This window comes from Lethenteron reissneri, chromosome 46, assembly GCF_015708825.2.
Source record: "Lethenteron reissneri isolate LAM-NWPU_2019-01 chromosome 46, ASM1570882v1, whole genome shotgun sequence".
NCBI lineage: Eukaryota > Metazoa > Chordata > Hyperoartia > Petromyzontiformes > Petromyzontidae > Lethenteron > Lethenteron reissneri.
This window is the reverse complement of record NC_083824.1, coordinates 6,787,275-6,859,363: the sequence shown is the minus strand read 5'-3', so window position 1 is coordinate 6,859,363 and position 72,089 is coordinate 6,787,275. Positions and strand designations below refer to the sequence as shown.

Genomic DNA, 72,089 nt, shown 5'->3' with positions numbered 1-72,089 from the left:
ATGATTGCTGCATTGTACTACGCGTGAGTGGAAGTTGAGTGAGATGAAAAGAGAGAGAGAGAGAGGTGAGCACGGGAGGGAGGTCTATGGATGATGTTGAAGATGGCGAGGGATATCTCTGGGTTGATTGGGATATGGGGAAGCTGTCTGGCAAGGAGAGAGTTTCAGTAGTGGGGCCAATGTGTGTGGAAAGCATTGTGTAAGGATCTGCGCAGCAGTTGGGCCAAGGAAGTCAGAAATGTGAGAGACGTTATGTTGATGGAGGTGTGAGGTCCGACAGAGTTGAGTTGTTGAGAGAGAACGAGAGCTCAGAATCGATGACAACTGGAAGGTTTCGCAAACTTTCTGAGTCAGTATGTTGAAAATTATTTCGCACTGTACGAAGCCATCCTTGCTAATCAGAGGTGTAGCGAACGGACGAAAAACTAAACGCAAGAAGAAGAAGTTGTAAAGAAATTAGTTTTCAACATAGATTAAAAATTGCATAACTCCAGTGGCTTCCTAATATGGTGAAGAAGAGCATTCCAGACGGCCACAAAAGCACCGCTGTGCAGTGACCGTCTTTGTTTGATGGCTCGCCAACGTGTGGTGGAGGCACCGACTGAAAAAGTGTGCTTATTATAAAAAAAAGAATTGCTGAAGCAGAGAAGGCCTTCAGATTTTTTTTTTATCCTTTATATTAAGTTCACTTGCTTGCTTGCTTGCGCGCTTACGACCGTGCAAATCTTTCGGTCGTTTTTTAACCCACTTCCCGTGATCCAATCGAGCTGACATTTTGCACACAGACTCGTTGTGCGTGACAATTTATTTTCGTGAAATTTTTTTTCCAAAATTTTACACTGTTTAGGGAAAACAAATTAAATATTTAATTACCAATTGCTTAATGGTGGCAGGCAATCATCTGACCCATAGGTGGCAGCCATCTCAAGCCAGAGGACGAGAGGACTCTAGCCGCCACGCATATAAAGGATTTATAGTGAAAAACTTTGTTTTTACGGGTTCATTTTTTTGAGTTCGAACCGATCCGAGGTGAGAGCACGTCAAGGCAGCATGTGGGAGTGGACACGGTGACGGTTGGCTTCACGGAGTCAATGGCAATTAAGAACGTTGTGTCATCAGCATAAAAGTGATGTCAACATTAAAGCAGGAGATTTTTTTTTTACCATTGAGAAGAGCAGGGGAGAGGAATGGCTTTTAAGACACCAGAGCACGCGGGTGTCCGATAGGAAGACAGTTCTTGTATTTATTTTATAATATACTCATCCAACAATGGCCCCTTGGCTTATTTGCTGGCAGCATTTCAGGTATTCAGAGCATTACTCTCCCCCCTCTCGTAGCCCGCAACTGGCTCACCAACCTCCACATCAACAGGGGACGTCGCTAATGTCGCTGCCAAATGAAATAGAAGAAGTCCTCGTATGGAAACATAGCAACGAGCAGTTTGGTAGAGGTAAGAGGGACATCTGGAGATAAGTGTGCCGGGCATTTGTTTACCTGGTTATATGCAGACTCTCAGAGAGGATTGAGTGGTCTGTGATGTTTAATTCAGTGGACAGGTCATGGAGAATGTTTGAGTAAGAGGGATGAATGGTCTGAAGAGAAGGTAATTTTACAACACTCAAAGGAATTGGCAAAAGGGCTCTACATTACTACAATTATAATAACGGTTCATACGAATTATCCTGTGAATCTTCTATCAGGTTGATTTTCCATTAAAGGCCCCGTGCAGAAGCAGCGTCGGTCTACGTACCGTGCGGCAGCTGATGTCGCAAAGATTTTTTTTTCTCTCTCTCTCTCCTCGGCGCACGGTTGCAGAGGCTCAGCCAGGAACAATGGAAATAATGCCACTCGCTGGTGAAAACACAAACTGACATTACCTAACCATGTGCATATACGGGGGGAGGTAGCTTTGCAGGCGATGCACCTCATTGCCATGTCTGCCCCTCCACATAAAACACATGTTATATTGTTATATATTAATACAATAATATTTCAATATACGTGTGAATAATAAAACGTATATATTCATGTATGTTTACGCATATATATTTGGGTTGTGCATAATTCCAACAGCAATTAAGCACATGCAATAAGGGAAAACTCTAGGCCGGTTTTTGGACGTGCAGTGGTAGTGGTCTCATCAGCAGAGAGGCTTTCTTGAACAAATGCCGGTGAACTGCCACATGTGTGTAGGCAAGCACCCTGTTACATGTGGGTCGTGGTTAGATGAAAAAATATGACACAGTACGTAACACTAAATAATAATTGTATGTATGTTGAACGTATTTTGCACCGTGCGTAGGCAACCATAGCTTGGTTGTCGAGAATGTAAGCGACAATACATACGCAAACAATAAGACTCCTTCATACATCTGACACTATGCACTCCCAGGAGGCCATGTGTAAAAAAAAAATACCCGTGCTTTGATTTTTCGATTTTAAGCTTTTGTGACTGCAGGGATTCATCTTCTTGTTCTTGGTTCTTTCGGTAAAGTCACGTAGAAGAGAAATAATAAAATAATATAAATAAAACATAATCAAATACAATTCTCACGACGTTTCGGCCACAACGCACGACTGCTTGCGTTGTGGCCTAAACGTCGTGAGAATTTTATTTTATTATGTTTTATTTTTATTATTTTATTATTTCCTTTCTCCGTGACTTTTCCGTAAGAACCAAATTAAACGTAATAAAATACAATTCTCACGACGTTTCGGCCACAACGCACGGCTGCTTGCGTTGTGGCCGAAACGTCGTGAGAATTTTATTTTATTATGTTTTATTTTTATTATTTTATAATTTCCTTTCTACGTGTCTTTTCCGAAAGAACCAAGAAGACGTGCTTGTATTCTGTACGTGGAAGAGACGGCATGTGTGGGAACGAGGCTTGGTGTATTCCACCGCCTGCTATGGCGTTGAGCTGCCAAGAGGTGGCAGAGGGACGATGTGGAAGTTGTGACCGATGCGTCCGTTCATCGGTGTTATTATTGGAGCAGGCAATTTGATTTTTTCGTGGCTTTTTGACCGTAATGAGTCTTTTTTTTTTCGCACGCTCACGATCCATGGCATCGTCCAAGTGTTGAATATTCAGAATCAGAATATATATTTTTTTAATTTTACACTGGAGAAATACAGGCCGTCCATAAATGACGTCACGCGATTTTGTACGATTTTTTTACCCCCCCCCCCCCTCGTCACACGGCGTCACAAAAAGTCAGACCCCCCCCTCAAATATGACGTCACAAAGCTCTGCCCCCCCCCCCTAAAACCATATTTAAATTTTAAAAATAAAACATGCTTCAAATCGCTTTAAACTATTGTCATTGTAGTGCGTATTTAATGTGGCGCTGCACTCTGATGTTGTAGGAGAAAACATGTATTAAAAAGTCAATTTAATTAAGTAGAACGTGTTGTCTATATTTATTTAAAGTTGCGCATTTTGATGTGACGTCACATTTCTCAACCCCCCCCCCTCTCGTCACAAATGTCTGACCCCCCCCCAGGTGCGTGACGTCATTTATGGACGGCCCCATACAAAGTTCAAAGTTCATTTATTAGGTATAGCCCTGTGAGCCATTCAGCTCTTGAATCGGGTGCAACCGCAACAAACAAAATAACAAAAACATGAACAAAAAACATCTTAAAGTGACTATGTGCAAACAGAAAATCCAAGAAAAGACAGCAAAATATTGCAGAAAAAATCACCGTACACCAACCCTGTGCAAATATCCCAGTGGGATGCAAGTTAAACAACAACAACAACCACAAGACAACTTAGATTTAGGCCATCAGTCTAATACGACGTGCAATCACGCTCATTTTCGTTCGTGTTAGTGCACACTTAAGACGAGCGGGACAAACCAAGAGGGACTGAACATACTGAACAAATAATGCCAACGAGAAATGACAACGTGGGATAATGAAAAGGTGAGAGGGCATCGCACTCTGCCGACAGAACAAACGAGACGGTGCAAACGAGGCAGCGCAACGGAAACACAGAGCCGTGATGACCGGGATAAAAATCACGATCCCGATCCGTGACAATTCATCGAATCGGAAATCCTGCTTGGAGATCTCCACAACCCCCCCCCCCCCCAATCACCAATCTTTCTGGGGGGGGGTCAATAAAATCGTCACCACTTTGTTCTGAGGTCAACAACGGTGGTTGATGAACAATAGTTGTTCGATAACCACGACGATGCTGATGACCATCATCAATTTCAACATCGAAGGCGCTGCATAATGTTTGCTCTTCACTCCCGCAGAGACAGAGGACGACTCGGAGGCGCTGGGAGGAAACACGGACGAGTTGAAAGGCAAGCGGGGACGCGGTGTCAAAACGATCACAATTGATGACGATGAAGACGACGATGTTAACAATTATTGAGCAGAATTACTTTGAACAATCCAACAATTTTGTGTTGGAGCAGTGGTGCAGCGGTTGGCGCACTGTGTGCATGTACGTTGAACTTTCTTTCGCACCGCGCGTAGCCAACCGTGCGAATCGGATGTGCGGGACTGTGACACGGAACTGAGATATTATCACAGTGATCATGATGCTGTCATCGAATTTGTAGCCACGGCCAACATCGTTGGCGAGTGATACCTGAACGGATCTTGGCAGCAAACACCCCCTTAAGCATTCTGCACCGACCACAGTGGTGAAGTATGGTCAAAAACTCCCATAATCGTCGTGTCGTTGGGAGGCCGTCATCCAGCAGTGGATTGCCCAAATGGCTGAATATCAACTGATTTTGATGAAATAACGAATCGTATAGAATTGCACACAGAACATGTATATGCAGTACATCGCGCCGTGCACATGTATGTAATGTAAGCACACGTGGTGCGTATGCGTTTTACAGCCTTTAAATTGAATCTATGCACTTTGCAGTTCATCACTCATCACTAAAGTTCTGGGCTCTGGCCGCCAGGGGAGAAACCAACAAAAGAATGACTTTGTATGCGATGTGAGTTTATTTTGGCTGCAGAAACGCACGTGCATTCTGTCTACGTCCACGTGAATTTTTTCCCCTACGTCTAGACACACACACACTCGGCACAAAAAAATCGGCAGGAAAGTTGCAGACGTCTAAAAGTAACTCGCATTTAATCCATTGGTCATTAATCAGTGGATGTTTGAATGAACACATTCCCAGACCAAGTAACCGCCATTCATTACATTCTTTCAAGCCAATATTGTCTTAAGTGGTTACTGTTAGCCAGAGGTCCACTCCTACTATGAAAATGTGGAAGTGACATCACTGGCCCGGACTCTTTCCGATGTAGATTCGTCGCAGCCTATGAGATCGCAAATGCTGCCGTGGGTCTCGTGGTGAGCACCCTGCAATTAATCGAGAAGTCACCAGGTAAATCCTTCCCCCCCACACCTCGTAGCTGTTGAAACATTTGTGCAAGTTTCTCACATGCCCCCTCTGTCTGCCCACCCAAGCGGCGTAATAATTTATTACCTCCCCCCCCCCACAGCTGATCAGCAGGTCACGTGTGGTTGCGGGTAAAGGCTGGGTACTTATCTGAACAAAATGATACACTATCACTTGAGCTGTATAATTAATTTTCAGAAGCGACCTGGCCCACAAATGATAGCTCAACGAAGTGGCTTTTTCACGTGGAAATGCTGAGCAGCCAATTATTCTGAAACCAGGAGGTGGGTGACCAAAATGAGAAGAGCAGCCCATTTTGTCGAATTCGGTCAAAAGAAAAAAGAAACCTCAATATTTCAAGGGCCGCAATGAATGCGAATACTAGATCATTTATTAAAAACGACACGAAGCGGTCCTTAAAAAGCTGCATGCAATTCCGGAGCCGCAGGTTGCACACCCCTGCTCTTAACGCGTGGTGTGGGATTATAAATGTGGAGGGGAAAAACACCGAAAGAACCTGGATAAAACAAATTCACCCGACCACAGGGAGAGAGTGAGACACCGCAAACTCCAAATATACAGCAGGCATCGAACCCACGACCCCCTGTACACCAGGTGAAGTAGTTAACATCTCATAGCCAGCGTGATGATGATGATGATGATGAGAAACGCAAACTCCAAATATAAAGGCGTCAGGATCGGGATCAAACCCACGACCTCCTGTATACCAGGCGAGGAAGTTTACATCTCATAGCCGCCGTGGCGCCCTTATATACAGAGAATAAAGAGCGGTACATATGACAGTCCCTCCAGAAAAACGCGGAGTTTTTTGGTGATTGTTGCGGGCAAAAATCGTTGATTATGCGGCACGTTTTCTTAAAAAATGCGATGGAATATGCGGGATATTTATGCAATTTTATGCGATTAAATTGCGGAAACTTGCAAAAATTGCGGGAACTTGCAAAAACTGCGGTTTGATGAAAAAGAGAAAAAAAAGTGATTCCCCCAACACCCTATTCACTAGGCTACTACTTTAATGTAAAGAGTCATTTCTTATTACTTGCTATGATAAGCAAGCATACTACATCACAGAAAGTGCTGGGAATATTTAAGTTCTCATCTTGTTTTATTTCAGACCTTAACAAACAGATGGCTCAAACTTACAAAACATTGAGTCGAACAAGTTCTGTAGCTTTACAAAATGAATATGCTACAACTTCTGTAAAAATGAATAAATTAAATATAAAAAAATAAAATGTGTGCTTCCTGTTTTACAGAGGTAGCTATACAAAACGGACATCTTCTGTTAAAATAAGTGTTTTCAGTGCACAGTAACGTAAGCAATACAGTAACAGTACAGTCTTAGAATAATGTAAATTTACATACTACTAACAAAAAAGTGCAATCTTACAACTGTAAAGTTGCATAAACTCCTGAATAAAACTAACTACGTAGCCTCTAACACTTCATAACGTTCCCATGGCAACAGGGGAAATGGCTGCGCTTGTGTGAAGTAAACGCAACATTTTTCAACTTTCCGCTAAGATATATGTGACTTTTTGCAACGAAAATGCGGGGATTATGAAATCATGCAAGCCCGCATATTTTGCGCGCGGAAATCTGCAATTTATGCGGCGAAAGTGCGGCGTATTTGAAAAAACGCGCCCCCCGCATAAATATGCGGACTTTGGCTGATTTTGCGTGGAATCTTGCGATCGCATAATCGCGTTTTTCTGGAGGGACTGATATGAATGTAAAGGTGGAGATGATGTGACTAAAAAGAGATGGCGGGAAGTAATGTGCGACTCTGTGCTGCGTGAATTAGGCAAGAGCATAATGGATGACGGCAAATTATGATAAATCGATTGGATAGATGGGGAATGAGTGGTCGCCATGGAGAGACATCATGAAGAGGGAGCAAGAACGGTGGTAGTGGTTATAAGGGGGAGATTTCAGAAGTCGTGGGGTGAGCTAGGGAAAGAAAGTGAGTTTTAAGGGAGGAACGGAAACTAGTGAGAGAAGATGGCTTCCACCTCTTCAGAGTCGTCTGGCCAGCGTGGAAGAGTAGGCCAAAACAGATATCCTCTATCTTCTTGGTTCTTTCGGTAAAGTCACGTAGAAGGGAAGTAATAAAATAATAAAAATTAAACATAATAAAATAATTCTCACGACGTTTCGGCCACAACGCAAGCAGCCGTCCTCAGGTGAAAACCAGGTCTGTCGAGGCGACAGCGTCTGAGAAGATGAATCCCTGCAGTCACGAAAGCTTGGAATCGAAAGATATCCTCTAGATGGGGCGTATGAGAGCTCCCTCTAGCGGTAGCCCTTCTGCCAGCAGGTGGCATGAGCGAGTAATTTGCAGGGCTGCGCCTTGACCTTTCTATGACTACATATCTCGAACTCTTATAAAAGCACAGGCTAGCATATGTGGCCGGCTGGATTCACATTGGAGCACGCAGAATAGGCGCTCCAGCACGTGAATCACGGACGTTCGGTCCACAATAAACACTTAAACACTTGTTTAAAAAAATGCAACTTATGTCTGGTACATCACGGTGGGTTTTAAATTTTCTTGGGGCGGGGATATCTTATGAGCCAAGAGGTTCTGCCGACCGGTGGAACTTGTAAAGATGCAACTGTTGCTGCCATTGGGAAACCATTTGGGAACCACATGTTTACTGGAAGGGACTGATTGTTTTTTTTTTCTCATTGCTAGACAAGCCTTGGAACTAGTGGCGCGCGCATTTTTTTTCATTTGGGATCTCCGTTTCCAGTGTAAGCTTTAGACCCGTGTGCGGTGACCCGGCGCATGTGCTGTCCAGCTGCGAAAGGGGACGTGATTGCCTCAAAATGCTTACGTGCTGAAATGCACGTATTCCAACCAATGAAACGGCCACAGTAAATGGTTACTCGATTCGCACGCTGTTGCCACTGCTGCGTGAGGGTTAGCCTCGCCGAGCTCGCAATCTGGAGGTCGTCGGTTCGATTCCACCTCCCGGGGCTGCGGTTGAAGCGATGGTGAAAATGCATTGATCTGGGCTCGACTCTGTCTTTCTCTGTCCATCCATCGGTATTAATGGGTACAACCACAGGTAAGTTGATCAGCAGTCACATGAGATGGGGTACCGTGTGGGTTACTCTGGCGTCATCTGGTCCAACACCAATGGAGACTAGGCTCTAAGAAAAGCTGTCTCGGGTGTGGACCAATCAACTTCAAGGACAGTGCATAGCATTATCATGATCAGAGTTGTTTCTTTTTGTTTGCATTTTGACTGCTTGTGTTGTGGTTATTGCAAACATGATCCCTTGTATAAAGGTGTCAGTTTTTGTACCAGTTGAAAGGGTAAAAACCTATTACTATACTCCGGATCTCTTGCAAGACATCTGGTCAGCATGTGAGAGTAGACCAAATTACCCTCTAGATCTCACCATAGTGGAGGCCCTTATGACAGCAATGGCATTAGCAAGCGATTTTAGGGCTGCACTTTTACACGAAAGTTCTAACAGGTTACGGAACGAATATCCTTTAGAGTACAGTGTCAGTTTTTGTTGGCTCCAATTGTGAGTCAAAACTGCTCCCCATTTTTTCACAATTTCAAGAAGAGCCATTATATAATGCATGCCTTATTGTACTTTGTTCAGCCGTAATGAAAACAAATACATATTATTGTTGTGAATGATGATGTTGCAAAAATGTATTTAGCCTCACCACAAGGTTTCCAACTTAGTCGCTGAAATTTTTTAATCATGTTTATTTTATTTTTTTCAGAAATCTGGAAAATTACAAGTTAGGTTATTAAATTGGCACTTAATTGCCCTCTGTTGTAATATTTCGGAATATTTGTAGAAGCACACACACGAAAACCAGTGCCACATTAAGACAGCAACGAACCAATGAAACGTAATATTGTTTCACTCGGGTCAACTCGGGATTATCCAGGGTAGTGGGCAGGATGTGTGACTGCATTAAAAAACAAAAATATGGGGAAAATCTGAACACATGTAAATGAGGTTATGCAAGCCAATTTTACTGTTTACTTGCACAGAATATGGGGTGAAGACATAGTGCATCATCTGTTCATTCCTTATTAAAGTAATCCGTTTATTTGCTGCAATGTTTGCGGTCACATGGGCGCTGAGTCGCTTACCATCGACGAGTGAGGAGCAGGCGCTATTTAAACCATTGTTGTACAAATGTGAAAACGCGTGTGGTGTTGATCTGCAACCTGGATAACTTAACTTAATCTGCAACTTATACTGGTACGAACCTCCTGGTTACACCAGCCCACAGGGGATTATCGTGCCCGTCCGTTCCTCGTGCAGGGAGGGGCTGGGTGGGGAGGGGAGGGTGGGGAGGGGCTGGGTGGGGAGGGGAGGGTGGGGAGGGGCTGGGTGGGGTGGGGAGGGGCTGGGTGGGGAGGGTGGGGCTGGGTGGGGAGGGGCTGGGTGGGGAGGGTGGGGAGGGGCTGGGTGGGGAGGGTGGGGAGGGGCTGGGTGGGGAGGGTGGGGCTGGGTGGGGGGTGGGAGGGGTGGGGCTGGTCACCCCGTGGTGTCCTTCTAAGACTCAACGTTTAACCTACTCACGCCGGCTTGTGCCCGCCCTCACAGTCGGGCATATTTGCGGAATACACCACGCCGCCGTTGACCCTGGCCATTGACCGAGCAACCCAGCGTTCCTACCAGCTCCATCCGCAGGAATGTGTTGTAACCTGGATAACTTAACTTAATTTGAAAACTGGATGACCAGCCGACGGGAAAACCGAGGGTTAACTTTAGTTAATGTGCACATTTACCTTGCAGCGTAATATAAACGTATACATTTAACGATTATTACGGTGACAATAAATAAGCAGACAATGCACCGTTTGCACATATTTACATAAACCAATTAAAGTTAATATTTTACACATGCCATAAGGCACACGGCCTTGTGGGAGTGCATGATTTCAGCAGCACTGGATGAACACAAGACAAACTGGACCGCTTTCAACATTCAATGTCTCATCAGCAGTCAGGCTTGCTTAAAGCAATGCTGGTGAACTGCCAAATGTGGAAAAGCAAGGACCCCCTCTGTTGGAAAACTGTACCTGGAGGTGGTAAAAAAAAAACGTTATTTTCTGCTTCATAGCCTCAGAGTAAACACAGACACAGATTATTATTTTTATATATAAAACGCATTTAAATCTATCGGCATTATTGAACGTCTATGTTTAGACTCGTTGGTTCATTAAACCCAGGTGTTCCCGTTATTTGACCATGCAATAACATGGCTTTCAAGAGCCCCGGTGCACTGGCCAGTGGACAAGAGAATTCCGCATAAAACAGCGGGTTGTGCATAATATCATATAACTGCAAGGCAGTTTACAATAAATGTCAACTGTGAAGCAACATATGTTTTGGTGTCGGATACTGCAGAGAAGGCAGACATAGAAACTATACCTGCGGCATAACATATGTTTGAGGCGCTGTGGCCCACTGTGCACTTTGCCATGCAGAGGTATAACCCGGTCACCGACATTCTAATTCTGGCCAACAGCCAACATCAGCGGTGGTGAAAGGGGGCGGTGGGGGAGTGACTCGTCTGGACCGTGTCTGTGCACCCCACATCGCCACACCGCGCTGACCAGCGCGATGAAGTATGATCAAACAATTCCATGGCGTGGGAAGAGTCGATTGAAAAAGAGGCTCTAAAAGGATTAATCGATATCAGGATCTCTGAGTCTGGACATTTTTTAATCGCACCTTAAAATCTATACACTTGCACTTATTACATGTTTTGTTAATGTAGTAAATACATTTACATTTTAAACAAATTTATTTATAATAGTATGTTTTTGCCGAGTGTACTTTACAGCAAGATGCTTAATGAACGGCACTATATTAATGTATCTTAATTTTGGAGCTTTCGTGACTGCAGGAATTATTCTTTGGTTTTTTCGGTAAAGTCACGTATAAAAATAAAATAATATAATTAAATAATTATATTATTTTATTTTTATACGTAATTAAATAATTATATTATTTTATTTTTATACGTGACTTTACCGAAAAAACCAAAGAATATATTAATGTAATTATTATGTTTTATCAGGCATGCCGCAAAGCCTCGTTTTTCAAATTACATCTCTGCACTTGCATTTTCTTCCCAATGCACAGTTTGCCTTGTTTTGCGATCATAACAGCCAGAGGCGGTGCCAAATGCCTCCGTGAGAATAATTGCCTCCCTCTCTCTCCCTCTCTCTTTCTCTCTCATCCTGGAGGTCACTGTGAATATTGGGGGATCATGACCACAGGTTCAGGAGCACCAAACGGAGAGAAGCATTGCTCGGATGCAGGTGGAAGACATATTACCTGCGTGCATGATTTGGCTATGTGTGAATCGTGTTACATTTCGATGTGACCAGTTCACGTGACCCCTACACCCATTAGAGATTCCACAATTGTAGAAAAAAAGATAAATATCTTGAATCAGAATATTTATTTATCCTGGAGGAATCTGATGAGCTATGAAGCTATTTTTCCCAGATGTCCAGAAGTTTCACAGATGTCCTGTAGCATCAGGTTGTGACTGAAGCACGATAATTATTTAAATCTCTCGATGAATAGCGGGTGGGGTGAATTATTTCATGGCTTAGATTTATTTTTGACATTTTATTTACAGGATAAACATGCAATTGTGATTAAAGGAGTGGAAATTCCATATTTCCTTGGTGGGAGCCAGTTTGCTGTGGCCACAGGATGACTAAGGTTGACTTCGCACAAAGTAGTCGTCAATGTATTGACCACAGAGAGATGAAGGGCTGAGTCGTTCCCCTGACCAGGATTTGAACTCGCAATCTGTATGTGGACCATATGCTTTAATAACTGCACCGCCTGGTCAGATTACCAACAAAGCAACAAGATTGTATGTATTGTTTTTTTATTAATGTATATATATATGATTGATTATCCAACGTTTCATTCATTGAATATTAATTGCCTTTCAGCCTGTTGAAGGAATTATGTTAATGGTGACAATGCTCTCCATTTATCCAGAAAAGTGTGCTCGAGGCTTAGGACTCTTTTTATTCGGGTACTGCTTTGGGATATTTTGGCCAATTGTGAGTGTGCTTGTGAAGATATAACACAACGTTTCGCTGATTAAATACCTAAAACTAAAGGTTTTATGTTTTACCAGAGAAGGCCCACTGAGCTATATAGCTCTTTCAGAAGTGACCTGACCAGAAATGATAGCTCAACGAAGTGGCTTATCATGTGGCAATGTTGTTGATTGATGGTCACGATGTCAGTCCAACACGGGAGGTCACAAACCTCCGTGTTCAGTTTTACGGGTCATTATACTTCGAGGCACAAACATCTCTGGCGGTTCAAATGTCCTTATTCCACCTAATAAATATTGCCAGAATGTATCGCTTCCTGTCACCTGCTGACTTGGAGAGACTGGTCCATGCTTTTGTGTTATCCCAAGTCATACTACTGCAACGCCCTACTGCTTGGAGTACTAAATACTTGGCAAACTCCAGCTTGTTCAGAATGCAGCTGCTCGACTGCTCACACCACGTACACCATTACGTGACATTCCACCAGTTCTCTAATCTCTTCATTGGCTACCGGTCAAATTCCGAGTGGATTTTAAGATACTGCTATTATAACCTTATGAGGCTTTAAAAGCGCTCATCCCACATTACTTGCAGGAAGAAATACATTTCTATTTTCCATCAAGGTCCTTAAGATCTTCTCATCTCCAACTGCTCAGCACTCCCAGGTCTCGGTTGCACTCTTTTGGTGATCGGGATTTTGTTAGCGTGGGTCCCAGGCTATGGAACGCCTTGCCACTTGAAATCAGGGAAATCAGAGTCGGTAGATATATTTAAGTCTGTTTTGAACACTCATCTCTTTAAAGGTGGCCTTCCATCTTTACTTTGGCCGGTTGCTTCTGGTTCTGTTATAGTTTCCTGCTTTTCATGCATTGTGCATTGGGATCCTAGTATAGAACGCGCATTATAAATTAGAATTATTACTAATATATCAGCAAAATACTCTAAATGCATATTGAAAAACCAGAAGACCCGAACATTTTTTTACACGACCATAAGGAGAGAAACATGCAAACTCCAAATATACAGGTGTCCAGGTTGAGATCGAACCCACGACCTCATGTAAACCAGGCGAGGTAGTTAACATCTCACCACCACTCAGTTGCTCGACAAGGGGGCATATTTCATGGGACCTCCTTTGCCAGTACCAAAATATGAGAATAGGTTTTCCCCTTTTTTCTGGCAACAAAACAGGTGTGTTACGATATTAAAACACTAAACTGAAACCTTTTACAAGGAATCATGTCTGCATTAACCACAATACTTGTGGTCAAAATGCAAACAAAAAACGTACTCTGATAATGTATGCATTGTCTTTGAAACTGATTGGTCCACACCAGAGACAGCTTTCTTTTGAGCCTAGTCTCAAGTATTGTGGTTAATGCAGACATGATTCCTTGTAAAAGGTTTCAGTTTGGTGTTTTAACTTCTTAACACATGTTTTGTTGCCAGAAAAAGGGGGAAAACCTATTCTCACAAGTGAGCATATTTATTGTATAACGTAAACAGCACATGAAAACATGACTTTCTCCATGAACGGTATCATGATTGGTATAGCTTATGCTTTCATATATATGTATAATGTCTAAATAAAACACATTAATCATGTACAGTCGCAAAAACAGACACCATTCATTGAGCCCGTATAGGCTGTTGTGGCAAGGGCTGTTAGCGAGCACCTATGAGGGTTGGAATGGCACACGAGGGGTGGTGTGCCATTCCGATGATGTTCACCAAAGCACCAGATATTCATTTCGGGCTGAGTTGACCTAGAAAAGGCCCAGGACCAATTTAGATATTCGTTTTGGCCGGGAGTCGAACTAAAGTTGCCACGTTCATAGTGCAGTATGCATACCACAAGACGTTGCACACTTAACAAAGACAAAGGTCACCCGTACAACATTAACAGACTGTTGGGGCAAGTGCTGTTAGCGAGCACCTATGAAGGCCGGCACAGCGCACGAGGGGTGGGTGGCCAGCACCACGCTCGGCCGCCTTTGTCTCCCTAGTGACGATAATTACCGCACCAGGCACTCATTTGAGGCTGAGTCGACCTATTCATATACACACTCACACACACGCACTCTAAACCTGGCCCCAGGCTAAATTCCATTCTCTTGTGGACTCATCATTTTCCGAATACAGAGGAGACAAAGGATGTATTTTAATAATTTCCAGCACTTGTGCAAACAAAAAAAAACGAGCACATTCCCCGTAAAATAGCCATTCATAGGTCACGTTCATTCTTTCATTCATTTGAACCTTCATTCAAGTTCCAATGTGCCACTTTCGTTTCATGACTTGCCTACAAGTATGTAAGACTGCATTTTTTCATCACTGCATTTCTGTTGTGGGGGGGGGGGGGTGTCAATCTGAAGTACTAAGAGGTGGGAGTTTTGAGTTAAACTCCCCCCCACACCCCCCACTTTTAAAAAAACAGTACATTCCAAAGTTAATTGCAAGCATGTGCATGAGCCCACATGGGGCCGCTGCATTTTGTACAGGTGCGAGTTTAAATCACAGAGCTAGCCTTTTCTTTAATACGTCATCTTTTTCAGACTCGGGCCTCACCCTCCTCTGAGTTGGTGTGTGTCTGTGCGCGTGTTTCTCACACACGCGCACAGACACACACGCAACCATTCCCACTCACGGTCGAAATCGGTGGCGAATATCTGAACTGGTCCTGGGCTTCCCCTAGGTCGACTCAGCCTCAAATGAGTACCTGCTACGATATATAAACATCGCCACTCGGGAGACAAAGGCGGCCGGGCGTGGTGCTGGCCAACCACCCCCTCGCGTGCAGTGCCCGACCTTTGTAGGTGCTCGCTAACAGCACTTGTCCCTCTACAGCCTGTTAAGGCTACACGGGGGATCTTTGTCTTTGTTTTCGTGTGGGAGCTGCGGAGCCGTGGATTGCGAACTGCTCCACAACACTGGCCAAGCATGGGCTCGATTGCAGGCAATGGCTACGTGACGAAGCAACTGTTCATAGCTCTTCATTGGTCTCCCAGAGGTCACCTCATCCTCCGAACACGATCACCTGTTGTGCCGTGTGAACATCAGCGGCGAGGGGGCGACAGTGGCAGCCACGCATCGTGCCAAGCCAAGCAACCCACCATCCACTTGGGCGGACACGTCAGCCTTAATAGGTGCTCACTAACAGCACCTGCCCCAACAGTCTGTTGAAGGCTATGCTGGGGATCTTTGTATTTGGTGATTAACTCACCACTCCTTCGCCTTCTGTAAGTGCTCGCTGAATATGCTTGCCCTGGAAATATAAAAATCAAAGGAATTTGATGTTTTTCTTGATCTTAATTACATTTTCTAATTCTTTTGACAGTGTCTCCCTTGGGTCTAACTCCGTGTCGGGTTTTCTTTGCCTAAGTGTTTGTGTGTCCACATGTTGCGTCCATTGCACGGGTGCCTGTGTGTATTTTCTTATCTGTGCCCTTGTTTATTTATGCGTTTGTCATAATCTACTTGTTGTCTGTGTTTATAGATGTCTGCTTCAATGTGTGTGTCTTGTGTGTATATATTAGTGTCGGTGGAGCTGTAGCACAGTTGTGAGTGTCCCATGAAACCGCTCACGTGAGTTCAATTCCCAGGCCGTGGCCAGTCTCATTGGCGAATATCTGAACCGGTCCTCGGCTTTTCCTGTCAACTCAATCTTAAATGAGTACTTGACATGGTGTTGTGTGAAACATCAACACTGGGAAGACAAAGGCGGTGGTGCTAGCTACATCTCCCTCGTCTGCTGTGCCAGCCTTATTCGGTGCACGTTTATAGCACGTGTCCCTGAATGCATGTCGGTTGAACTTTAGTTCGTAGCGTATGTCGCCAACCATGCTAATTGGAGGTGCAGGGAAGGACAACAAAGTAAACAAGAAATGCAGCTCAAACTTAATTTGGAGCTTTCGTGACTGCAGGAATTATTCTTTGGTTCTTTCGGTAAAGTCACGCATAAAGATAAAATAATAAATTAAATTGAATACTAGCATACGACGTTTCGATACCTGATGATGATTGCTTGTGTTGCAATCGAAACGTCGTATGCTAGTATTTAATTTAATTTATTATTTTATCTTTATACGTGACTTTACCGAAAGAACCAAAGAAGAAATGCAGTTCTAAAGAAATTCGTTTTCAAGCTACATTTAAAAGTGCATTGCTCCAGCGGCGTCCTAATATTGAATCTGGTAAGGCTGAAGAGGAAATAGCTGTGCATTGTTTCGTGTGCACACCAGAGCAGTGTTTAGCTCTCTGTGCTGCCATTCATTCTTAAACATGACGAACAGCACTCCGAATTGATATACGAGCCTGCCCTGGGTCTCCACTGTGTCAAGTCAGCATAACAATGAGCAGCTGGTTATGGTGTGACCAACAATGATACACCAGGCAGACAAAGGTAGCCAGGAGGAATGCAGGATGCTGATCACACCACATATTTTTTAACTAAACTATTTTTTATTTTACCAGGTTCAGGCCCACTGAGCTGTATAGCTCCTTTTCAGAAGCGACCTGGCCACCACAAATGAGAGCTCAATAAAGCGGCTTATAACGTGGACATTTATAGCAGCAGCCTAATAATATAAACTCACGTTGATTCTAAATGTGGAGGTAAAACCCGGAGGACCCGGAGAAAAATTCACACGATCACGGGGAGAACATGCAAACTCCAAATATACAGCAGGCGCCAGGGTCGAGATCCCAACTAGGCATCGGCAAGGCAAGGTAAGGTAAAAGTGTATAACAACGAGCCTACCTTTACCCTACCTTTTACTTTTTCGATTTAAAGCTTTCGTGACTGCAGGGATTCATCTTCTTGGTTCTTTCGGTAAAGTCACGTAGAAGGGAAGTAATAAAATAATAAAAATAAAACATAATAATGCATAATGCATGGGCATAATATGACTTTGAAAACCCCCCGCCCACCTCCCACACATTTCACATATAGCACTATTCGCATTCCTGCATTTCCCATAAATATGCTAAATTCCTCTTCAAATGCAAATTCTTTTGTCAAGGCTCTTTTCCTCCTCCCTCACAGCTTAAATAGACACTCCAAGCCTAAGACGTGTCATTTAGACTCTGTCTTATCGACAGACATGTTCTTCACCTGAGGACAGCTGCTTGCGTTGTGGCCGAAACGTCGTGAGAATTATTTTATTATGTTTTATTTTTATTATTTTATTACTTCCTTTCTACGTGACTTTACCGAAAGAACCAAGAAGACCTACCTTTTACCTTACCACAATACAATCACTCTACCCTACCTTTTACCCTACCCTTTACCCTTACCCCTTGGCATGTCGACACCTGTACCCTTTTACCCGGTAAAAAGGGTACAATTACCTTACCTTGCCGAGACCTAATCCCAACCACGACCTCCCATATACCAGGCGAGGTAGTTAACATCTTGCCACGGAGGAATTCCGGCCTCATTGGGCGGTGGGTTCGTATCCTGCTTCTGGGGTCAACTGAGTGCATGATCTCTTCTGATGCAGTCAAAAATATAAAGTGGCGGTTTTGACGTCAAATGATTGTCATCTGTCTCTGAGTGATGATTGTCATAAAACGATTGTCACCAATTGATTAATAATAATAATAATAGTTCAATTTGTAACGCGCGCAAATTTGCAGATGTAGTGGCCGCAACTCAGAGGCGCGGAGCCAAGCTCAGAGTCGCTCGAAAGCACGTGGCTGTAGAGGTGAGTCTTTAAGTCTCTCTTGAAGGAGGCGATTGAGGTGATGCTGCGAATGTGCAGAGGGATATCGTTCCAGACTGTTGGGGCTGCCACCGAGAAGCAGCGCATAGACACGATGACCATCCTGGATCTTGGTATTGAGAGGAGGCCGTGAGTCGCGCTGCGCAGGCATCTGCCGTGTGCTGAGCTGCAAGTTGTCAATAATGAAGAAAGGTACGGCGGGCAGGCGGATATGAAGGCATTGTGGCAGAGGCAGGCGGTCTTGTATGTGACCCTACTGGCGATGGGTAGCCAGTTGAGAGCGCGGAGACAATTGATTGTCTTCAACCGATTGTCATGATTGATGTCATGATTGATGTCATGATTTCCATCATAATTGACATCAAACGATTTTCATTACTCTGCGAGCTGCATCTCATCGCGGGGCTGCTGGTTGTTTCCAATTTAATATAGTCATCTTTTATAAATTATACTTTATTATCATCATCATCATGTATGGTTTACGCTCATGCCTCCCTAAGTTAACGTGCAGTTGTTTCGTTTTTTGTCTCGTTTTATTATTTCTTGTGGGGAATTCCCTCCACTTTCCCGAACTGGCCGGGAGGTGTGGAGTTGCCACCTTTTTCCAGAGACAAAACACGGGCATATTTCTTGCCAGCACTAAGTTTATCAAAACGACTGTGCAGCACACGGCAATAACGTTCAACACATTGCTTGCATCAGGCATCGGTACATATGAGTTCCAGCCACCCGAACACACAGAAACCAATGCCCGATCTGTACGGATCAAACCTGGACACTTTTATATATACATATAGATTTAGAGGTGTTTCCAATGATAATGTAAATAAAACACATTAATGTGCAGTGCCTTGCTGATCTCGGCAAGGACCATAAACTGTCATGCAAACTCGGGTCATCCTCACAGCGACAGCGACTTTTGATTCTAGATTTGAAGCTTTCGTGACTGCAATGATTCATATTTTTAGGTTTTTTCGGTAAAGTCACGTAGGTAAAACATTAAAAAGTAAAACAAAATAAAAATCACGACGTTGAAGACGGAAGCTTGTGTTGCCTCCGAAACGTCGTGATTTTTATTTTATTTTACTTTTTAATGTTTTTACCTACGTGACTTTACCGAGAAAACCTAAGAATATGAATCAGCGACTTTTGGTTAACCATCAAACATTCAGATGCGCTTCTGCGGCCGTCTGGAACGCTCTTCCGATATTAGGAATCCACTGGAGCTATGCACTTTAAAATCTAAATTTTTAAACGAATTTCTTTCGAACTTATTTTTGTGTTTAGTTTGTTGCCCTTTCCCCGCACCCCCGATTAGCATTGTTGGCTACGCGGGATGCAAAAGAAGTTCTACATTCATCAAATGAATGTGGAATTGCCCCCAGTGGCATAAGACGAGTGTCGATTAATGTCTCCCCCCTCCATCCAAGCAGGCCGACACTCAACCTTGACCTTTCAATTGTTGTCTCAACTGCCCATGATTGTGGCAAAGCCTCACCACTGCCAGTGTCCAGACAATAAAAACCGTCCAGCCATCTGCGAGTTACACAACCACGTAATAAGTTGCGCAACATCGTTACACAAAGCTGCTCGTTGAGAACACTCACTCGCATGTGTTCTTTCCCCCCCTCTGCCCCACAAACATTGCTTATTTCAGCTTTTGGAAGATTGACTCCACCGCCACCGTTCTGCCTTGCATGTTTGCATTGTTGGATTGTATCTCCATGAGGCTAGAACTACCTACATTTTTAAATTCCCAGTAATCGTGCACTCTCTTGAAGAAGTATTTGACCCACCGCAGATCACATGGAAAATCTATAGCGACGAATGTCGCACACAAACTAAGGAGCCACGTGTCCTGATTTCCCCCAAGATTCATACTCTTAGGTTTTTTCCGGTAAAGTCACGTAGGTAAAAATAAATAAAAATATAATAGAAATAAAATAATAAATCACGACGTTTCGGAGGCAACACAAGTCTCCGTCATCAGGTGGGGCCGTCACAGCTGAATTTACTGTATTAAGTGAGGCAAAAATCCAAGAGGCAAGCCCTTAAATACAAGTTAAGAGGGGGGAGGGAGGGGGGAGGGGCTTGTCTGAATGTGGTAGCCAGGGGTATGACCTGATGGTCCTGGGGAGCGGGGCAAAAAACGGAACAATGGTGCACATTGGCTCATGGTTGTGGCCGGTGTTAGCTGATAATAAGCATAAAAGTAAGCAACACTGGTAAACGCTGGGGATGTCAACACTCGGTAAAGTAGAATAGTACTTGTCAGATAAGATGGTACAAATATGTGTAGTTAAATATTTTTTACATGGTTAATGACATCTTTCCAATGATTACTCCATTTGTACCCATCATCATGGTTGAAGTTATGTCTGTGTTTGTATATCTGGATGGCTTCGTGCACAAACCTCTGATGATAGCCAGAAGGTTTGCAGAGCAACTTGGTCTCGGAAAAGACAATCTCATGAGAACCCATAGAGTTGCAGCAATGATCGGCAACGGCGGAAGACTCAATTTTGCCGTGTTTCAGATCTGACTTGTGCTCGCGGACACGATCAGAGATGTGACGTTTCGTTTCCCCAATGTAACAATCACCACAGCTGCAACTCAATTTATAGACTCCAGGGTATTGCAAGTTAGGAATGACATCCTTCACAGATGGAATTAGATGACGGATTTTATGTACTGTACTGAATCGGACTTGGAGCTTATGTTTGTTTAGAATTTTGGAGATATTTTTGTTCACGCCTGCTATGTATGGCAACGTGATAGTTTTGATCGGAGTTTCAAGTGGCTGTTTCTGTATGGTGGGAGAAACAGCTTGGCGGATGGTGCGGTTAGAGTATCCGTTCATCTTAAGGGCCCGATGTACATGTCTTAATTCACTGGCCAGATGGTGTTGGTCAGAAATGCCATGAGCTCTGTGGTATAGTGTTTTGATGAGAGAATTCTTTTGAGATGGGTGGTGGTGGGAATCAGGTTTCAAGTAGGAAACTGTGTGGGTGGCTTTCCTGTAGACAGAATGTCCTAAAGTTCTACAGGAAAGCCACCCACACAGATTCCCAGACAGAATGTCCCAATGTTCTACAGGAAAGCCACCCACACAGATTCCTACATGAAACCTGATTCCCACCACCGCCCGTCTCAAAATAATTCTCTCTGATTGTGTCCGCGAGCACAATTCAGATCTGAGACACGGCAAAATTGAGTCTTCCGCCGTTGCCGATCATTGCTGCAACGCTGTGGGTTCTCATGAGATTGTCTATTCCGAGACCAAGGTGCTCTGCAAACCTTCTGGCTACCATCAGAGGTTTGTGCACGAAGCCATCCAGATATACAAACACAGACATAAATTCAACCGTGATGATGGGTACAAACTGAGTAATCATTGGAAATATGTCATTAACCATGTAAAAAAGAGTTAACTACACATATTTGTACCATCTTATCTGACAGGTACTATTCTACTTTACCGAGTGTTGACATCCCCAGCGTTTACCAGTGTTGCTTACTTTAGTGCTTATTATCAGCTAACACCGGCCACAACCATGAGCCAATGTGCACCATTGTTCTCTTTTAGCCCCGCTCCCCAGGACCATCAGGTCATACCCCTGGCTACCACATTCAGACAAGCGTCTCCCCCCTCCCTCCCCCCTCTTAACTTGTATTTAAGGGCTTGCCTCTTGGATTTTTTTTCCCTCACTTAATACAGTAAATTCAGCTGTGACGATCCCACCTGATGACGGAGACTTGTGTTGCCTCCGAAACGTCGTGATTTATTATTTTATTTCTATGATTATTTCTATAATATTATTTATTTATTTATTACCTACGTGACTTTACCGGAAAACAACCTAAGAATATGAATCCTTGCAGTCACGAAAGCTTCATATCTAGAATTCCCCCAAGAGCGTTACTCTCCTTGAGGCAGCTGCTGTCGTAGACAATCTGAAAATGTTCCTCGGATATTAAAAGTCCCCCATTTTTTTGTCATTTGGGTAATAATGATGATACACCACACAAAACAATGCATTTGCGTTCAAACATCTCTCGTCTTCCCTCCGGTCTATGGCAACCCTTAGTTGTGTGTAGGTGGAGTGGTTCCCAGTCAATGCCGTGCGAGAGGGCACGGAGGTTGTGGAGGGAAAATGTGCAGTTAAAAGTGAACAAGCGTGTTTCCCGTGTTTGAATCTGAGTTTCAGTCGCTCACGAGACTTAACCGGTTTCTTAAGAGTGGGTGAGTTTATGGAGTATTTTGTTCAATTACTGCACTAAATAATATAATTACGAAAACATATATATATATTAACTGATTAATGCTGTGCAAGTTCAACATTTTTACTTGATCTAACGCGTGGAAAACACTCTGTGCAGGCCTCATGAGAGGGTTGCCGTAGTTTTGTAACCCTGTTGAATGGACTACCGAAGTCTTTGAAGTGATGTCATCTTCCGAGGCCGTTTTGCTGGCACAATGTGATGCACCGCTCACTCCGTGATTTGCTTTGAGTGGACTAGTCTTTGTCTACACAGCATGACAACAAGCCTGATATAAATGAGAGAGGAAAAACAATGTGTTCCGGCACGCACGAATAAATACGGTGGTATAGTTTAGCATTTTGAAAAGCATCAAACCATCTGGTATATATTATCTGACCGCCGTTTTGTAACGTTGGATTTATCTGCCAATTTTAGATGTGCCATCAATAGCTCATGAATCAAGTCATAGCGGGGGTTTGTCAGCGTTTAATCGCGGTGATATGTGCACGTGATCTACACAATCTGGAGGTCGGATTGGTCGCACGAATCATTCACATTTAGACACCAAACTGCAGGTCGACACTAACATTGATCATTATTGTTGTTGTACACAACTTAAAATTAGCCTTAGTGTCGTTGAGGAGAATATAAATAACAAAACAAACAAGCAGACATGAATAAGTCTCCTTCATATATCCATCTGTTCTCCATATACATAAAAGACAAAGTTGTGAATATGTGTGTCTGTTCAAAATGTTTAGCGTACTTCCCGACATGCAACAAACTGGAAATTTGCCATGTGGGTCACTTTCCAGACTGTACACCATGCACAAATTATACATATACACTTTTGGGGTGGGGAGGGGGAGCTCAATAATGCATATATTTTTTGCACGGCAAGTGAGCTGTGACGTCAAAAATGTCATGTGACCCGCGCATGTGGAAGCGTCACGCATTGTAGTGGAGTGGTTAGCGCGGCGCGCTACGAACCTAGCGACCCGAGTTCGATTCCCGCTCACGACCACCACCGGTGACGATTATTTCAACTGCTCCTGAGCCTCCCCTATGTCGACTCAGCCTCAAACGAGTAACTGCTGTGGTGTGTGAACATCGCCACTGGGGAGACAAAGGTGGCCGCGCGTGGTGGATCCAAGTCCCGGGTGAAGCCGGGTAGTACAGCTAGTCACATATAAAATATTGTATTGAATGTAAAGATAGTGGTTTACTGTTCAGTAAATTTGAATTTAGTAGATAGGCTAAGAAACCCAGAAGTTAAGTAAAAATTCCAATGTGAATCTGGAAGAAAATGTGTGTTGAGTGGCGCACGCATTCCCAGGTGATGGGTTACTGAAACACGCATTGGAGTGGCACACAGAGGTCAGTTAGGGTGATGGGTCAACTGTGTAGCAAGGGGAAGATCTAAAGGCAAATGGCAGAGATGATGATGAGACTATGAGAGGTGTCCTTGGAGGTTTCAGCTGTGCCAAGATTGCAAGGTCTAATGAAATATGCACATTTCGTGAATTATGTGCATTCCATAAAGTGTTTTATTATTATTATCTATCACAAGGAAGCAATAGCAACGTATGGTAGCATGAATTGTATTGGCTGTGGTGACCTCGTCATCTGGACATTGGATGGCTGGGGCAACGCTATCTTAAGAGTTGACAATCACTGAGGACATTATTTGTGTTGACACTTACTTTCTTGCTATAAAATGTCATGTATTTTACAAAAAGTCAATAAACTCGGAGCGCTAATGTTACGCACCTTAAAGCGTCTTTTTACACTGAAAATGTTTCGCAATAAGATTTTAAAACCAATTTACATGCTGCACGGCCATCCGTACCCACAGCACATCCCCTTGCTGAGGCCGAACATTTTAACCATTTGATTTCCCCTCGTTGAAACCAACGAAGCACCCACGATCGGTGGTTTGGCCGTTGCAAAAAGCCAAAACAAATGTATTCTTAGGTTTTTTCGGTAAAGTCACGTAGGTAAAACATTAAAATTAATAAAAGTAAAATAAATAAAAAAGATTTAACTACACTTAGTTGGCCAATCTTATTTGACAGACTATTACAGGTTTACCATGTTTAGTGGTTGTCTCCTTGTCACAGGTTGAGTCACAAACCGTACCTCTCCATAACAAAGGCTCACCCTCTTAAGCCTCACCTTACCATATGAATAAAAAGTGTGCTGTACTTGGCCCTTTCCCCCCCATTCTCCAACCATTATATAAACGGAGTGGTAGCTCCTGCAATCTCTCATTTACTTGATACAGCTGTCGTGGCTGTGACGCTTCCACCTGAAGACGGAAGCTTGTGTTGCCTCCGAAACGTCGTGATTTTTATTTTATTTTACTTTGATTAATTTTAATGTTTTACCTACGTGACTTTACCGAAAAAACCTAAGAATATGAATCCTTGCAGTCACGAAAGCTTCAAATCTAGAACAAACCAAATGTCTTTATTATTTTTAAATCCTTTATATTAAGTTCACTTGCTTGCTTGCGCGCTTACGACCGTGCAAATCTTTCGGTCGTTTTTTTACCCACTTCCCGTGATCCAATCGAGCTGACATTTTGCACACAGACTCGTTGTGCGTGACAATTAATTTTCGTGAATTTTTTTTCCAAAAAATTTACACTGTTTAGGAAAAAAAGTTTATATGTAATTACCAATTGCTTAATGGTGGCAGGCAATCATCTGACCCATAGGTGGCAGCCATCTCAAGCCAGAGGACGAGAGGACTCTAGCCGCCACGCATATAAAGGATTTATAGTGAAAAACTTTGTTTTTACGAGTTAATTTTTTCTTATTTCAAAGTGAAAAAAGCTCGGAATCAAAACCGCCAAGTCACGATGAAGCGACGTTTACTCCGAGCGCTCTCGCTCGTGCCTGCCGTGAGCTGAACTCAGAGGTCGTAAACAGATCCCATCGCTTCGACCGAAGTATCCTTTGCATCTGCCCATGTGGCGTTTGCATTTTAGGGTGTGCTGCGGTGTCGTCGAACACGTGGGCTTTCGCAGGATGTAAAAAAAACGCGCTGCTAAGGAATGCAAAAGATGGGTGCGTTTATGAAATATATCGATGAGGTGGGTGGGGTTATCTATTTATTTGCGATGTCTGCAGCTCGTCGAATTATAACGGTACGTTATACGTTAGAGTGCCATTCTTCCACGTCCCAAAATCTACGTGTGGCTGCTTTTTTCGCGGAGCACTTATGTAACATTGTAGTGGAAAATATTCACGGTTCTGGCCCAGTGAAATTTTCATCTTGACCTTTTCCACATTAGGACATTCCAACATTGACGTAATAATTGTTTTACAAATGCCAATTATTTTCCCACTAAAGCCTCACTGGGTGTTGAAGATGTTTTTGCGACAGGATCCTGTGTAAAATGTGTGTGCATATGTTTTTGATATTTGGCCATGTGGCCGCGTGGTGGTTTGAGTGCTCAACTTAAATCCAGAAGAACAAGCGTTCAAATCTCGAAGAGAAATCGATTAAATAAAGTACCACTCTATGAAAACTCAACGGCGGTTCATATGTGGAGTCCACATCCCAATCAGTGATTCACTTGAGCCCGTATACCCCTTCGAGGTGGAAAAAGTGAGCGCCACTTTGTTCGGAGTCAGCAATGGGTTATCCCATGGGAACTACTCAACCCCTGCGTTGCGAATATTGAAATTCGCGAAAAGCAGCTCAGGGGCACATACCACCGTCACGGAAACTCGTCCGGTCACCCGTGCAGCAGCGGTGGCTTTGCCTAAGCATCGAATGAAGGTGATCACCACATCAGCACGCTTTCAGATGCGCTTCTGCGGCCGTCTGAAACGCAATTCCTTGCGGAATTAAGAAGCTACTGGAGCTATGCACTTTTACAATATCTCGATTAAAAACTCCTTTTTCAAGAACTACTTTCGTGTGTAGTTTTTTTTGGTCCTTCCCCCGCACCTACGAGGAGCACGGTTGGCTACGTACGGTGCGAAAGAAGTCCAACGTACAATGCAAACGGCTTAGCTGTCGGGTGTGTAGGCGGTGCAACTGCAATCGTGTGCCCACTGGTCAGAGGAGCCAAGACACTGGGTTACGAAGGGGGACGGGGGAGAAGGACTGGGGGTGGGGAGGGGGGCGATTTAATTATGTTCACAAGAAACCCCATGCCAACCGAACTACGTAGCCACCCACTGAATCCCTGCTTGTTTGAGCGACGGAGATACCTTGACGATTTAATTAGACAAAAGGAAAATACGAAATGCTTCAAAGTTAATTAAAACCTAGCGTGTAATGAGATTGCTTATGAGAGCAAAAATGTAATTACTTTCATATACAATGGCTGCAATCAAAAAGGCTTTGCACTCAATTATAAGCGAAGTGTGATATAAACGGAAAGCCAACACACGTCTGCGAAGTGACTAATCACTCGTAGGGTTGCCACAATGTGGCGATCCTGGACATCTGTGAGAGAGAGAGAAAGAAAAGCTTCGTAGCTCATCGGATTTATCCAGTCTACATGACGATTCTGAAATAGGGATAAAGAAAGATTCGATGCGATGAATCACGGGCCATACGATTCCAAATATCACACCGTCCGTTTTTGCTAAATATCAAACCGCGATAATAATTATAATTTTGATGATCACACTGCCATATCATTTATTAAATGCTTTGTTATGACATAAAAAAACAAATAATTTAATGAGCAACGATAATTATCATAACGTGCGTTTTGCTAAATATCATAGTGATTTTCATTATGACAGTGCATTTAATAAATTGCATGAAAGTGTGAAAATTCAAATCAGAGTCACATACATAGATGTATGTATATATTACCCATTAAATGCTTTGCAAAATGTTTTCCCGAGTCATTGGAAGCATGATGGTTATCTTCCAGCATTGTTTTGTACCGACACTCACCTGACCACTCACCAGTCGTCTCACCTCACCCTCACCACTCACCAGATTGCACAATACAGTCCAGTGAGTCCATGAGCCCAGACCAGATCTTTCTCGACTCGGTACCACCTGAGGTGGCATGACCTTAGTGATTACAATTCATCAATGTGGCCACAAAGAGTGAATTTCAAGACCATTTAAAATGTATTAAATTTTCAATCATGGGCAGCTCCATGCCCTGAACAGCCAGAAAGAACAAGAAAAAACATGAGAAAAACATTACCACAATCCGAACAGGGGATCCTATTGTAACAGTGAATTGTGTGATAATCATTGACTTAAGTGGAATATAAAGCCGCGTAAGTACATCGAAAATGCTAAGTAAAGTTGTCACTATCCGAGGTGGTTACGATTTCTGCTCTGGCCCATGAACTAATTGGGAACCCATTGAGGTCACCCCTCCAAATGCTTAACCTATTTTAATATAGCCAATTTCAAATTAAGATTGAAATCTCGGTCTGCGTGCGCGCACGCGTGCTTTTACAGTACACGCGTTCCAAGTGACCCATACAGCGTTAATTGCTCAGCCCGGCACGTGGCACGTGTTTAACAATAATCAGGCGCGTGCGGCGTGGAATGAATAAATTTGTATTTGAAGAGCGGGGGGGAGGGAGTGGTAAACGCCGAGCGTGGTGAGTGGCGAGGGACCGGCATTTGCGAAACCTCGCCGTGTGCATGCACTGACGTTGAACTCCTTTTCGCACCGAGCGAAACCGACTGCGCAGATGCCGCCGCCGGTGGACGCTGCGATTTGACCCAAGCGACCTCGGCAGTGGCGACTCTCACGCTCCGCTGTTGCCACACGCAGGCGACGATGCGCACGAGGCGCTGGATCCACCACGTGGTGCGACGCGGAGCCACTGACGACTCTGTCGTGTTCGTTGGCGCTCGGTGGTGTCGCGCCAAGAGATGCATTCGCAACGCGGCGGAGAGGCTTTGTTACCTTACACCGTTTTTGTGTCGACGATTGAGATGGCCACGGTTACTTATGGGGCCATGTGTTGTGCGGTCCTTTGCATACAGCTCCTGGCTGCTATCCAGGAACACATCCCCCCCTCCCCCCCCATACATGCTGAGTGAGCGCATTTGGCTACATGTGGATTTTTCCCCCAAATGTGTATATTTTTTTTACTGCATGTAATTGACTCTGGGATGCTACCGTGATGTTAGCGGTTTGCACAGCGGACCCACAAGCACAGAGGTCACCCGCTCGCTCTCCCGTACTCGACAGTCGAAACCGCGGCCTATCATTCGTCCGGGGTCGGTAAAATGGGTGCCGCTTTGTCGAAAGTCAACGCTGGTCCCCGTCGTGAGAACGTGGAATCTGCACAACCAGCCGAGGCCCCCAATGGAAACGTTTTGACCTGCTGAGCTGAGAAGGTGCCAGTGTATTCAATCTATCCATGCGGAGATTTAAGTTTTATCTCATATATGCATAGGCTTTCTGTGGGTACTCCAGTTTTCTCCTAAATGATGTCAAACACATGAACAGAATCGGCCAAACATCCCAATTGCAAGAACTTATTAAAGGTCTCGGTGAGGCTTTCCATGATGACTCGATGACATTATTATTTTGCTTGGTAACAGTCATTATCCTTGTAATCATCTAACCAGCTCGATCAACAACATGGACGGCCACCTCATTGAGACTAACGACTTTGTGGGAAGTTCGAGGCGTCTGTCCCATTAACCCGGATTGACGCAGCCCCTGACCCAACATTCCATTGGTGGGAGAGCCTCGAGGCACGGCGAGGCATTCCCGGATAAACAAATAAAGGGGCATTATTTGCATTACTTGCGACCTGCTTTCGTTTTTTTTTTGGATGTGTATTTACACACGCGCTCAACACAACCAGTGAGCGAATTTTTAATTATCTCCCCACCCCCACCACCCCCCAAATAGAGCGAGCGTGTAATGTGCAGAGCCCCCTTTTGACACGGCGGTGTTTAAGTGACCGCACTGATGAGTAATTTGTTCACCAGTGCCACTTTGAAAGGCTCCCCCCAGAATGCTTGTTGTTGAACGCGGCAAGTGGCTAATGGCTAACACGTGTCAGATTTTACTCTGATGCAGCCCGGCACGGACGATAACATGCCTGGCCTTTTGTGCGAAGTCTTTGAGCTTGAATGCGTGCTGTAACAAATGGCGGTGGGTTAGGTGTCGTAAATTGGTAATTAAATAGGCGCAAGAGATTCATTTTCGCTCGGGTCTGTCCAGGTCGGTGACCCCGGTCAGAGCCCAATCTTTTGAAAAGGCAACAGTGGTCACCCTGCGGGGAAACTGGCTCTCAGAATGGTAAAATAGATGTCCCAAAACCGCTCGCTCATTATTCCGCATTTCAACAGATAGACACTCGTTTTAAGGACGCAATATGTCGCTTGCATTTATTCAACATGAGCAACCGTTCGGGAGCGTCGCCGGCTGTATTTCTGGCTTGAGAGTCAAACTCCGCAGCAGGCCAATGGCTTGGTTCACTCGTGATGAGGATCGTCAGAGTGTTGTAGCCACGTGACTTACAGTAACGAAGAACTTGAGGCATCCCTCTGCTCGATGCGTGACACCAGTCTACCTCTGGGCCATCATTCTCCGAGGGCCAAATGTGTAAAACGCGTGCTTTATTTGCAGTTATATTTTCTGAGCTAACGTTCCTATTTAAAATCATCATCGTTGTAATCACCCACGGTCCATCCATCTACTCCGGCTCTGAAATGTAACCATCTGCATACATACACACACCTGCACACTGGCTCTGGTTTCGTCGCGTTCCATTCCTTCGCTGTCATTGTTATTGACCGCCGGCCATCATTCCTTCTGTGCAGTGGCGTGTCCTTGACAATCGCACTCACTTTTCTGCATCGGGTAACCGGCTACTCTTCTCCGGTGAAAGGCGTAGCAAAGAACCAGAGGGTAAAGTCTAAGCGGGCTGCTGTCGTTCCTCGCGACCAAGCCAGACGCTATGTGCTAAGTCTAACCGCGGCACGCGCGTATTGGAAGCAGATGGCGCTAATGGGAAAACAATCTTTGCCAGGCATCTATCAAGCACTCGCCAGCAGAAAAGAGGTGGCTTTGTTTGCGAAGGAACACCCATGGCTCTGCGTTCTTCTCACATGCTCCCTCCTCCACACGGCGGCGCTGGCGGTGGAGTGCGGTTGTGTAACCTTTCACGAACTTGAATGGGGTCGGGCTGGTGGAACACCAAACGATGGGGCAGAGAGATGCGCTGGGGGCAGCCACCGGCGAGGCAATGGAGTAGCACCCGCGCGGCGCAGCACGGCGGGACGTTGCTGATGTGTGCGGCGACAGCTTGACATCCGTAGCTTTCTTCCTCCACTCGGGTGGATTGCTCGGCGAAGGAGGCGCTCGTAGACATCTGAATTCAACGCAACAAGAAAAAAAAAATATTCGATGAGTGAAATAAATAAAAGAAACAAATTCGTATTCATCCTCTTTGAAAGAAAAAAACACATCTAGATGTGCGAAATTTACTCTAAACGTACAGGTAAAAGTGGAGCCCTGTAAATGCCTTGCTCACGTCACTACTGCCAGAATGGTCCCCCACTGGAGGGAGTGATCTAGAAAGGGGGAGCTCTCTAGAGGGTGTTTTTGGCCTACTCTTCCATGCTGACAAAATGTGTTTTGAACGTGCAGGAGTATCCCCCACCGCACGTGACTTGCCTGCCGACCATCGGCTCGCAGTGGTGAACCAAATCATACTGCTCGATGTATAGAGGCTGGGGATTGGGAGGAGGGGATTTAAGAAACTTGAACCTTTGTTTAATTAGCATGCGGGAAGATTGAACCGGCGACCTCTGGACTCCATGTCTGATGCGCTGCTAACCGTTCCAACACTGCGGCAGCATTTTCTTCAACAGTTAAGGGAACCAGTTATGAGAACAGTCTAGCTATTATCTAGAGACAATCTATGTTATTTACTCTGACATTACGATGTGTTTTAAGTAAGGTATGTTAAAAAGAGGACCATCGCGTAGTTCGTGTGCAGTCACCCAACAAGGACGGTTTGCAACGGAATAACATTTTATTTTGAGATGTAAAAAATTTTACTTAACTACGGCTGGATTTGCCACTTTATTTTTTCGTGACATTTATTTTACTTTATGAAGCCAGAATATGATTTCGTTAAAAACACCGACTGCGATTATTTTAAAGGGCTGTCAGGGCGTGGGGGGCGAATGTACAAAGAAAAACAACGAATTTCATTATTTGACATCCTACATTTCTTGGCTTTCCATTGCAAAAACCTTTTTTCCAGAAGCCGTAAAGGCACTGCGTATAAAATATCAGAACTGGCATTAGTTTATTTCCATAACAATGTGCCGTCAGCTATGCTCATTCATCCTTAGTTTATGACCTTTGTTGTTTCACAAATTCCCGTTTCTCCTTTGCCTTATTTCGCGAGCGTAACGAATATCATGTCTGGCCCTTCGTAAGCGTTGGTGGACGGTGCTTTATCTGCAATATTTTGCTGTCTTTTCTTGTATTTTCTGGTTTGCACAGTCACATAGTCACTTGAAGATGTTTTCTTGTTCATGTTTTTTTTGTTGCGGTTGCACCCGATTCAAGAGCCGAATGGCTCACAGGGTTATACTAAATAAATGCACTTGAACTTGAAGTGCACCGATGGATGAAGACTTCTACACCACGTGGGTCGTGGGGGATCTGGGTGAGCATGGTTTGTTCCTACTTCACGACCCTGGTCAATGCGGGTTGGTGAAGTGAGCGGTGGCTCCAGACCCCGTTTAGACTTCACTCACCGCTGTTGTGAGCCTTGGCTGGGGGGTCGAACTTTTGTTCTAGGGACTCGAAGCACAGTTGGGCCAACCATTGTGCGATGACTGCCGTGCTTTCTCGCTACTGTAATTTTTTTTTCACAGGGGCGCAGCAAGTAGAGAGGTGGTTTCAGAGCGGGGATGATTAGTTCACTGATGAGAAAACACACGTATTATTATTCAACCTGTAAAAATCATTATTCATTATATGTTTATATATGTGTATATGGCCAGCTGGTGCAGAGGTCATCGCACTGAGCTAGCGAACCTGTGATCCTGAGTTCGAATCTCCGTTTAAGGCAGGAGTCATGATTGAACCGGGCTCTCAAGTGTAGCGAGCTCATGGTCAAGTCAAGTTGGTTTGTTTAACCGGGCGATAACTCAGGAGGCCAGATTAGAGTCTCATTTACGAGAGCGACCTGGTCTCAGTCCAGTAAGCAATACCTGCGCAGAAAAATTGGTAATCTCAAATTTGTTTTCCACGTCATTAGGTTAAAATATGTCTCTGAGATATAAAAAGTTACGAGTTTGACTTTAATGTGGAAATCTCGTAAAAGAGTGCATGTCAAAGTGAGACCAACGGCTGTGTTTAGGATTATTATGGAAACTTGAAGGATATTTTATCCCAGAGACATCCTTAAAGAAATAAAATCTTCCACAGCTACATCTCGACTTGAACCTTTCGTGACTGCAGGAATTCATATTCTTTGGGTCTTTCGGTAAAGTCACGTAGATAGGTTGTAAGAAAATAACCAAAAACTAAGTTTCGATTGCAACACAAGCGGTCGTCATCCTGATGACCCAAAGAATGTCTTCCACAGCTGTTTTGCGGCGACGCTGCTCAGTGAGATTTATGATGAACAGATTGTTCGTGTCGTGACATGCTGAGCGAAAAATATAATAATAGATTACAATAAAGGGCTGAGATTGTGTAAATACAATGTCCGTCCGCAAATGGTATTCCCATTTGTTGTATAAGTGCGTGAAATGTGGTCTGGCACAGACGCACATCTGTAGCGCGTGGGACAGTCGATGGATCCCACATGCTGCAGAAGGTCGTGGGTTTGATTCCAACCTTGACGCCTGCTATGTATGTGAAGTTTGTATGATTTCTCTGTGGTCGCGTGGATTTTTCTCCGGGTCCTCCGTTTTTTTCCTCCACATATACAAATGTGCGTTCATAGCATATGGTTGCTATACATTTCCACACGATAAGCCACTTCGTTGAGCTATCATCTGTGGCCAGGTCGCTTCTGAAAAAAGAGCTATACAGCTGAGTGGACCTTACCTGGTAAAATAAAATGTAAAAAATTTGAGTTTACATTTTGCCATTTCTCTGCTAATTTTGAGAAATTCTGACAAACACGGAGGCAGTTTGTCAAAATGGCCACTGACAATGATATGCTCTTGGAGCTGACAGAAGTGATAGAGCTCCTTGCGTCTATGAGAAATGGAGATTCACGGCGATAGGGCGAGAGAGCACATTTATTATTTCACGTGATTTGAATTTAGATTCCTCCGTTGTGGTCAGCTCGCAAACGACGAGGCCATTTTTACTGTCAATTTCCTCCATCTGTGTGCTTTGTTTTGTCCAATTCACACTCCCATCGTGCCATCGGTGATATTTTCTGCTCCAGAGAACTGTTTTTCACGTGGCAGTCGATCAAATATTTTCTCAGAGATGGAATTCTGCCATATTAAGTGAAGACCCAAACGTAATGTGATGGGGTTATTATTCTTAATCGCATAGCAAGTGTCTGGATTCAAACCCAGGCACTAAGCATTTCTTACCATTTCCCCCTGCCACAAGGAATGTGGAATTTTCACCGCGGGATATGATCACTGCCTCGTCAACGCGGATATGAGCCAGAACTTTCCTTTGACTATCCCTGGCACCCAGGGAGCTCACCACCGAATTGGCACGCTATGTTTGCGTGACAAACCTTACTAATTGGCTGTGTCTGGTGGTGGCGGATTTAACGACGCATTTATATTTTTACGTGATCTAGCCTAAAAAAAAACCTGTATTGTGGAGCTCACCTCCGTTGACATTCCTGAACCAACCGCAGGAATTCCACAATCGTACAGATGGGGTTCAGTACTTCCCAGGGATGACCACTGTTGACTTTCAACGAAAAAGCACTCGTTGCGCGATGTTGAAGTCATAAATCAAGCACTCCCAGACAGCACCACCCATCTGCAAAATGTTAAACGTTGTCCCCATGATGCACTGTGTTTTTCTTTCTCCACTTGCTTTAAACCTATAGTTAATATCGATCAATCATGTCGCGGAGGATCGGGAGCAGCAGGAGCGGGAGGAAAAGACGGAGCTTTTTTGAAAGTCTGGCGGGCCGACAGCATTCAAACGCTGCCCATTTGGCAAGACAACTCCTCGGCAAAATCATGAATTAACTTATTGTTATGCGTTACCGGCCAATTTTCTACTGGCAGAACACTTTGTTTGGTGCGACCGACCACTGCTGAGAAGCAGGCGGTGCAGAATTTATTTTTCTGTTTACAATAATTTACAAATACATTGTTCAGTCCATACGTATAGAGTGTTCAGTGCTCAAACATGATTGATTGATTGATTTATTTTCCGATGAAAATGCATCTTGAACGGCCCTCAATAGCATACCCGTGGTGCACAGGAGAGCACGCTGAATTTGTAATCCAGAGTTGGCCGCTTCGGTTCAATCTCCCGATGCATCGGTTGAGACAGTGGCTCGGGTCATCTCAAATATAAATTTTGCTCTCACCAGCCAAGCACTACTGATGAGTTCGCTACAGTGAGTGGATCGGTAGGTCGCGCGTAACCGGTGTGGGGAGGCCCTTCTGACTGCGTGCATGGGCAAGGAAGTGCAGGACTGCACCGTTGAACTTGTTACGAGGAATTTGCTGGTGAACCTGTAAGACTTAACATTGGAAACACGCTAATTGAAATAAAAAGCAGTGACTAGCATGTTCCTCTTGCTATGGGAATGTGGAGTTTCCAATCGCTGGCTCATGGCAGCCAATAAGGACAAGAGCCGTCCAGTGTTCATTGGAGCATGGTGGCAACTGAGATTTTTTTGTATTATTAGTTTGGATTTTTTTTTAAGTTTAATGGGACATGCTTCTCAGCAACTTGGTAAGGATTACTTTTGAAAACTAATCACTTTATGATGATTTATAGGAGTGATAGCTCAATCTGAGTTTTTTTTGGGGGGTTAGATTGCGTTAACATAAATGTGTCAGTTTAACACGTAGGCTTTCACGACCAATATTATCCATGACACAGGTTTTTTGGGTTACATTGCATAAATTGAAATGTGTCGTTTAACCCGCCACCACCTGACACAGCCAATTAGTAATGTTTGTCCCGTAAACAAAACATGACAAGAGTTATTCCTGCAGTCACGAAAGCTTCCAATCGAGTCTAAAACATGACAATTCGTTACTAGTGTAATGACAGGGTGACATCTGTCGGCCTGAAGGGGGAATTGCGGTTATTGGGACCTGCTCGAAGGTTCTGGAAGGGGGCATGGCCAGAGGCGGGGCTTGGCCTCGCCCGGGCACATATAAGGGGGGCCGAAGCAGAGGTGCGGGTGCTGTTGCGGGTCCTGGGTCCTGGCTGCGTCGCTACTCGTCGTCATCTCTTCGTCTCCGACCACGTGACTGTTCTTCGCAAAGACCCTCTCCGTCGCCATCGCTGCGCTAGTCGAACAGCTAGCGTAGCGTATGCCGGAGATGGGCTATGTGTTAGGATCGCCTATGTGTAGCTGCGTTACGTAATGTGCTCTTAATAAACAAGAAGCCTTCTACTCGGCGTGTCTCACAAGTCACTCACAATGTTTCTTTACAGCCAGCCTCAGCAGGCGGCAGCCAGAATTGTAATTACAGCCAGCCTAATCAGGCGGTAGCCAAAATTGACAATTTTGCTCCCGAGAGCCCCCTCTAGAGGGTATTTTGGCCTACTCTTTCACGCTGGCCACATGCCTTGAAAGAAGGTGGCACTACCCCACACATTACCCCACCACGACGCGTGACCTCCCGATCGACTTGACTGGCGTAATGGTGAATGGGGGCGGACAAACGCCGTGGGGGATTTTTAGGCAACTTGGCAAAAAAAAATTCAGTTGCCGTGCCGAGAAATTGTAACCGGCGACCTCTGGGATTGGACGTCCGGCCTTCTACCCATGAACACCGCGGCAACATCCGCGGGGGTAGAAGAATGAGGTGGCAGACAGACGTGGACGTGCGAGCACCTGGGTGGTCTTTGGCTGGGCAGTGACAATCGCGGTTACTTATGCCAGAATCAAAAAAGTTTGGAAAATAAAAATAAAACTATGCCGGTGTCATAAAGACCACCTGCCGACTGTTTACCTAACTTACTCTACCACGGGCATGTCTAAACAATCGCAACTTGGGACCCAAATCCTGCTTGGACACCCAAACAAATTCTTTATGCTCCGCCGTGCAGCAGTTTGTTCTCAGACGAGGAGAGTGAGGGGATGCCTGTGCTCGAATACCTCTTGGGCATAAATATACAGCAGGCGATGCGTTAAATTGGCAGCTTAGGGTTGTGGAGCAGTTGTGCTATTGGTCAACACACTGCACATGCACATGCACGTGAAGTCCGGTCTACCTCGCAACGTCGGCTTTCGGCTGGCCATCGAACAAAAACGGTGCCCGCTTTCAGATGCGCTTCTGCGGCCGTCTGGAAAGTTCTTCCTTCCAATATTAGGAAGCCACTGGAGCTATGCAGTTTTACAGCTCGATTGGAAACTAATTTCCTAAGAACTGCTTTTTGTGTTTTAGTTTGTTGTCCTATCTCCCGCACATCCGATGTGTACGATTGGCTACATATGGTGCGAAAGAAGTTCAGCATACATACAATCACCCACTCACTCGTCAACTCACGCACCCACTCGTACAACCACCACACTACAACAACAACCGCCATTCGCCACTAAGTGGTGGTGACGTCACCACGACGCTTGTGCCAGGCCAAGTGCACCTTGAGGCCACGTGAAGTGTCGAACGCCCGCTGGCAGGAGGTCACGGGGCAGACCCAGCAGGTGCCACGAGTCGACTGACCGAGATGACCGAGATGACTGGCTGATGCACCACCTGTGCCCCTTACTATACCAACTTGCTGTGCTTTAGCCACCCGACACTACAGCTCACAACCACACACACACACTCAGACGCCCACTCGCAGAATCGCACAACCACGACACTGTAGGTCACAACGCTTCGCTTGCTCCTGAAATTCCTTCCCATTGTCTCTTTACCTCGCTCAATCCAAGAAGCATGTTGCACTCCTATCTATTACCACTGTGATTGTGCTATATGCATTTATTCTTTCGGTAAAGTCAAGTAGATAAAAAAATAATAAAGCAAAAAATAATATTTTTTTATTTTTTTTATTTTTAACAAAAATAACATTTTGATTTAAAACGTTCGTGACTGCAGGTATTCATATTCTTGGTTCTTTCGGTAAAGTCACGTAGAAGGGAAATAATAAAATAATAAAATATTAAACAATACATATTTTTTTATTTTTTTATTTCCCTTCTACGTGACATTACCAAAAGAACCAAGAATTAAAATGATATTTTTTTATTTTTATATTTCTCTACCTACGTGACTTTACCGAAAGAACCAACGAGTATGGACTCCTGCAGTCACGAAAGCTTCAAATCAATATTGTGATTGTGCTGTTTTGTTGCTTGCCGCTTTGACGTCCTTGGCTTTTTGGTTGTGCTCAGAAAATGTGTGAAACGTTTTTCACGAGTTTTAATCCACCTCTGTTTTTTTTCCCCATCTACAACCAGTGTCTGCCCCCACTCCGCCTCCCCCCGACTTGTAAAATTCTCATTGTGACATTGAAAAATAATATTGAGACTAGTTTAAGATGGTTTTGAGCCACAATTCAAAGTTTTAACGTGTCCAAAGCATTCAGGAACAGCGCTAACTTATATTGGCAGCCCCGAAAGGAGCGGTAATAAGTCCCACGTCACAACGCAATGGCCAATCTCTCCCCATGCTCTTCGTGGTGGATGTTAAAGGTCACGTGACATCATTCAAGCAAGAGAGAAGGCCATTCTGTGCCCAGTGTTCATCATGGTGCACATTTTCCAATAAAAAAACAATTACTCACAAATTACTCGATTTTGAAAAAAAAAATTCGAAAACCTAACTAGATCATCCTGAAAAACAGCCTTAAGAGTCTGAGGCTTTACTAGGGGTAAATAATTATCATCCAAAGCACAACCACTGTCATCTTCCTGCAAAGTAGTTCTCGTTTTCTTGATTGTGAGTTGAACAATTTTCACCAACCATTCTCCCCCCCAAAGGACAGCTCCATCCAAAACTGCATGTGAAGGGGTTTCTTTTTTCTCTTGCTGAAACACCAAGTAGCATTGCAGGCTCCGGCTCGCCACACGTCAGGAAATTTATCTTAGCGCCCCGTGCCTAGACTGTGCGCACATGGAGCGGAAATTCTTAGGGCGTGAAGTTTCCACTCCGCTGGTGCGCTCGCCTCTCGGTGGCCGGGTCAAACTTGTGGCGGATTGCACGTAGCTCCCCAGCGAGTCAATGTGGCCCTTATTCCGAAGGAAGGAAGCGGTAACAGATCGCTCGTTTAAGCACGTGTGCTCTTGCCTGAACGTGTGTGTGTGTGGCGTGACGATTGCGATTTTGGTTGTTTGATATAGAGCCCGATATTAGGTGGGGCGTCACAAAGCGCTTCATTGTATCTTATCGTCTGAGCACGTTTTAAATAAGTATAACCCGTAGAAACAAAGTTTTTTCAATATTAATACTTTATATGCGTGGCGGCTAGAGTCCTCTCGTCCTCTGGCTTGAGATGGCTGCCACCTATGGGTCAGATGATTGCATTGCACCATTAAGCAATTGGTAATTAAATATAATATTTTTGTCCTAAAAAGTGTAGAAATTTGGAAAAAAAATTTCACGAACATTAATTGTCACTCACAACGAGTCTGTGTGGAAAATGTCAGCTCGATTGGATCACGGGAAGTGGGTTAAAAAACGACCGAAAGATTTGCACGGTCCTAAGCAAGCAAGCGAACTTAATATAAAGGATTTAAAACAAGTATAACCCGCAAAAACAAAGTTTTTCACTATACATCCTTTATATGCGTGGCGGCTAGAGTCCTCTCGTCCTCTGGCTTGAGATGTCTGCCACCTATGGGTCAGATGATTGCATGGCAGCATTAAGCAATTGGTAATTAAATATAATATTTTTGTTCTAAAAAGTGTAAAATTTTGGAAACATTTTTTCACGAACATTGTCACGCACAACGAGTCTGTGTGGAAAATGTCAGCTCGATTGGATCACGGGAAGTGGGTTAAAAAACGACCGAAAGATTTGCACGGTCCTAAGCAAGGAACTTAATATAAAGGATTAAAAAAGGGGGATCCCCCAGTGGCAGCCGTCCCTGTGTGCACAGGGTGACAGCATAAGGGGTTATGTCAGTGTCAGGGTGGGGTTATGTCGGTGTGGCTTTGTCAGTGGAGGTATGTCTGGGGTTATGTCAGGTGAACGCAGGGCTCACACAAGCGCTCTCTCGACGGCTCGAATCCAGCTCACAGATGTCACATTCTGCATGCCACCAAGATAATTCTTCCTTTCCTATGGCCAAGATAGAGCAACTACTGGGGATTTCCTTCTAAGTCATTTAGCCATTTGATCGCTTTGTCTGTGAGTTGGTGATTTGCAGACTAACTCCCCCTAAGCATCCACCGACCGTAGGTGATTGGGATGGGTGAGGTCACTGCACAGTTTTTCTTGGCGTGAATGTTCATTCGTCGTCGTCTTGATATTTAGTGTGAATATTTTCCTAATTCCTCTATTCCCTGTGCTTGAGTATGTGTGTGCGTGTTAGTCAATTCTGACATTTTAAAAAATATATGATTTAGTACTTGCTATGTTTTATTGTTTTAAAAAATATATCAAGAGATGGGTGCAGCCCTGCAATTGCTTGCTCACACCACTGCTGTTAGAATGGCCTCCACTAGAGGGAGCTATTGAGAGCCTGTCTGGAAGTAAATTAGCCTACTCTTCCACACAAGCCAGAGATGTTGGAAGAAGTGGGAATACCCCCCACTTTATCCCACCGCAAGCGACTTTCTGATCGACTGCTGGGTGAGCAGAGACAAACACCTGTACGAAACTTGCTAAACTACTTCTACTCAACGAAACATGTTTATTTATGTTACCAGGTAAGGCCCGGTTTTACATGTACGAATTAAGGTAAGGCCCACTGAGCCATACAGCTCTTTGTTAGGAGCCACCTGGCCACGATTTATAGCTCAACGAAGTCGCTTATCATGTGGACATTGATAGCAGCCAAATGCCCTTACCAGGTAAGGCCCACTGAGCTTGTAGTTATTTTTCATTAGCGACCTGGCTATCACAAATGAGGGCTCAACGAAGTGGCTTATCACGTGGAAATGTATAGTAGCCAAATACTGTAAACGGATGTTGATTCTCAATGTGGAGGGAAAAAACAGGAGGACCCGGAGAAAAATCCACACTACCACGGGGAGAACATGCAAACTCCAAATATACAGCAGGCGTCAGGCTCGTGATCGAACCAACGACATCCTGCATATCAGGCGAGGGAATGAATGTCTCGCCACCGTGGTGCCCCATTGTTTTGACTTCCACGCCGGGAGATTCAATCTCAGCAGCGACCTCTGGATCGCAAGTCAATGCCCTTGACCATTAGACCCTGACAGTAGCATCCCAACATTTAAAATGGTACGTTTAATCGTTCATTTTAATGCTCAGATATTGTACAAAAAGAGTATACTGTAGTAATAGGCGCGCGTATATAAAATAAATCACTTTTTTTTATTTAGTCTACGTTTGCCAAAAAAAAAAGACTAATGGGAAATTTTCTTGTGGCAAAGCATTTCATCATTGCACAGTCTCAGATTTGACTAATAAATGGCGATGTAATGTGATTCCTTGTAACACAGTTACTGTTTAAAGTCTTCATTTTGTTTTTACGGTAATGTGATTCCTTGTAACACAGTTACTGTTTAAAGTCTTCATTTTGTTTTTACGGTAATGTGATTCCTTGTAACACAGTTACTGTTTAAAGTCTTCATTTTGTTTTTACGGTAATGTGATTCCTTGTAACACAGTTACTGTTTAAATTCTTCATTTTGTTTTTACGGTAATGTGATTCCTTGTAACACAGTTACTGTTTAAAGTCTTCATTTTGTTTTTACGGTAATGTGATTCCTTGTAACACAGTTACTGTTTAAAGTCTTCATTTTGTTTTTACGGTAATGTGATTCCTTGTAACACAGTTACTGTTTAAAGTCTTCATTTTGTTTTTACGGTAATGTGATTCCTTGTAACACAGTTACTGTTTAAAGTCTTCATTTTGTTTTTACGGTAATGTGATTCCTTGTAACACAGTTACTGTTTAAAGTCTTCATTTTGTTTTTACGGTAATGTGATTCCTTGTAACACAGTTACTGTTTAAAGTCTTCATTTTGTTTTTACGGTAATGTGATTCCTTGTAACACAGTTACTGTTTAAAGTCTTCATTTTGTTTTTACGGTAATGTGATTCCTTGTAACACAGTTACTGTTTAAAGTCTTCATTTTGTTTTTACGGTAATGTGATTCCTTGTAACACAGTTACTGTTTAAAGTCTTCATTTTGTTTTTACGGTAATGTGATTCCTTGTAACACAGTTACTGTTTAAAGTCTTCATTTTGTTTTTACGGTAATGTGATTCCTTGTAACACAGTTACTGTTTAAAGTCTTCATTTTGTTTTTACGGTAATGTGATTCCTTGTAACACAGTTACTGTTTAAAGTCTTCATTTTGTTTTTACGGTAATGTGATTCCTTGTAACACAGTTACTGTTTAAAGTCTTCATTTTGTTTTTACGGTAATGTGATTCCTTGTAACACAGTTACTGTTTAAAGTCTTCATTTTGTTTTTACGGTAATGTGATTCCTTGTAACACAGTTACTGTTTAAAGTCTTCATTTTGTTTTTACGGTAATGTGATTCCTTGTAACACAGTTACTGTTTAAAGTCTTCATTTTGTTTTTACGGTAATGTGATTCCTTGTAACACAGTTACTGTTTAAAGTCTTCATTTTGTTTTTACGGTAATGTGATTCCTTGTAACACAGTTACTGTTTAAAGTCTTCATTTTGTTTTTACGGTAATGTGATTCCTTGTAACACAGTTACTGTTTAAAGTCTTCATTTTGTTTTTACGGTAATGTGATTCCTTGTAACACAGTTACTGTTTAAAGTCTTCATTTTGTTTTTACGGTAATGTGATTCCTTGTAACACAGTTACTGTTTAAAGTCTTCATTTTGTTTTTACGGTAATGTGATTCCTTGTAACACAGTTACTGTTTAAAGTCTTCATTTTGTTTTTACAGTAATGTGTTGAATGCAGCTTGTAACAGCTGTGTACATTTTTAATCAGCTTACATTAGTGTGAACGTACTCATACAAAATTGGTCTTATTGAGATGTATGTATGTTGAAATGCTTTCGCACCGTATGTAGCCAGCCGTGCTAATCAAAGGTGCAGGGGAAGGACAACAAACACAACACGCAAAGAGCGGTTCTCAAGAAATGAGTTTTCAATCCAGATTTAAAAGTGCATAGCTCCAGTGGCTTCCTAATATCGGAAGGAAGAGCGTTCCAGACGGCCGCAGAAGCGCTTCTGAAAGCGCGCGATGCAGCGACCGTCTTTGTTCGACGGCGAGCCAAAAGCCGTTGCTGCGAGGATGACCGGAGTTCACGTGATGGTTTATGCTCCTTGACGAGATCTGTAAGGTGTGTTGGGGAGATGCTGTGAGTGTGTATGTGTGTGCACGGTTGTCGTGGTCAACTCGCCGCGCTACGAATCCGGTGACCCGTGTTTACTTCCTAGCGACGGCTAACATCAGTGCCGTGTATGTCAACCGATCGTGTAATCAATGCCCTTAGGTCGATTGCATCTTCATCATGTCCTTGAATTATCTTCAACTTGTTGTGGTTTTAAAGCCTTACTGTCAGCTCGGTAACTCTACCTGAATGTCAACTACGGACAGTCCTCGATTTACGAACACTCTTAGTTCCCGAGGCTCGTTCGTAAGTCGAACGGTTTATAAGTCGGAACACGGTGATTGACTGTAATATTTAAATGCTCACACATACACACAAGCAATCACTCCCAGCACGAGGCTGACTCGTTACATCTCGCCAACATAATTCCGAGGTTAAATTTAAAAGTGCGAGTTTGCGCTGCAAGTCAATGTAAAACAAAAAACCAAAAATATGCTATGGAACCTACCTCGTAAGTGCGGGTGATTCGTAAGTCGGGTGTTCGTAAGTCGATGACTGCTTGCAATCCGTGAATGACTATCGGGAGTAGTGTGTAAACATTAGCACTGGGAAGACAAAGGTGACTGGGACCACTGGCGTCGTGCTGGCCACACCAGGGCCCTCTCGTGCACCGTGCCGGCCTCTCCACAGGCTTGATTTGAAGCTTTCGTGACTGCAGGAATTACTCTTTGGTTCTTTCGGTAAAGTCACGTAGAGAGAAAATTAATTAAATAATAGAATATGACGTTTCGATTGCAACACACGTAGTCGTCATCAGGTAGAACTACATTTTAGGGAGAGACAAAACACAGACACGGAGACACACAGACAGACACACAAGCAGAGAGAGACAACACAGAGAGAGACACACAACATAGACACACTCTGTTTCATCAACACTATGTGTCAGGTACACAGGCAGAGAGAGAGACAACACAGAGACACACAGAGAGAGACACCACATAGACACACTCTGTGTGTCTATGTGGTGTCTCTCTCTGCTTGAGTGTCTGTCTGTGTGTCTCCGTGTCTGTGTTTTGTCTCTCTCTCAAATTGAGTTCTGCCTGATGACGATTGCTTGTGTTGCAAACGAAACGTCGTATAATGTTATTTAACTTCTTGGTTCTTTCGGTAAAGTCACGTAGAAGGGAAGTAATAAAATAATAAAAATAAAACATAATAAAATAAAATAATTCTCACGACGTTTCGGCTACAACGCAAGCAGCCGTCTTCCTTCACCTGAAGACGGCTGCTTGCGTTGTAGCCGAAACGTCGTGAGAATTATTTTATTATGTTTTATTTTTATTATTTTATTACTTCCCTTCTACGTGACTTTACCGAAAGAACCAATAAGATGAATCCCTGCAGTCACGAAAGCTTTAAATCGAAATGTTATTTAATTATTTTCTTTCTACGTGACTTGAGCGAAAGAACCAAAAAGTGTCTCCACAGGCTGTTCAATAACAGCGCTTTCCCGCACCTCCGATTAGCATGGTTAGCTATGTACGGTGCGAAAGAAATTCAACGTACATGATTGTCTCATCAGTCTGTGTGGGCAAAACAGGGGATCTTCGTACTAGTAGGAACCTCCTGGTTACACCAGCCCACAGGGGATTATTGTGTCCGTCCGTCCGTCATGCAAGGAGGGGCTGTGTGGGGAGGGGAGGGTGGGGAGGGGCTGGGTGGGGAGGGTGGGGCTGGGTGGGGAGGGGAGGGTGGGGAGGATGGGGCTGGGTGGGGAGGGAAGGGTGGGGAGGGGCTGGGTGGGGAGGGTGGGGCTGGGTGGGGAGGGGAGGGTGGGGAGGATGGGGCTGGGTGGGGAGGGGCTGGGTGGGGAGGGAGGGGCTGGGTGGAGAGGGGCTGGGTGGGGAGGGAGGGGCTGTGTGGGGAGGGGAGGGTGGGGAGGGGCTGGGTGGGGAGGGAGGGGCTGGGTGGGGAGGGTTGGGCTGCGTGGGGTGGGGCTAGGTGGAGAGGGGAGGGGCTGGGTGTGGAGGGGCTGGGTGGGGAAGGTGGGGCTGGGTGGGGTGGGGCTGGATGGGGAGGGGCTGGGTGGGGAGGGAAGGGTGGGGAGGGGCTGGGTGGGGAGGGTGGGGCTGGGTGGGGAGGGGAGGGTGGGGAGGATGGGGCTGGGTGGGGAGGGGCTGGGTGGGGAGGGAGGGGCTGGGTGGAGAGGGGCTGGGTGGGGAGGGAGGGGCTGTGTGGGGAGGGGAGGGTGGGGAGGGGCTGGGTGGGGAGGGAGGGGCTGGGTGGGGAGGGTTGGGCTGCGTGGGGTGGGGCTAGGTGGAGAGGGGAGGGGCTGGGTGTGGAGGGGCTGGGTGGGGAAGGTGGGGCTGGGTGGGGTGGGGCTGGATGGGGAGGGGCTGGTCACCCCGTGGTGCCCTTATAAAACTCAACGTTTAACCTACTCACGCCGGCTTGTGACCGCCCTCACAGTCGGGCATATTTGCGGAATACACCACGCCGCCGTTGACCCTGGCCATTGACCGAGCAACCCAACGTTCCTACCAGCTTCCTCCGCAGAAATGTGTTTTTTTGTGCACGTGTGTGTGTGTGTGCTGCATTCTTAAAACTATAAACGCCAAAACATTTGGACAATAACAGCCATCCATTTCCCTGGCACAGCCTAGACTTTTATATATTTTTATATTATTATTGGAAATGGTCGTTACGACTTAAAAAATGCAACGGCCCTTCCAAAGGGAACTTCCACAGCCAAATTCCTTCCGAATATGTGCGGCCTGTTATATCGTGAGGAGGTCCTGTTTGTTTTATGGGACATTCTCTTATGTGTAAGTATTTAGCGCCAACAAATTGGCTTCAATAAAGGGAATTCAAAAAAAACATCAACCAAAAACAGCACGCATATGGAAATGGATTTCATAACGCTTTCCATAATGCGTTTGCCCTCAAAACAATTTCTTTTTATTATGTTTTTGAATAAACGTATGTTTTTGAATAAACGTATTGTCGCCTCGACGGACCTGGTTTTCACCTGAGGATGGCTGCTTGCGTTGTGGCCGAAACGTCGTGAGAATAATTTTATTATGTTTTATTTTTATTATTTTATTACTTCCCTTCTACGTGACTTTACTGAAAGAACCAAGAAGATGAATCCCTGCAGTCACGAAAGCTTTAAATCGATATTTAAACGTATTGTAGTTGCTCTGACGTACGGATCAGATACACGGACACCTACGCAGAAAATGATATCAACAAAACAAGTGCGCAAAGGAAGCGATCTGAGAAGATGCACGCTGGGAATGACACGTGGTGAGAGACGGAGGAACGGGCATGGATTAGAGAGCATACGCAAGGTCAAAGGGCTTCACGTTGGCCAGCAAGAAACGTGCGTGGGGTGCTTGGGCAGGGCATGACACCGCTAAGCACAATTTATTTTTAAATCCTTTATATTAAGTTCGCTTGCTTGCGTGCTTGCGTGCTTGCGTGCTTGCTTGCTTACGACCATGCAAATCTTTCGGTCGTTTTTTAACCCACTTCCCGTGATCCAATCGAGCTGACATTTTGCACACAGACTCGTTGTGCGAGACAATTAACGTTCGTGAAAATTATTTTTCCAAAATTTTACACTGTTTAGGGAAAACAAATTAAATATTTAATTACCAATTGCTTAATACTGGCAGACAATCATCTGACCCATAGGTGGCAGCCATCTCAAGCCAGAGGACGAGAGGACTCTAGCCGCCACGCATATAAAGGATTTATAGTGAAAAACTTTGTTTTTACTGGTTATACTTATTCACGGTTATAAAACGTTGTGAAACCACCTTAGGGTGCAGTGTGTTGGGATTCCCACTGTTTGTTTTTGATGTCGAATGCATTGGCCGCATATATATATATGAATCTGCCTCAAGAGCAATTCACAAAAAACACACAATTAGGATTAAGCTGTACGCTTTATTTTTTCTCGAACCTCGAAAACGATGCTTTTGTACGACGCGACCGGAGTGTTCTGAAACGTTTCCAATTGCTCATAAAATCCACAATTGTATTTTGAATTCGGCAAAATATTCCTTTATTGTTTAGCACTCGTTTACTCGTCGCCCACGTGGATATACAGGAATAAACAAGATATGTATTTTGCATCAAGCAGATAAAGCACCGGCGAAAATTCAAACCTTCAAAGCACCATTGGTAATAACATATTTACATGTTATGCTGTCAAGTACAATTAATACAGTATAACATTTGTTGCTAGTTAACATACAACGTTTCCTTTTAGTAAAGTATGCCTTATAATCCATGTGCTGAAGAACTCAACATCAGCCATGATTTGTGGCAATGTAAATGACACACTATCTTGTTTTGTGCAATGCTTCGTCTGTCTCATTAAGCGTGTGGCAGGCCTTGCTCTATAATGACACGGTTATTATCTCGAAAACCGACCTGCTGGATGAAGCGAGCTCGCTTCATAAAACTATTAAAGGATCCCGTTCCTTTCAATTGTCTCATATGATTAGCATTTGGCAGTGATAAAAATCATCTAATTTTTTTAAGTTAATATAAAATGTGAATGTTACAAATTAAACATTTTCATTGTGGGCGATTAGAGCTGGGCTATCTGCTTATTTAAGCAATTGATTACTTTGCTTTTGATCGATTCCATTATTTGACTCATCAAATAATACAAACATATTTTGGAGGAAAATAAAAGGCCTTCACCACGCTTGCCACGTGCGCCGCTTCACAGGATATTGTTTGGAGGACTTTGATGTCATCGGCAACTTCAGCCGCATTGCAGGGGGGTTTCCCTGCCTTTGTTCGGCAGGATGTTGGTGTGGTTTCAGTATTAAAGGAGCCCCCCCAGTATTCACCTTCAGATAGTTGATGCCAATGCTGCATTGGATTAATTAACTTAATCGACTCATTCACGCTCAGCTCTACTTATGAGTAAGCTATCGATCACGTGGCACTGTTCAGTTACAAGTTTGAATCCAGGTCGAAGGTCAATTCAGCCACATCATCCCTCCCAGGTTCAAATAAAAACGCGTAACAATTCGTTTGAAGCGAGACGTGGGAGACACCGTGGTAGCGTGGTGTTTTCCACTGATATTGTAAGATCACCAACAGAAATGTGGTCCCGCACCCCACCACGCTCGTTTGAACAAAAGGGCACGTGTTGCTCAAGACGACGTTGTCACGACAAGTCTGGCCTCTGAGATGGACTGAATCGTGTTCACTCATCACATTTTAGCCCATGAAATATAACTTGGCCAACAACAAAACAATCCCCAAGGCAGGTTCCTCCTGAAAAAAATTCTTGAAATTCAGTGAAGGTTCTTCTTGGTTCTTTCGGTAAATTCACGTGACTTTACCGAAAGAACCAAGAAGATGAATTCCTGCAGTCACGAAAGCTTTAAATCGAAAAATCCGTGAAGGTTTTTCAAGATAAATATCAGATTTTTTGTTTGTTTTCTAATCTACTAAGTTGAGGATATGAACCGGAATTCAAATCCGTGATCTTGAATGTTTTGGCTCACTAGTTTATGATCTAACGCCCTGAGCCACTGAGTAACATGTGAAGCGTGATTTCAAAATATATAAAAATTTGTTATTGCGAATATACTTCTGTAAACGTCATTAAGAACAACGATATAATGCATTCACGATATAAAGTAATAAAATGGTTGAACAACAATACTTAAAGAAGTAAATTTCGTAAGTTCTTTAAAAGATGTTTTTTTATGTTTTCCCCGATTGCGATATCGGCGTCACGCCACCAGATTAAGTTTCCCTTCGGATCTCTCGCACAGCAGTGCAACCCCTCTCTGTGTCAGGGAATAGCCCACGGAAGTGGATATTACAGAGCTGCCTCTCAGGTCCCGTCAAGTGACACGTGGTCCACGCAGTAGAGAGCAACACTTTCCCCACTCGCTCTAAATCATCAGAGCGATGTTCGCCACGATTCAGTCATAACGACAATTGAATTCTCATTGCTGGGAGTTTTGGTCAAATTGAGTGCAGAACTAAAGTTTTACATAACCAGTTGTTTGTTTTTTGGTGCAGTCATTGGTGACCGGGCTGAGACATTCAACTCATTACAATTGAGAAGCCAATTTCAATCACGGGCATGCACCGTGAATTTTAACCCAGGGTGGTCTCAGCGGTAGTCGGCTTACAAATTGAAAGGTGGAATTTCATTATCTGCAGGAGTGGCAGTCTATTCAGAGCGGCATATCATTAAACATGTCTGTTGAACCAACATCACCACGTTTTTTTCTTTTTTAAACAGCAGTAACATTACTTCAATGAGATTTGCGTACAAGTTTAGCTTTAAAATGTCCGGGGAAACAGTCATAGTTTGGGAATGTCGGAAAGGTACTTTTCAAAGCCAATCTTGTTTACTTCATAAACTCATTCGATATGATATACTGGGCAAAAGAATGTCACAATGCTTTTATCCTCGACACAACACTTCATTGTCACGGCCAACTATACGACACATGTTATATATATAGAACAATTGCATTAATAACAATATAAACAGTGCAATATAAACGATACCTGACAACGCATTAGCAAACTATTGCCGTTTATCAGTGATGGCAAAAACAGTGCCGCTGATTTCATGGAACACGGTTTAATTGTGGAGCGCTCGACTCAAAGTTAGGGCGGGAGGGAGAGAGAGTAAATAAGTATAACCAGTAAAAACAAAGTTTTTCACTATAAATCCTTTATATGCGTGGCGGCTAGAGTCCTCTCGTCCTCTGGCTTGAGATGGCTGCCACCTATGGGTCAGATGATTGCATTGCACCATTAAGCAATTGGTAATTAAATATAATATTTTTGTCCTAAAAAGTGTAACATTTTGGGAAAAAAATTTCACGAACATTAATTGTCACGCAAAACTAGTCTGTGTGGAAAATGTCAGCTCGATTGGATCACGGGAAGTGGGTTATAAAACGACCGAAAGATTTGCACGGTCCTAAGCAAGCAAGTGAACTTAATATAAAGGATTTAAAAAAACTCAACTCGTTCGTCAATAACGCTGTGCGGCCTTGAAAATGAAACAAAAATATTATAACAAGGAAACGTTTCTAGCAATTGCCCTTCCTCATAGCACACGCAATGTCACGTTGCGGTCACGTTACGTGAAACGAAGTCGCGTTCATTTGTACGCAAGGATAGCTTTGGAATGTTCGAGGAAAAAGTCGATGAAGAAGGGCACCGTTCCTACTTTATATATATATTTTATTTATTTTAGGCCAAAGTATTTGAACGAATGTGAGTGAGTTTTTTTTCGATGGTTGTGGGGGGGGGGGGGGGCAAGGGGGTAATATTTGTCCATGTGCACGTTATGAGAACCTCATTTGCCAGTAAAAATATGATTATTGTTTTTTTTTTACCCTTCTATCTGGCGTCATCTGGTCCAACCCATGTGAGACTAGGCTCTAAGGAAAGCTGTCTCGGGTGTGGACCAATCAACTTCAAGGACAGCGCACATTATCAGAGTTATGTTCTTTTGTTTGTATTATGACTGCAGGTATTGCGGTCTATGCAAACATGACTCCTTGTAAAAAGGTGTCAGTTTTGTTTGCCAGATAGAAGGGTAACAAAACCAATTATCGTGTGCACGTTGCTAAAGCAGCAGCAGCAGCAGCAAAGTGAGGAAGGTCAAACAAGGAGGCCGTGAGGTGGCCGAGCAAGGGGCTGGCGGCATGCTCGTCAACCACCGCCTCGCCTCTCCTCGACGGTCGTCAAAATGAGCACCACGTGAGAAGCAGAGCGCGCTGCTCGCCTTCGCGCCCCCCCCCCCCCCCCCCGTCAGCCCGGATCGAACCTGTCGCGCGCTGCACCCTCGCAAGCCAGTCCCGAGCATTAACCTCAAACCCATCCTTCGGGCAGTCGCCGCTTGATTAATTGTCAAACAAAAGAACTCGTTTCTTAAAAGGTGATGAGTGAAATATAAAAAAAAACACAATCTATAAGAGATAGGAGAGGGATGCATTAAGAAGAGAAATATAAAAAAAAATTCTACCTACGTGACTTTACCGAAATAATCAAAGAGTATGGAAATATGATAGATGGATAAAGAAGAGCAATATAAGGTCAGAAGTGTATTCAGGTGACAGTTATTAGTGAATGGATAGCAAAATCGTGATTCACGAATCGAGGCGTAACGAATCATCTCAACACCCACAGAGATGATGAATTGTCACAATTCAATTAGATCTGAGAATGAGATTATTGCAACACTGTGGTGAACGTAGTTGCGACGTGTGGCTGCAGTGGTCACAATAGAAACTAGGACAATCTGATTGGAAGAAGGGATTTCTCAGAGCGCCGAAAGAAGGGAGGGGTGCATGTAAATGCATTGCCTTGAGTGGTGAAGTATTGCACAACTGACACAAAAACTGGGACTTTTAATGTCCCGGGAAGACTTGCAGATTTCAAAAAGTGAATGATCCTACGAAAAGCCGCACCCGAGTACATGAGACATGAATTTAAAAAAAAAGTTTACTTACACAAACACAGTTCGACGAACGTATCTCAATGATGAGCATCGATTTTAATCTATTAATCAATGCATCGTTACACCTTTACTAATGCTATCACTTGTATGAGAGTTGGACAGAATTGTACGATGCATTGTCCGCCTCTGTTGGTGGTTTATATGTGTACGGTTTGCGCACTTTGCGAGTGTACGGTTTGCATTGTATTTTTTACTTGTTCATTTTGTACTCAATGAAAAAAATTGTGTTGCTTTATGGGAAGCCAACAGTGGGTTTTTTTCCTATGATATACTGGCCCCTGGCATAGGAAGGTAGAATTTCCAGAATTTCCATCGCCAATGGAGACACATGGCTTACTTTGGACGGCTCATCTCATTCATTTTTGTGCTCAACAGTCTAGGGTTCCAATCAGGCCATCATCTCGTTAGGGTTGGATCGATAAAATGAGTACCACTTGGTGAGGCTGCACCACACCTGGGTTTAGGAAGGTCAAAACCATTTATCCAAATGGATTGATGAGTTCCCTGACATGGGAATGTGGAAATGTCCATCCCCTACGGAGAAAACCAATTGAGATCAGCAGAGCCGAGGTGTTTAAAAGGAGCGTCGGGGGGGCTTGAGCGTGTTTTAAATACAGTCATTATCAGCCATGGTCAATCCACAGCTGGATGAAGGCCTCCCCAAGCCCTGCGCCGTCTCTCGCGATGCTGCGATGGAAAAATCATCCTCCCGGCTCCTGCACCTTGAACTGATTAACTTCGGTGGACGTAACCCTATCGGACGCGTCCAATTCCTCGGCTGCCACTCCAACAGAGTTTCTATGCAGTAATCGTTATTTAAAAGAGAACAAAATCGTGTAAAATCCTTCAACTAGTAGTTCTATGAAGCAAGCCATTGCACGGAGTAAATCAAAGCCAACATATTCTGTGTCCATTAACACCAAGCCAATTTTACAATGACCTCTTAAACGATAGACCTGTGAGTTAATCTGTCATCACAAACGCCAAGTGTTATACAAGATATGCGTGTGGCCCATATGCCATTGCAGTGGTACACCACTTCTATGGAATGTGGGTCAGACGATTTCGTATCACTCAACACACCTGCAATTGTGCAATTATATCTTTGAATCTTCACTTATTTTCCCTTTGAGTAACATTCACCAATAGACGCAAACCTGCTCACTGACAATATGTTACACGCATGTCGGCTTCCTGCAATCACACGCGTGGTCTTTATGCCGAGTCAAGTACAACATTGCTGGTGCTGATTAGTCAAAGCTCATCTCCGTTACTTGGATGGCGAGTGGTTATTTACTTTGGAGGTCCCATTCATCTGAACGTTAGTACCTGCAAGGCACAGTAAGGACAAAGACATAGGACATCAGAAAGGGCCTTTGAATTAGATGCATTCGGCCATTCATGTATTGAAGTACAAATCCTCTTATCTGTGTGTATATTAAGCAATGTTAAGATTATCCATGCCTTCAAATTAATCCAAGCGTAATCATATTATTCACTCGATAATTCTTCCTATTATCGTAGCCTTCATACGAATTCAAGAAATCACCCAAAAGTGGCAGCCCGAGAGGATGGGTGGGTGGTCATTATGAGAGTGTGGGAGTGGTTGGGTGGGTGGGTGGATGCTTCGGTGAGTAAGTGGATCGATGGATGAGTGAGTAAGTAACTGGATGAATGGGTGAGTGACTGGGTGGTTGGGTGGGTCAGTGAGTAAGTGGATTTATGGGTGGGTCAGTGAGTGGGTGGGTAGGTGGATGAGTGGGTAGATGTAATGGGTAAGTGAATGAATAGGTGTGTCAATGGGTGAGTGAGTGGCTGTGTGGGTGTGTTGGTAAGGAAGTGAATGAATGGGTAGGTGGGTGAATGGGTAGTTCAGTGAGTGAGTGCGTTGTTAAGGAAGCTAATTAATGGGTGGGTGAGTGAGCGAACAAGTTGCATCTCATCTCACTTATGAACCGTGGCCGAACAGATTCAGTCAAAACTCACGGTGAGATGCGGCAGTTGGAGGCAGACGCATAGTTTCCTGTGTAGCGCACGTCACACCGCACAATGTTGTTCGAGTAGTCCATCTCGGGCACGATATAATTCGGGTTCACCTGAACCTACACACACACAAATACAAAGATCCCCCATGTAGCCTTAGCAGACATTTTTGGGGCAAGTGCTGTTCGCGAGCACCTATGAAGGCCGGCACAGTATACGAGAGGGTGGGTGATCAGCACCACGCCCGTCCGCCTTGTCTCCCCCATTGGTGTGTGTACACTACACGAGGTACTCATTTGAGGCTGAGTCGACCTAGGCGCGGCCCAGAACCGGTTCAGATAACCATCACTGGTGTCGGCCATGAGCTGGAATCGAACTCGGGTCCCCGGGTTCGTAGCGCAGTGCACTAACCGCGACACTAACACTCCACACACACGTGCACGTGTGCCGATGCACAACTACGCACAAGCTTTCAACAAACGAAACAGGCTCGGTGCACTCTGCATGTGTGTTATATTATCTTACATTTATGTAGCGCTTTTATCCAAGGCGTTTGACGCAGGGTTATGAGTGGAGCAATTAGGGTGGCTAAAAGTACGGTGGATAGGGATGGGGTATAGGAAGGGCGGTTAGTGGGTACAACAATTATGGGGGTGCCTAGGGATGGAGGGAAGGATGGGAGAAAAGGAGGGTCTTGTTTGGCACCGTACGGAGCCAAACCGTGATACTCGGAGGTGCGGAGGAAGGACGTCAAGTGAAGTGCCGAACGCTCGCAGGTCAGAGGTCACGCGACAGACCCAAGTGCTGTCGGGAAAAAATACTGTGGTGTCATTTAACCGAGAGGACTTTCATGACAACATGGAGTATACACACACACGCACCGACCTCTTCCAGGACGTCTGGCCAGCATGATGGAAGAGTAGGCCAAATACCTTTATAAAGCGGCTCCAGGAAAGGTGTCAACCAAGATAACCTCAACTTGACTTATCCCATATGTACATTGAATGGCGCCGCTTGGTAGAATTAACATTTATCTGCCCTGTCGATTTTCCCACAAAAAAACATTTTTTATTCCACTGGCCGGCACCGATTCGGATAAAAAGCAGTGGTCGAGATGGAAATGTCGACATGTCGACATGAAATCGATTCATTCCGCAGCCCACGTTCGCTCGTCCATTCCCCTCCGCAGAAACATGGCAGCATAGGGATAGGAATCGCTCTGAGAAGCGCCGATCTCCGCATGTTGGCGTTGCGAAAAGTGCCAGTGTGGCATGCGCAGTCGTGCAGCGGTGTAGCGGTTAGCGCTGCGCTATGAACCCGACCACCCGAGTTCGATTCCCACTCACAGCCAACACCGATGACGATTATCTGAACCAGTCCTGGGCCTCCCCAAGGTCAACTCGGCCTCAAATGAGTATCTGGTGCGGTGTGTAGTAAATATCGCCACTCGGGAGACAAAGGCGGTCGGGCGTCGTGCTGGCCACCCACCCCCTCGTGTGCCGTGCCGGCCTTCATAGGTGCTCACTAACAGCACTTGCCCCAACAGTTTGTTAAGACTATGGGGGGGGGAGAATCTTTGTCTTTGTCTTCGTAGTGTCCTGGCACATTTCCAACACTGCATACAAAAGTGAATTGGGAACCCAGTGAGAGAGTTACGGTATTCCCTCGTTATTGTCGATGAGAGATGCAGTACATTCCAGAGATGCTCATGAATAACACATTTCGCCGATCATGTTATTGGCCGACGAAAACGTATCTTTTGAATGAATTACGTGCAATAAATACGTTACATGGGCATTATCAAAACACAAACCAAAAATAAATGGTTGCAATAAACAAAAGGCAAATAAAAGTATTAAGTAATTATTTGTAACTAAACTTACCTTAAATGATGATTATGGTGCGCATCATCACTTGAAATCATCACCTAATCGCATCACTTCATCTCTCTCGGTCGTGTCGAGTTCTAGATGCGATTGGCAGATAGCCGAAATCGAGGAAGATGACGAGGGAATCCTGTGCTGTCAGCACACACGGAGGCTGAGGTTCACCCCGCAGCGTTGTTGTGCAATGCCATGTGAGCAACTCTGTTTTCTTGGTGTTGGTCATGGGACTGTTTTTTGCTGTGGGTTTGCTGCCTTGTATGCATGTACGCTGAACTTCTTTCGCACCGAACACAGCCAAACGTGATAATTGGAGGTGCCTCGCCCAACCTTGGGAATTGGTGTACTTATTCACTGTGAACTTGCATAGTTTTAATTTCATTTCTTTTTTAGTGATTTTCTTACCTTTCCTATACTTTTCACTCCTATCGTTTTTTTATTATTATTTGTCGTTGTAATTTTCTGACCCGGCCCTCCTGGACATCTGTTTTGAAGAGCTTCATAGCTCATCGGATTTCATCTCCAGGATAAATAAAGATTCTGATTCTGAATGTGGGTGACGATGTCTTAACAATGGACCGTCGAATTAACAACTGTCCCACTGCCACTCATTGCCCCGAAACATCTCTGAATAAAAAAATATAAACTCCGCATCTCCTGAACTTCTCCTGTCGCCGCTCCTAGGATACGATATCGTCACGATCCGTCGCAGTTTATGGGGCCGACGGTGACGACGATGATGACAACGATGATGACGATGACGACAATGAGGACGATGATGACAACGATGATGACGACGATGATGACAATGAGGACAATGATGACGACAATGATGATGACGACGATGATGACGATGACGACAATTAGGACGATGATGACGACGATGATGACGATGACGACAATTAGGACGATGATGACGACGATGATGACGACGACGACGACAATGATGACAACGACGACAATTATGACGACGATGATGACGACGATGATGACGATGACGACAATTAGGACGATGATGACGACGATGATGACGATGACGACAATTAGGACGATGATGACGACGATGATGACGATGACGACGACGACGACAATGATGACAACGACGACAATGATGACGACCATGATGACGACGACGACGATGCCAAATGTTCGAATATGGATAGGGCACTTGCCTTGAGAATGTACTGCCCAGGTTCCACGTCAGTGATGTCGATCCACTGGCAGTCAATGTCGGCGTTGTAAGTGTCGTAACAGCCAGGACTTAATCCCTGCAAGAAATGAGAACAAAAAATGAAAACAGCACAGTGGTGTTAGTCTGAGAGAGGGAAGCATTTTTTTTTTTAGATTTAGGGACTTTTACTCGATGAAAGAGTTCAACTGGAAGACGTCTTCACAATTCTTGCAAATCGCCTGATGAAGCTGGTGGTTGTAATCATCAGCGAAACCTCACAGTACAGTACTCAAATTGTAAATTATTGTGGGTTGACCCTCCAACATAACCGGTGTGCTGAAGTAATAACTAATTGGCATGTTTCGTTTACGTGACAAACTTTACTGATTGGCTGTGTCGGAGAGTGGTGGGATAACGACACATTTATATTTACGCGCTTTAACCCAAACAAACATTTATTATGGATATTGGTGGCGAAAGCCTACAGCGTATTAAACATTAGGGGCCTCAAAGTTTACTTCCAAGTTACCTACAAAAAAAACAATGAGTTTCATTTTGGTGCTGTGCATGACTTAGACAATTGCTTGATTACCTGTGCGTCACATTCCTGCATTGACTTTTATTAAATGCGTCTTTTATTTCAAAAGTTAGGCTTTTTGGGTGGCTGTTTGGCTGATAGAGCTCGCAACGGCTCGAGCAGAGCCCATTTGAGTGCATCAGAACCAGTTTCAGCCACCCAGGTTCTCAATGGTAGAGAGTTTTTATGGGCTGAACCCATTCAATCAATGACTGTGCACAATTAAAACTGTCGAGGCAATTGTCCAGATTGCCTTATCAACCAAACCGACTCATGGACAGATGGATGGAAGGGCAGACAGACATACAACAGAAGAGAGGCACAGACAAACTGAAAGACAGAAAAAACAAGCAGATAAATGCAAGGGCAGACAGATTGTCAAACAATGTCAGACAGACAGAATAATACATGGATGCACAGATGAATGGAAGAATAACGTAGACAATTTAACGGACAGACTACAAATATGCAGAGACAAACAGAAACGTGCCCAGGCAGACAAACAAAAGGACAGCAAAGCAAAAAGGATGAACAAATAAACAAATACAGAGGAATTATAGGATAGATAAACACAACAGACAGCCTACTTGACAGCCATTCAATCAAACAGATGGATGGATGAATGGACTGACACAAGGAGAAACGGACCCACGAATAGACTGACGGACAGAAGAAGCAATGGACAAAAGGACCAATGACAGATGGATGGACAAACAGACGTTTGCACAGATGAGCGAATGAACGTCAGACAACTGAACATATGGACAGGCAGATGGGCATATAGACTGACCGACCGAGAAATGGACTAACATGTGGACACACGGACAGGTCGATAATTGGATGGACGGACAGATAGACGGACAACATGGACAGACGGATGGATAGATAGTAGCACACAAACTGACAGGCAGACGGACGGACCTGCTGGTGAGCGGCACACGTGTATCGCTTCGCGTATCCGTAGTCGCAGGACGTGTCCTCCAGGCAAAAGCTGGCCTTGTGACCCTCCGCCACGCGCCTCTCTGTCGTGGCATCCAGCAGATCGTAGTGGCTGAAGGAATCCATGCTGTGGAAATGCCTGAACGCACAAAACAAGGCGACACGTGGGTGGCATCACTGGTCACGTGGGAAGAGATCATCCTCATCGTCAGCCGTGGTCAATCCGATGATGGATAAATGCCTCCCCAAGCCCCTGCCACCTCTTGTGCACAGATGTGACAATTGATTTTGGGCGCAGCAGGTGGTGGGATGTAAATGTGGTCTGGCACAGACGCACATCTGTAGCGTGTGGGACGGTTGATGCATCCCACACGCTGTAGGGGCGGCACGGTGGCAAAATGTTCACTGCCTCGCCTGGTATGCAGGAGGTCGGGGGTTCGATCCCGACTCTAACGCCTTTATATTTGCAGGTTTGCACGTCTCGCTCCCCCATGGTCACGTGATTTTTTTCTCCGGTTCCTCCGGGTTTTTCACTCCAAATTCAGAATCAACACGCGTTTGGAGTATTTGGCTGATTTCGATGTCCACGTGATAAGCCACTCCGTTAAGCTATCATTTGTGGCCAGGCCTCTTCTGAAAAAGAGCAATATAGCTCAGTGGGCGTTACATAGTAAAATAAGTAGTTTACAGTAGTTTAAGTTGATACAAGGCATGGGAGACAGAAAAAACGATAGGACAGAGATGTATTGGGAAGAGAGCTAATATAAGAGACGTATTCAGAAGACAGCTTTAGGAAGGAGAGATAATGTCCGTCTACCGGTAGGCACCCGGAAAATATTCACGGAGAGATTGAAGCCCTGCGCTTGGCTCTAAGTGTGTGGGGGGTGGTGCAGGGGGTGGTGCAGGGGGTGGTGCAGGGGGTAGTGCAGGGGGTAGTGCAGGGGGTGGTGCAGGGGGTGGTGCTGTGATTGTGTGGGGGTGGTGCAGGGCTGGCGCTCTGAGTGTGTGGGGGTGGTGCAGGGGGTGGTGCAGGGCTGGCGCTCTGAGTGTGTGGGGGTGGGGCAGAGCTGGGGCTCTGATTGTGTGGGGGTGGTGCAGGGCTGGCGCTTTGAGTGTGTGGGGGTGGTGCAGGGCTGGGGCTCTGAGTGTGTGGGGGTGATGCAGGGCTGGGGCTCTGAGTGTGTGGGGGTGATGCAGGGCTGGGGCTCTGAGTGTGTGGGGGTGGTGCAGGGCTGGGGCTCTGAGTGTGTGGGGGTGGTGCAGGGCTGGGGCTCTGAGTGTGTGGGGGTGGTGCAGGGCTGGGGCTCTGAGTGTGTGGGGGTGATGCAGGGCTGGGGCTCTGAGTGTGTGGGGGTGATGCAGGGCTGGGGCTCTGAGTGTCTGGGGGTGGTGCAGGGCTGGGGCTCTGAGTGTGTGGGGGTGGTGCAGGGCTGGGGCTCTGAGTGTGTGGGGGTGATGCAGGGCTGGGGCTCTGAGTGTGTGGGGTGGTGCAGGGCTGGGGCTCTGAGTGTGTGGGGGTGATGCAGGGCTGGGACTCTGATTGTGTGGGGGTGGTGCAGGGCTGGGGCTCTGAGTGTGTGGGGGTGGTGCAGGGCTAGCGCTCTGATTGTGTGGGGGTGGTGCAGGGCTGGGGCTCTGAGTGTGTGGGGGTGGTGCAGGGCTGGCGCTCTGAGTGTGTGGGGGTGGTGCAGGGCTGGGGCTCTGAGTGTGTGGGGGTGATGCAGGGCTGGGACTCTGATTGTGGGGGTGGTGCAGGGCTGGGGCTCTGAGTGTGTGGGGGTGGTGCAGGGCTGGCGCTCTGATTGTGTGGGGGTGGGGCAGGGCTGGGGCTCTGAGTGTGTGGGGGTGATGCAGGGCTGGGACTCTGATTATGTGGGGGTGGTGCAGGGCTGGGGCTCTGAGTGTGTGGGGGTGGTGCAGGGCTGGGGCTCTGATTGTGTGGGGGTGGTGCAGGGCTGGGGCTCTGAGTGTGTGGGGGTGATGCAGGTGCTGGGGCTCTGAGTGTGTGGGGGTGGTGCAGGGCTGGGGCTCTGAGTGTGTGGGGGTGATGCAGGTGCTGGCGCTCTGAGTGTGTGGGGGTGGTGCAGGGGCTGGCGCTCTGATTGTGTGAGGGTGGTGCAGGGCTGGGGCTCTGAGTGTGTGGGGGTGATGCAGGGCTGGCGCTCTGATTGTGTGAGGGTGGTGCAGGGCTGGGGCTCTGAGTGTGTGGGGGTGGTGCAGGGGCTGGCGCTCTGAGTGTGTGGGGGTGGTGCAGGGCTGGGGCTCTGAGTGTGTGGGGGTGATGCAGGGGCTGGCGCTCTGATTGTGTGAGGGTGGTGCAGGGCTGGGGCTCTGAGTGTGTGGGGGTGGTGCAGGGCTGGGGCTCTGAGTGTGTGGGGGTGGTGCAGGGCTGGGGCTCTGAGTGTGTGGGGGTGATGCAGGGCTGGCGCTCTGATTGTGTGAGGGTGGTGCAGGGCTGGGGCTCTGAGTGTGTGGGGGTGGTGCAGGGGCTGGCGCTCTGAGTGTGTGGGGGTGGTGCAGGGCTGGGGCTCTGAGTGTGTGGGGGTGATGCAGGGGCTGGCGCTCTGATTGTGTGAGGGTGGTGCAGGGCTGGGGCTCTGAGTGTGTGGGGGTGGTGCAGGGCTGGCGCTCTGAGTGTGTGGGGGTGGTGCAGGGCTGGGGCTCTGAGTGTGTGGGGGTGGTGCAGGGCTGGGGCTCTGAGTGTGTGGAGGTGATGCAGGGCTAGCGCTCTGAGTGTGTGGGGGTGGTGCAGGGCTGGCGCTATGAGTGTGTGGAGGTGATGCAGGGCTGGGGCTCTGAGTGTGTGGGGGTGATGCAGGGCTGGGGCTCTGATTGTGTGGGGGTGGGGCAGGGCTGGGGCTCTGAGTGTGTGGGGGTGGTGCAGGGCTGGGGCTCTGAGTGTGTGGGGGTGGGGCAGGGCTGGGGCTCTGATTGTGTGGGGGTGGTGCAGGGCTGGTGGCTCACTGGTGGCAGCTGTGCCATTCCCACTGATGCTGCGGCCGGCTCGGAAGGAAATCCGCGGTGCCCTGGTTCTTGACTCGCTGCGGGAACCTCAGCAGCATCCGCGTGTGGTAGTCGTTGCCCTCGTGCGGGTACGCCGAGCTGCGCACAACGCGAGGGGGCCGTCCATAAATGACGTCACGCGATTTTGGACGAATTTTTGACCCCCCCCCCCCTTCGTCACACGGCGTCACAAAAAGTTAGACCCCCCTCAAATATGACATCACAAAGCTCTGCCCCCCCCCCCCCAAAAAAAATATATAAAGCATGCTTCAAATCGCTTTAAACTATTGTCATTGTAGTGCGTATTTAATGTGGCGCTGCACTCTGATGTTGTAGGAGAAAACATTAATTAAAAAGTCTATTTAATAAGTAGAACGTGTTGTTTATATTTATTTAAAGTTACACATTTTGATGTGACGTCACATTTCTCAAACCACACATCGTCACAAATGTCTGACCCCTCCCCCCTAGGTGCGTGACGTCATTTATGGGCGGCCCCAAGGTCAATTCGCAGTCGCCACCGTTTGGTGCTCGGTCATCACCCGCAGGTACCGTTCATCGCTTGTCATTGTTGTCAGCTGTGGTATAATGATGCTCACAATCATCAATATTATAATAATCATCATCGGTATCATTTATCAATAAGTTGCCACCATTATCATCATCATAGGGTCACAATCACAATTATGAACGAAAATGAATCTTTGTAAGTGTCATCATGATCAGAATCCTCATTATGGTGATCTCTCCCAATCGGCGTAGCATTATGAATAACAGTAACCATCGCCGCTGTCATCAATCAATTTCGATCATCGCCGTCAATCATCTTTAATCTTCGTGTTCAACAACGCGGTGTCATTATCGTTACAATCAACGTCGACATCTTCATCATCGTTACTCGTGCAATGCTGTATTGATGTGACAATTATCAGCAATGTCGTGAACGGCAGTGTCGGTTAGCGTGCTGCGCTACGAACCCGGACACCCGAGTTCGATTCCCATTCATGGCCACCAACACCAGTAGCGATTATCTGAACCGGTCCTGGGGCCTCCCCTAGGTCGGCTCAGCCTTAAATGAATACGTGGTGCGGTGTGTGCCGTGCCGTTCTTCATAGGTGCTCGCTTAATAGCACTTGCCCCCCAACAGTCTGTAACAGGCTAACACGGGGGATCTCTTGTCCGTGTCTTATTCCCACTCACCTTGCCAGACACCTTTCTTCGGCCGCACAACGCACCGAGTACATTGTGACTTTCTGCACGTACGTGGCGATCTGAATGTAGTACGGGTCTGGCACCAAGTCCGGAAGCCCTGGGGGGAATTTAACAACGAAGAGCAAAACGTTAAACCAGCGAGAGACAAAATCTAAATATTTGTTCATACTGGAGGAATCCGATGGGCTATGAAGCTCTTTTTCACAGATGTCTGCTAGGGTTGGGGAAGAACGTTGCAACAGTAAACAACACCAACACATGATAGGAGTACACAGTACAACAAAAGGTAAACAAATCACCCGAATATACAGGCAAAGCCTGGCTATCACAAATGAGAGCTCAAAGAAGTGGCTTACCTCGCTGTGGACAGAGCTTCGGACTTGCCGAACCCTTGCGATCGAAAGGTCGCGAGTTTAAATTACATTCGAAGGTCAACCCGGCCTAACATCAACATCGTTGTCATCATCACCATCATCCTGACATGGTGTATAAAATGAGCACAGTGGGAATTTGATCGTTTTGTCTACACTGGTCCCTGCCATAGTATTGTGCCATTTCCACCACTGGCTCAGAGTCGCAGACATAAATTGGCGCCACCCTGATGTTCGATTGAGCAAGGAGGCACCTTGATTTCCCTTTACTCTCATGTCATCAATGTCAAATCATCTAATATCATCTGATATCATTAACTGATGATGTAATGAACTAGTATTCTCCCCCTTAATTTTTTGCCGATTGTGCTTTCGGCATCACAGCACGAAGCATCCTCAATAAACTCTCACAAGTGGGGCCACTTGCCTAACATGCCCTGCCACTGAGCAGTATGCCCGGTCGTGCAAGATATATTTAATTCCCAGGGCTGGAATTAAAGCACATTGGACGCGTTGGGGTTTTCTGTGCAAGTCACTGACATCTCCAATTCGCTACGCTTGAGAACCTAATTGAATGGGAGGAGGCTGCTTGGGTTCGAACCCAGCATCTCGTTGGCTCTAACTCAGCGTCCTGACCTCTAAGTCAACGAGCTGCCCTGGTGGATCTACGACGATTGTCTCACGACCCTTGTGTGTGGCTGTGGATAGGAAAATGTGATATTCCGTAGTTTTGGTCATACTCTCGTCGGCAATTAAACACAGCAGCGTGACTGGGTGCCTTCGGGGCGTATTGTATTGCGTCCAAATCCTGCGTAGCTAGAATCCCCAGGGGTGGTTCGGCCAACGATGCATTTGTTTGGTATTGAACAAGAGACGATTACAAAGCACGAGCGATCAAGGGGAGAAAGTTTTGCAAGTATTCCACGGGCGACAAGCCCGAGGCCAGGAGCCCATGAAGGTAAAGGGGAGGGAAGAGCGATTGGGCTCACTATCACCCCCGGACTCACGTCGTGGCAACGTTTGGGAACGTAGTCATTTCAGGGGAGGGGAAGGAGAGGGAAGGGTGGAGGGGGGGGCGGAGAGAATTTTCTCCAACCGAACCGCGAAATAGAATAAAGTTGACGCGCTGAGTGAACTTGTGGTGATAATGGAACCCCCCTGTGGTGGAAGGCAAATTTGTGCCTGAGATAGTGTGTTAGGAGTCTGTCAACACTCTCCACCGGCTGACCAACTCGTGTGCTGTACTAGTGACGAATTGGCACGTTCTGTTGACGTGACAACCCTTACTAGTTGGCTGTGTCGGGTGGTAGCGGGTTTTAACGACACATTTATAATATTTACGCGATCTAACCCCAAAAAGCCTCTATTATGAATTAATTTGTTTATCAAGCGGAGAGAGCTGATGATCTCATTCCAGTCACCAGTGACCGCACACACAGAAACACTCGCAAAATATATTTTTTTACGTTTTTCAACTAATGTTAAAAGCGTTTACCCATCATTAGCTCAGTATGTCCGTCTTAGACTATTTGGCTGCGATACGTTTCCACGTGATAAGCCACTTAGTTGAGCTATCATTTTCGGCCACATCGATTCTGAAAACTAGCTATATAGCTCAGTGGGAGTTTAGTATTCGTATATTTATTCATAGTGATTTGCTTACTTTTCCTATATGCTGCACTCCGACCGTGTTTTGTGTATTGTTTGCTGTTGTACCTTTCCGACCTGAACCTAGTGGACATCCGTGGAAAAGAACTTCAGAGCACATCGGATTTCTCTAGGATAAATACAGATTTTGAATCTGATTTCCATCGTTAATAAGCAGTGTGGGGGGTGGGGGGGCGAACACAGCTCCAATATGAACACAACTTTAGTATAAACGTTAGTGTAAAGTTGTGTAGCTAATTGGAAATCATCCTGGAGAAGAATGATCAAGTTCTTCATACATGCTCACGCATTTTGTCCTAACGGCTACCCGTCAGCTTCTGTGCTGCCAAATAAATACATTCTTCCAAAGACAAACGCATGCTGGAAATCATTACGTAACCCATGCGTATGCACGGTTTTTTTTACGGACCTGTTTCACGTGATTTTAATCATTTTTCCGATCTTGTTTTAGTTAAGTCGTCTATGTCGGTTGAATTGCCACGTTGCAAATACTCCCTGCAGGCCCCTCGTGCACGATGCATCCCTCGTGTGGACAAAGAGGTGAAGGCACTTGAGAGATGTTTATATAACACCTGTAAAGTCGTGGTGCGTTGCGATCTGAACCCTGTAACGCGAGTTTAATTCCTGGCCAAGGCTAACATCAGTGCCAGTGAGATCTGAACCGGTCCTGGGCTCTCCCCTTCACCCACCCACACGAGTCGGCATGATGAAGTATGGTCAAACAGCCCCCATGACCAACACAGTGTCGTGGAGACATTCATCCAAGCAGTGGATTGACAAATGGCTGCACAACATACAATGTCACCAAACGCAAGGTCATTTTTTGACTCATGACAATGCAGTGAGAGGCACAAAATAAATAAAATCGAGTTAAATCAACACAATATATATAAAGAATGACGCAAAACCATAATTGCATGAATTCTAAATTGCCCCTCTGATTAACACGGTTGGCTACGTGCGGTGCGAAAGAAGGTCCGCACACACGCTTTACGCTATCGGTTGCATAATGTTTATGTATCTTGTTACGCATGCGACAAGCGACGAGACCATTATGCACTGGACAAGTTACATAATATACCACAGTGGCGTGAAATCATTATTTAAGCAGACTTAGTGCAATTAAAAATAATATATCAATACTGTTTAAATAATGAGATGTTTATGGATCTGAGTAAAATCTGTAATGATGGAAACATGTGCATCACGGGACTTTTTTGCCAGTAAACACGTGCAGTTTTCAATCATAAAACGTGCTATTTTGGCATCTGCTATCAGGCAAAATGCATACTTTATTTGTAATGACAAAATAAAATAAAAATATGTTATTTGCTTAAACATCTACTCTTTAAGCGGTGGCCATCCTATGGAGACGCGAGCCTCTGCCAGAAGAACGTGGCGTTTCTGGCGTTGGCACGGAGCTCCCAAAAGACACGTGCCACGGAAACACTTTGACTCGCCAGTTAAAGGGGAGGGTGAATGTGAAAGGCAAAAGTGCGGCCCTGCAATGTTTTGCTCCCGTGCCCTGCTGACGGAAGGGCCATCACTCGAGGAAACTCCTCTCCATGCTCTTTTTTTCTTTGGCCAGACATCTCGGAAGAGGTAGGAGCAACCACGACCCTTGCCTTACCACATTGCAACCTTCAGATCGACGAACTGTGCTGGCTAAACATTTATCAGACCGCTGGCGGGGTCCATATTAGCAACTTTCAGATTGTTTTAACTGCCATGCCCGGAGGTTGAACCAGCAACCTCTCTGCATTGTCCAGTGTGCTTATGAGATACACCACTGCAGCATCTGTACCGGGTGCTGCTCGTGTGTGTGTGTGTGTGTATTCTGGTGGGCAGCGGTAGTATAGCAGTTAACGCATTGCGCTATGAACCTGGCGACCCGGGTTCGACTCCCGGCCAAGAGCAGTGACGATTATCTTAACCATTCGTGGGCCTACTGGGGAGACAAAGGCGGCCGGGCATGGTGCTGGCCACCCACCCCCTCGTGTGCTGTGCCAGCCTTCAAAGGTACTCACTAACAGCGCTTGCCCCAACCTTCTGTTAAGGATATACGGGGGATCTTTGTCTTCGTATATTCTGGAATACTGCCATTGCAATAAACAACATATACAGTGGCAGAATGGAATGTCCCCTGATGCACCGCATTCCTTGTACTCCCAGATGGGAAACGATTGCTTCAACGAACAAACATGTGGCTTGCTCCCAGTGTTGTGGAGCCGAGTAGTGGGTGATGTAATTAGATTGTGTTTACAAAAAAAAGCAGTCGGTACTTTTCAGATTTGGCTCCCAAAGTGATGGTTCACTTGCTGCTGAAGCCATTGTTAAATGTTCAGTTTATTAATTTCAACGAAAGTGCCCCTATGTTATGAGTGGAAATAAAAGTGGATTTTTAAATATATATATGTTTAGTAACTCTGCCTCGGGGAAAATGACGTACACGCCTACATACATACATAGATGGATGAATGCATACACACTCAATAATGCATATTATCAAACATGTATTCAAAGAGCAAGCTTCACATGTAATGGACCTATTATTCATATTGATTCTTAAACTAAAGGACACGCGCATTCATCTGCATGAGTAAGAATAAATAATTAGTTTTTCGGTTTGTGCAATTTGGTTTGACTCCCTGCAAACCACTAGTGGCCGAAGCGATTGAGCACGACGTTAACAAAACACTCAATTATCAAATTGAATCACAACCATGGAACGCAATCATTCATTGGAATGCAAGTGGCGGGAGGGTGAACCATTGGATTATTTAATTTGGAGCTTTCGTAACTGCAGGAATTATGCTAAATTCCTCTTCATATGCACATTCTTTTGTTAAGGCGCTCTTTCTTCCACCTCCAACGCAGCTTATATATAAGCTCCTAGCTTGGCATTGTCTCATTCTTCACCTGAAGATGGCTGCTTGCGTTGTAGCCGAAACGTCGTGAGAATTATTTTATTTTATTATGTTTTATTTTCATTATTTTATTACTTCCCTTCTACGTGACTTTACCGAAAGAACCAAGAAGATGCAGGAATTACTCTTTGGTTCTTTCGGTAAAGTCACGTATAAAGATAAAATCATAAATTAAATACTAGCATACGACGTTTCTATTGCAACACAAGCAATCATCATCAGGTATAAATGAAATAGAAACACCAATCTAGTATACTTAGAAATGTAATGTAATACAACAGAGAGTCGGATAACATAACAGTCAACACCCTACCTGGTTGATTACGTTCTTCCTGAGAATGCTAAATTTTATCTCTCTCTCAGATATAGCATTCTCAGGAAGAACGTAATCAACCAGGTAGGGTGTTGACTGTTATGTTATCCGACTTTCTGTTGTATTACATTACATTTCTAAGTATACTAGATTTGTGTTTCTAATTCATTTATACCTGATGATCATTGCTTGTGTTGCAATCCAAACGTCGTATGCTAGTATTTAATTTATTATTTTATCTTTATACGTGACTTTACCGAAAGAACCAAAGAGGCATTGGATTATTGTGGGTTCTGGCTAACAATTAAATTGAAGAATCTTAACCCCCAATCACAAATTCTTACGCCTCCAGCCTCTACAATCAAGGGAGTGTTGTAGAGTGCTCATCTCTGTTAGACACCCAAAGCCCCTCGATGGTAATTCCTACTTTCCAATTGTGGGAGTGTTGAGTCGCAAGACTACCACATTCATTTCTGAAAGTCACTGTGTCCGTGCTCAAACGCGCAATGGTTGTTTATTCATATTAGCGGTCCTCAAGTGGCAATGGGAAATTCCACATTCCTATGGTAGGGGCAAGTAAATTGTTGTGACAACTGTTGTCGTTTTCCAATATTTCGGTCCTCATTGTATTGACCTTGGAGGAATTATGATGGGATTTGTCTCTGATGGGAATTTGACGGCAGGACATTCTGTTTGCGAATCAAGTGCTTTGACCACAGCACTACACAGCTTGACACAAGCCACCCCAACGTGTTGAGGAGTCGGTCTAGCACGGTGACTATTTCATCTCATCCGCAGTGTTTAACCAGCACAGCACTTATCTTTCTGCTTTTCCCGTCGCACTGGTCAAATTTAAAATGCCCTCTCATCGCCTCTATTCCTAAGTTTGTATAACTCTGCTCAATTCAAGAAAAGCATGAACTCTTCTATCTATTACACCTTCAAGAGTGCTGATATTTTTGCTGACCGCTTGCTATTTTGGACCGGGTGCTCGGTGATAATAAAAAAAACACATGCGTACAGCTATCAGCAACACGGACCAAATACCCACCTTGCTGTTGACTTCTCTCAACAGCCACCCGCCTATTGTAGTACGCGTAGGGATTGTAGTACTGCATGTAGTACGGGTTCTCCTCCTGTCCGTACTCGTTGTAGTAGTAGCCGGGGTAGTAGGGCTCGTCTCCTTGCATGCCGTCCCTACGACCCGCCGCCCCGTTGCCCCTCGCTCCCGTCGCCGCCCCGCCGCTCTGCCCGTTCTCATTCTGCCGGTCCGCGGGCGGCTGCCCGTCGTGAACGGACGCGGAGAAGGGCGGCTCCGACTCGGGCTGATGCTGCCACCGCCGCTGCTGCTGCTGCTGCCCTCTCGTCGGAGCCGCAACCGTCGGCCGGAATGCGCTTGCGCCGGACCGAGCCCGCACGGGGCTGGGTCTGGACGAACTTTGCGCCACCTGGACTTGGGTGGCCACGGCGGCCGCGGTTGCGGCGGGATGACGCCTCCCTCCCCGGCGGTCCACGTTCGGGGTCGCCGGGCGGCGGCGACCTTCCCCTGCGAGCCACCACCTCTGGGCGGCGCTTCGCGCGGACGCCTGCCTTCTTGTCGGGGCCCTCCTGGTGGCCGTGGCGGTGGCGGCACGGTCGCTCTCCGCCAACGACGGTGGCGTGGGCGCAATGTGACGATGCGCCGTCCCACCGGCTGCCACGAACTGATGGCCCGACGACTGCAGGCTGTAGACGCGCCCGTTGTTGCGCCACCGGACGAAGCGATTGGAGTTGGGCGGCGTGGCCTGACGCTCGGAGCTGCAAATGAGTGGAAATAATGCGCACAGCAGCCCTAGCCTCAGGAGCCAAAGGCCCTGAGCTAAAATGTTCCACGTGTTCATTTTTAAAGGCCCGCTTTTTTTAAGAGGAGGAAAAAAAAAACTCGCTGAAAATGTTTAGCAATTTCTGCTCTCTTTAAAGTAGAAAGCTGTGATAAAACAGTAGTTTTTTTTCGCTATTAATTTGATCTAGGGTAAAGCAGTTCAATTCCGTTAAAGTGCCTCAAAGTCTGATTCAGCTCGCCACGAATGGAAAGGTTTGCTGAAGAAAGTCTGCATCCACTTTCACTTATAACCAACATCTGTGCTCTCTCGCAGAGATCTGGCGGGTGGCTGGGTGGGTGCAGAATGTGAAATTTCTGGGGTGGAGGGGGAAGATTTTTTCCCCAAACCCACGACTCCTACCCCCACTTCAACATTTTTTTTAAAGGCACCATGTACAGATTTGTTTTGCTTAATTTGGTGTGTTTAGCTCATTCACACTGGACAAAAGCATAGTAATAAGTCAACCCTTTGCCTCTCCGCTGCTAGATGGAGCATACAATGATATGCTTTGTCTGATACTCTGAAAAGTGTTGACCAGTGCTCATTACTGTTGTTGGCCTTGTACCAGGTGGGGAAATTCCACATTGCCATGGCAGGGTTTACTCTCGCTATGGTAGACTGTTGACTTCCTCCATAATACAGGTTTTTTTGGAGAGATTGCACAAATATATAAATGTGTCGTTAAACCTGCCACCACCCGACACAGCCAATTAGTAAGGTTTGTCACGTAAACAGAACATGCCAATTCGTTACTAGTGTAGTGACATATATTGGGTCACTACGGTGTTAGCACCAGCTACTGACAGAAGAGTGGAATTGCGTGTGTTGGAGCCTCTCGGGCAGCATTGATTAAACATTTCTAGAGATTGTATGTGTTTGCGATAGGTAGAATGATCACAGCATTATACACATCCACTTTGGCCTTAGTGATGATGTCGTGGTCTTCAAAGACCCCGTTCTTCAGTTTGCCAAAGGCAGAACTAGCTGGGGCAATCCGATTTTAGATTTCATAATCCATTAAGACATTGCTAGAGAGATGGCTGCCTAAGTATGGGAAACTGGGAACGTATTTTACTATTTCATTTTTGGTAGTGATTGCAGGGGATAGTAGATGTCCTCCCGGAGCTTGTTGGAAAGGGATCTTTGTTTTCCTGGGTATTGATTGTTAGATACATCCTGCCGTAAGCATCTGTAAATGTGTTGACGATGACCTGAAGGTCAGCTTGTGAGCAGACACTGACTTGGGCATCATCGGCACATTGGAATTCAACAACGGATGTGATTGATGTTTTCGACTTGGCTCTGAAACGGTTGATGTTGAATTAATTCCCGTCTGTCCTGTACGTGATATTTATGCCTCTGGGAAGTTCTTTTCTCTGTCAGATGAAGCATTTCTGCCAGAAAGATGGAGAAAAAAGTTGGCTCAATAATGCAGCCTTGGCTTTTCACCGGTCCTTACTCTGTGCCATCACGCAAAAGACGGAGGACGTTTACAAATGTTGTTGGGCAGCCATATCTTAGAAGGATTCTCCATAGCACGTCATGATTAACAGACTCGAAAGCTTTAGTCAAATCGACGACGGCCATGTACAATGGTGGTCTCTGCTCCTGACACTTTACCCCCTCTATTTCAAACTGAAACAGGAAGGAATTCTCCACAATTCTGGCTATCGCCTGATGAGGTTGGTTGTAATTACCAGCGAAATGTCGTACTCGAATTGTAAATGTTGTGGGCTTACTCTCCAACACACCGGCCTGCTGAATTAATAACTAATTGTCATGTCAGTTTAACACGTAGGCTTTCGCGACCAATATTCATAATAAAGGTTTTTGGGTTAGATCGCGTACATATAAATGTGTCGTAACCTTCCACCACCCGACACAGCCAATTAGTAAGGGATTTATCACGTAAACAAAAAGCCAATTAGTTACTGCTTCAGCCCACCGGTGTGTTGGAGAGTAAATCCACAGCATTTACAATTTGAGTAGTACGACGTTTCGCTGGTAATTCTTCTTTCGTATGGCATTGTGAAAAGCACATTTTTCTTTTTGTTAATGATCGTCATAAATTAATGCAAAGGTTCCTCATCCAGTCCAATGATGTGGTTTACAAAGTGTGGATTTCAGCGATACCGCCAGGATGTGCATGGATGGAGCATTCATCGGTGATGTGCTTTGATGGTTTGGACTTCTCCACAATCACAGCTGGGCGATTTTTTGATCTTCCATTTACGGAACGCGTTCGCGCATCCGTCGTGTTGGGCCCGAGTGCGGTTCAGCGTGGTCCAAGGTCGTCGTGGAAGAGAGAATCCCGGTACTTCCACCGCCGGATCGTGAATGATGTTTTTGTTTTCCACGTCCATAGCCGCCCATGATTCAGACCACCGAGTGGCGGTGTTTATATTGTCGGCTGCTGGAGCAGAGGCGCGTATCCAGAACGGTTTCCTGGCATGGGGGGTTCCTTTAGCATCATCGGGCGATTTGCCAGACAACCCTTTACTAATTGGCTGTGTCGGGTGGTGGAGGGTTACAACACATTTATACTTACGCGATTTGACCCAAAAACCTGTATTTTTAATGATTACCATGTTCTGTTTACGTGACAA

The 72,089-nt window shown here is 45.3% G+C and overlaps 1 protein-coding gene across 2 annotated transcripts; it reads right to left on the bottom strand.

Moving 5' to 3' along the window:
* Nucleotides 1-49,034: 49,034 nt before the first annotated feature.
* LOC133354273 (protein-lysine 6-oxidase-like) lies at nt 49,035-69,772 on the bottom strand. 2 transcript variants are annotated; one of them, XM_061570990.1, is made up of 7 exons: nt 68,673-69,772; nt 62,331-62,439; nt 61,092-61,229; nt 58,110-58,266; nt 56,613-56,708; nt 53,561-53,676; nt 49,035-52,903 (listed from the first exon to the last, which is right to left on the bottom strand). In XM_061570990.1, the coding sequence occupies exons 1-7, from the start codon at nt 69,499-69,501 to the stop codon at nt 52,897-52,899; spliced, it is 1,452 nt and encodes a 483-aa protein (XP_061426974.1). In that variant the 5' UTR covers nt 69,502-69,772; the 3' UTR covers nt 49,035-52,896. The 2 variants fall into 2 exon arrangements, with proteins under 2 accessions (XP_061426974.1, XP_061426975.1); XM_061570991.1 differs by lacking the exon at nt 49,035-52,903 and having other exon boundaries at nt 53,557-53,676.
* Nucleotides 69,773-72,089: the final 2,317 nt, after the last annotated feature.

Excerpts from the sequence above, each read along its gene's own strand:
- LOC133354273 (XM_061570990.1), bottom strand. The coding sequence starts at position 69,501 with ATGAACACGTGGAACATTTTAGCTCAGGGCCTTTGGCTCCTGAGGCTA. Across the intron at positions 61,230-62,330 it reads GAAGAAAGGTGTCTGGCAAG|CTCGGCGTACCCGCACGAGG; the intron begins GTGAGTGGGAAT and ends CGTTGTGCGCAG. Across the intron at positions 53,677-56,612 it reads CTGGGCAGTACATTCTCAAG|GTTCAGGTGAACCCGAATTA; the intron begins GCAAGTGCCCTA and ends GTGTGTGTGTAG.